General features: G+C 39.8%; 1 protein-coding gene, 1 long non-coding RNA gene and 2 pseudogenes across 3 annotated transcripts in view; 2 read left to right on the top strand and 2 right to left on the bottom strand.

The window, feature by feature from the left end:
- LOC110047433 (T-cell immunomodulatory protein-like) overlaps positions 1-11,628 on the top strand; it is a 25,631-nt pseudogene extending 14,003 nt beyond the window's left edge. The window contains exons 12-18 of the transcript XR_016210041.1: positions 3-117; positions 4,673-4,716; positions 5,615-5,693; positions 7,056-7,177; positions 9,243-9,325; positions 9,767-9,884; positions 10,293-11,628. The product of XR_016210041.1 is annotated as a T-cell immunomodulatory protein-like (transcript). The remainder of the gene's footprint in view (positions 1-2; positions 118-4,672; positions 4,717-5,614; positions 5,694-7,055; positions 7,178-9,242; positions 9,326-9,766; positions 9,885-10,292) is intronic.
- Positions 11,629-15,715: 4,087 nt separating this feature from the next.
- Positions 15,716-18,054, bottom strand: LOC149106915 (uncharacterized; annotated as a pseudogene).
- A 63-nt stretch (positions 18,055-18,117) lies between these two features.
- Positions 18,118-41,500, bottom strand: LOC110040684 (uncharacterized). The gene is made up of 22 exons (XM_089297399.1): positions 40,595-41,500; positions 39,478-39,834; positions 38,141-38,194; positions 37,848-37,983; positions 36,836-36,907; positions 36,348-36,419; positions 34,995-35,073; positions 34,018-34,115; positions 33,135-33,206; positions 31,334-31,405; positions 31,160-31,231; positions 30,682-30,753; positions 30,392-30,463; positions 29,784-29,855; positions 29,038-29,109; positions 28,449-28,520; positions 26,904-26,975; positions 25,897-25,971; positions 25,088-25,272; positions 22,100-22,240; positions 20,231-21,766; positions 18,118-19,246 (listed from the first exon to the last, which is right to left on the bottom strand). Exons 1-22 carry the CDS (start codon positions 40,656-40,658, stop codon positions 19,074-19,076), a joined length of 3,690 nt encoding a protein of 1,229 aa, XP_089153525.1. The 5' UTR covers positions 40,659-41,500; the 3' UTR covers positions 18,118-19,073.
- Positions 41,501-61,517: 20,017 nt separating this feature from the next.
- On the top strand, positions 61,518-63,854 carry LOC149106914 (uncharacterized). Its single transcript, XR_016209564.1, has 2 exons — positions 61,518-61,804; positions 62,478-63,854. It is a non-coding gene; the product is annotated as an uncharacterized LOC149106914 (long non-coding RNA).
- Positions 63,855-72,089: the final 8,235 nt, after the last annotated feature.

The following is a 72,089-nucleotide window of genomic DNA, read 5'->3' as shown; positions in this document are numbered from 1 at the left end:
AGGGAAAAATTGGGAATATGGGTGTTACTGAGTCTGTGAAGGATGAGTCAGTACAGTACCATCTTCATGCCATCCGCAATAATATCTATACTGATGCCTGTTTTCTGAAAATTGTAGGTAAGATCATTAGAATAAGATCCCATAACTGAACCTGGAAGTCATTTCCTGACCCTATTTCTGGAGCTCTGTGGTAGTGATATCTTCAATTAGTACTTATATTCACCTTAATTGTAGTAGCTCAGTAGTAGTTCAGTAGTAGCTCAGTAGTAGCTCAGAGCAGCTCAGTAGCAGCTCAGTAGTAGCTCAGTAGTAGCTCAGTAGTAGCTCAGTAGCAGCTCAGTAGTAACTCAGTAGTAGCTCAGTAGTAGCTCAGTAGCAGCTCAGTAGCAGTTCAGTAGCAGCTCAGTAGTAGCTCAGTAGTAGCTCAGTAGCAGCTCAGTAGTAGCTCAGTAGTAGCTCAGTAGCAGCTCAGTAGTAGCTCAGTAGTAGCTCAGTAGTAGCTCAGTAGCAGCTCAGTAGTAGCTCAGTAGCAGCTCAGTAGTAGCTCAGTAGCAGCTCAGTAGTAGCTCAGTAGCAGCTCAGTAGTAGTTCAGTAGCAGCTCAGTAGTAGCTCAGTAGTAGCTCGGTAGCAGCTCAGTAGTAGCTCAGTAGTAGTTCAGTAGTAGTTCAGTAGTAGCTCAGTAGTAGCTCAGTAGCAGCTCAGTAGCAGCTCAGTAGTAGTTCAGTAGCAGCTCAGTAGCAGCTCAGTAGCAGCTCAGTAGCAGCTCAGTAGTAGCTCAGTAGCAGCTCAGTAGTAGCTCACTAGCAGCTCAGTAGTAGTTCAGTAGCAGCTCAGTAGTAGCTCAGTAGTAGCTCGGTAGCAGCTCAGTAGTAGCTCAGTAGTAGTTCAGTAGTAGTTCAGTAGTAGCTCAGTAGTAGCTCAGTAGCAGCTCAGTAGCAGTTCAGTAGCAGCTCAGTAGTAGCTCAGTAGTAGCTCAGTAGCAGCTCAGTAGTAGCTCAGTAGTAGCTCAGTAGCAGCTCAGTAGTAGCTCAGTAGTAGCTCAGTAGTAGCTCAGTAGCAGCTCAGTAGCAGCTCAGTAGTAGCTCAGTAGCAGCTCAGTAGTAGCTCAGTAGCAGCTCAGTAGTAGCTCAGTAGCAGCTCAGTAGTAGTTCAGTAGCAGCTCAGTAGTAGCTCAGTAGTAGCTCGGTAGCAGCTCAGTAGTAGCTCAGTAGTAGTTCAGTAGTAGTTCAGTAGTAGCTCAGTAGTAGCTCAGTAGCAGCTCAGTAGCAGCTCAGTAGTAGTTCAGTAGCAGCTCAGTAGCAGCTCAGTAGCAGCTCAGTAGCAGCTCAGTAGCAGCTCAGTAGTAGCTCACTAGCAGCTCAGTAGTAGTTCAGTAGCAGCTCAGTAGTAGCTCAGTAGTAGCTCAGTAGTAGCTCGGTAGCAGCTCAGTAGTAGCTCAGTAGTAGTTCAGTAGTAGTTCAGTAGTAACTCAGTAGTAGCTCAGTAGCAGCTCAGCAGTAGCTCAGTAGTAGCTCAGTAGCAGCTCAGTAGTAGCTCAGTAGTAGTTCAGTAGTAGTTCAGTAGTAGCTCAGTAGTAGCTCAGTAGTAGCTCAGTAGCAGCTCAGTAGTAGCTCAGTAGTAGCTCAGTAGTAGTTCAGTAGTAGCTCACTAGTAGCTCACTAGCAGCTCAGTAGCAGCTCAGTAGTAGCTCAGTAGCAGCTCAGTAGTAGCTCAGTAGCAGCTCAGTAGCAGCTCAGCAGTAGCTCAGTAGTAGCTCAGTAGCAGCTCAGTAGTAGCTCAGTAGTAGTTCAGTAGTAGTTCAGTAGTAGCTCAGTAGTAGCTCAGTAGCAGCTCAGTAGTAGCTCAGTAGCAGCTCAGTAGTAGCTCAATAGCAGCTCAGTAGTAGCTCAGTAGTAGTTCAGTAGTAGTTCAGTAGTAGCTCAGTAGCAGCTCAGCAGTAGCTCAGTAGTAGCTCAGTAGTAGCTCAGTAGTAGCTCGGTAGCAGCTCAGTAGTAGCTCAGTAGTAGCTCAGTAGTAGTTCAGAAGTAGTTCAGTAGCAGCTCAGTAGTAGCTCAGTAGCAGCTCAGCAGTAGCTCAGTAGTAGCTCAGTAGCAGCTCAGTAGTAGTTCAGTAGTAGTTCAGTAGTAGCTCAGTAGTAGCTCAGTAGTAGCTCAGTAGCAGCTCAGTAGTAGCTCAGTAGTAGCTCAGTAGCAGCTCAGTAGCAGCTCAGTAGTAGCTCAGTAGTAGCTCAGTAGTAGCTCAGTAGCAGCTCAGTAGTAGTTCAGTAGCAGCTCAGTAGTAGCTCAGTAGTAGCTCAGTAGCGGCTCAGTAGTAGCTCAGTAGTAGCTCAGTAGTAGTTCAGTAGTAGCTCAGTAGTAGCTCAGTAGTAGCTCAGTAGCAGCTCAGTAGCAGCTCAGTAGTAGCTCAGTAGCAGCTCAGTAGTAGCTCAGTAGCAGCTCAGTAGCAGCTCAGTAGCAGCTCAGCAGTAGCTCAGTAGCAGCTCAGTAGCAGCTCAGTAGTAGCTCAGTAGTAGTTCAGTAGTAGTTCAGTAGTAGTTCAGTAGCAGCTCAGTAGTAGCTCAGTAGCAGCTCAGTAGTAGCTCAATAGCAGCTCAGTAGTAGCTCAGTAGTAGTTCAGTAGTAGTTCAGTAGTAGCTCAGTAGCAGCTCAGCAGTAGCTCAGTAGTAGCTCAGTAGTAGCTCAGTAGTAGCTCGGTAGCAGCTCAGTAGTAGCTCAGTAGTAGCTCAGTAGTAGTTCAGTAGTAGTTCAGTAGTAGCTCAGTAGCAGCTCAGCAGTAGCTCAGTAGTAGCTCAGTAGCAGCTCAGTAGTAGTTCAGAAGTAGTTCAGTAGTAGCTCAGTAGTAGCTCAGTAGTAGCTCAGTAGCAGCTCAGTAGTAGCTCAGTAGTAGCTCAGTAGCAGCTCAGTAGCAGCTCAGTAGTAGCTCAGTAGTAGCTAAGTAGCAGCTTAGTAGTAACTCAGTAGTAGCTCAGTAGTAGCTCAGTAGTAGCTCAGTAGTAGCTCAGTAGCAGCTCAGTAGTAGTTCAGTAGCAGCTCAGTAGTAGCTCAGTAGTAGCTCAGTAGTAGCTCAGTGGTAGCTCAGTAGCAGCTCAGTGGTAGCTCAGTAGCAGCTCAGTAGCAGCTCAGTAGCAGCTCAATAGCAGCTCAGTAGTAGCTCAGTAGTAGCTCAGTAGTAGTTCAGTAGTAGCTCAGTAGTAGCTCAGTAGCAGCTCAGCAGTAGCTCAGTAGTAGCTCAGTAGCAGCTCAGTAGTAGCTCAGTAGTAGTTCAGTAGTAGTTCAGTAGTAGCTCAGTAGTAGCTCAGTAGTAGCTCGGTAGTAGCTCAGTAGCAGCTCAGTAGTAGCTCAGTAGCAGCTCAGTAGCAGCTCAGTAGCAGCTCAGTAGCAGCTCAGTAGTAGCTCAGTAGTAGCTCAGTAGTAGCTCAGTAGTAGGTCAGTAGCAGCTCAGTAGTAGCTCAGTAGTAGCTCAGTAGTAGCTCAGTGGTAGCTCAGTAGCAGCTCAGTGGTAGCTCAGTAGCAGCTCAGTAGCAGCTCAATAGCAGCTCAGTAGTAGCTCAGTAGTAGCTCAGTAGTAGTTCAGTAGTAGCTCAGTAGTAGCTCAGTAGCAGCTCAGCAGTAGCTCAGTAGTAGCTCAGTAGCAGCTCAGTAGTAGCTCAGTAGTAGTTCAGTAGTAGCTCAGTAGTAGCTCAGTAGTAGCTCAGTAGTAGCTCAGTAGCAGCTCAGTAGTAGCTCAGTAGCAGCTCAGTAGCAGCTCAGTAGCAGCTCAGTAGTAGCTCAATAGCAGCTCAGTAGTAGCTCAGTAGTAGCTCAGTAGTAGTTCAGTAGCAGCTCAGTAGTAGCTCAGTAGCAGCTCAGTAGTAGCTCAGTAGTAGCTCAGTAGTAGCTCAGTAGCAGCTCAGTAGTAGCTCAGTAGTAGCTCAGTAGCAGCTCAGTAGTAGCTCAGTAGTAGCTCAGTAGTAGCTCAGTAGTAGCTCAGTAGCAGCTCAGTAGTAGCTCAGTAGCAGCTCAGTAGCAGCTCAGTAGTAGCTCAGTAGTAGCTCAGTAGTAGCTCAGTAATAGCATTAGTTTGCCTTGACTCGTTCAGGAACCACACCACCTACCATCAATTAATGTTGATCTTTCCAGACTATTTACAGCGTTCAAAATGGCAGTTCAATCTAGCACGGATGATATATAACACTTCATTACTGCCTACCTCAATGTTTCCGATTTTTTCATGTTTATTCCCATACAAGTTGCAAAAATGATCTAAGGCATTTATGTATCCTTGTAAGAATTTTCTTATAATGACTACGATCTTTTTGGACAGCAGATTTATGTTTGGTTCTTACAAGACTCTTGTAATCTGAGTCACTGTGAAAGGTGAATTGAAAGTAAGCAAGTTGAGAAATGTGGAACAAACACACCGATAGAATAACGAACAGAAAATTTAAAAAACAAAAACAAAAAAAATTGTACACTTTACATTATAGTAGACTTTATCTGGCAGAAAGGTTGGTGGCTAGGTACCTGATATAACTATGTACAGCTTCTTAACTAGTCGGGTGGCCATTAAATATTACAAATAAATCCAGTTGTGTACTAGTAGTTGAGCCTCCAGAGTGATCAGTGTCATGTTGTAATAAGCAAACATATGGGCTACAAATGTAGTGCTCACAAAACGTTTTCTCCAAATCAGTTTTAGGAGGTAGGAGTCTAACGTCTTGCGTTAACGAAAACCTGGTAGGTACTGTTAATACCTTTTGAGGCATACATTATTAACCTTGTTGTAATCAAGTCATGGGGACGCGATGCATTACAGTGGAGACGCAAGAAACCTTTCTGGTCAGAAATGATCAATGCTAAGCAACTTGTCCCGTTCTTATAGAGACAAACTTCATGCTTGTTGTCCGATTGATTATCTCTGACACTCGAATGAATACATGCCACTTGTTGCATGGACTGACGAAAGTTAGGTTAAATAAATGCAGCTAAGATGTTCTTATTTCTGTTGTGTTTACTTCGATTTGCTCAGTTGTAATCTTATACCATACTATATTCGCATAACGCCTCTGCACCGCTTGGCATCGTATTTGGTCCTAGCAAAAAAGATTAGGCCAGACGTACTGACCTGCTTGTGTGAAAGATTGCATCTAGGATTAATTCTTTCTTTCATGGACGTGTTTCAGTAAGAAATTACTGAGTTGGTACACGCGTAAGTCGCCCCGAAAATGAAAATCTCGCCAAATGGTATCTTCATATTTATTACGATCTTACAGGCTCTAGCAATGAAAAATAAGCTTAATTCCAGAGGTGAACATAAGAATCATCCATTTAGATCGGTCGAGTAGTTTTGAATCTTAACACTATATAATATTCAGCAGCTGGTAGCATGAGACGTGGTCATGCTGGAAATAAAACATGACACTTATTTGAAGTTCAAAGGACTTTTGAATAGAGTATGTTCTCAGTAAACGGTTTCGAGCACCTTTCAAAATAGAAAAGAACAATTATGGAGGTTTGTAATCCGGCGGCATGAATGCGGAGTGGTATTACTCTCTTCAAACCCATTGCTGCAATGATGCCACTAGCTGACGAGGCAGACTGGTGCAATGTGTAACAATTGGTCTCCTTTTTTCAGCCCTATGGTGTAAATCAGCTGGGATCATACATTAAGTACACTACCACAAGCACAGACGGGAAGTTAAAGTATGGAAGCGGTAAGTTGATAGGCGCCACTACTGCCCTATAATAAGGGTGATTATTAGTATTCTACTTAAACATTAATGCAAATGCTGCAATCTGATTGGTTGAGTGATCGTACACTATCCATTAGTGTGCAGTGACTGGAGGTGGTCTACGAAATGGCGACCTTTTTGTCGTTTTTCCAAAGTTTTGGAGGAACAGTTTGATGCAAATGATAGTTAAATTCTTACGAAGACTAAGAGAAGGCCATTCACGGCTTGTTGACCTTACATAATGTCAGGACTTTCGTGCCCAAAATGTTTCCACGGACAGATTTTTAAAAACTTAACATGAAGAAAGGTAACAAAAAAAATTAATCGGGGGGGGGGGGGAGAGGGGGGTCACCGTGCTCGTTTTCGAGACAAGGCGCGTTGAAGACCATCCATTTTTAGAGGTTTTCATTGTTTTAGGACAATGTTAGCTTGGGAAAGGGCGCTTTAGAAATGTTGTTGTTGTTGTTATTATTATTATTATTATTATTATTATTATTATATTATTATTATTATTATTATTACAACTGTCGGTCATAAAAAAGCTGCATAAGTGAGATTTAGATCAGGTTAACGTACTCAATTCAACACAACTAAGTATATAAAATACACTTTTGGTGCTGATGTCGTTCCTCGAGGTAGAATACATGTAGGCCTAGAAAAAGAATAAATACTAGCCGAGCCCGTCTACATACAGAAAACCTTGTGACACGCGTACGAGAGCAGAAAAAGCGAATATTTGTAACCTCTCACGGATATATTTTCCTGTTGTTTGTCAAAAAGGATAAAATGGGATGGAATAGATCTGCGGAAAGAAAAATGGGGGTCACCGGACATCCAAGAGAGTAAATTACAGGCCAAGTTAGCTCACCCGGTGGCCAAAACCTATACTTGTTTATATTTCATCTTAAGCGCGTGCTTGATGTATGACGTGGCGTGACGTTGCGACATGAATTTCGTGGGCAAAAAGAATGCATGGTAACAATGGGCGCGGACGTCCTTGACTGCAATTTCAAATAACAATTTCATCCAAGCGATCTTTCTTAGGCGCGAAGATGAATACCACGTCGAGAAATAATTGGAAACCGTTATTTGAAGTTAATTTCAGTTAGAATGCTACTAAAGCAATTAGATTATTACATACTCGCTCTCTCATATTCGCTCTCGCTTTCTATGAGGCAACAGTTGATTCAACCTTCGGCCTCATCAACTATTACTTCATAAAAATCTCAAGCCTATAATCTAATTGTTAATTACGTTTTAGTGTAATAGAGCAGCTTCAATGGCCCATCACATGGCGCATAATGTCATTTTGTGGAGTTGTTAATCTATGATTGTGTTCTACAGCTGCACAACTGTCCCAGTCGGCTTACTTTGCCCTTCAGTGTCCCTACACTGTGTTTGGCTTGGGAAGAACGCCCAATTTTGTCGACGAGTTAGCCGTTGGAATTCCAAGATCGACAGACTCGGTAAGGATAGACATCACTTTAGGTTTCCCTTCTCGCAATTGAAATAAAAGGCGGGGCGATTGAAGAAAATTTTCGCCTGTTTTGTGTGCTTTTTGTAGGCAAAATAGTTATTTAGCCGCAGGGTCACCGCATTAAGGTGGCTGAACACAGTTTTTGATACCTGTGTTTCATTCACCTTTTTCTCTAAAACCCTTGATCCCTTCGTCGTCAAAAATGGCAGCAAGCAAGTTAACAAAAAAAACTTTGGCTTTTTGATGGTTAAGCTGACGTATGTGTCGTTGCCATGGCAACATGAATAAATATAAATAGGCCTTCAAAATCGGTTTTATTTATTCGTAGAAAATCTAGTTATTAGATTTTCTTTATAATTTGCATGCAACGAGCTTGTAACGATTCTCACAAGTTAACAGCATTGTGCTAATAATTTAACAGGGAGATTTAACAATTAGACCCGCAGCCCGCAAGGGCTACGGGTCAATAGCCCATTCGGCTTAGCCTCATGGGCTATTGACCCGTGGCCCTTGAGGGCGAAGGGTCTAATTGTTTTAGTATCACCCAACTAGCCGAACAGAAAAGGCACTAATAAAGTTAGCAAATGCAAGTTGAAGAAATATTTATTTGGGAATAAAACAAAAGAGAGCATCACGCTCGATTGCGCCAATTTCGCTACTCGAAGACTATTACTAATAGTCCTCTAGTAGCGTAGCCAATTAAAATGCAGGATTTGCATTAGTCCACTAGTTGGGTGATACTAAATTTAATTATCCCTTGTTGACGGTTAACTGGAATATCTAGAATTTCCTTTGTTAAAGTTCAAGTATTTTCAATACTCCAGTTACCTATTTCCTAAAGTATTTTCGTGCCAAATTTCGTGAAATTCTATTGAGTGGTTCTCGAGAAATAGGCGTATTTCCGAGAGTGCAATTTTTCATTCAATCGCAGACTTTTGACTTACTACGCATGCGCTGCATTTAGCTGAGTTCTTTCGGTAACAAAGAAAAAGCTGAGAATTGCTGGGTCTTTGCATCGTTACCTTTTCTGACATATCTTTGTAATAAAAGACTAAAGCCATCAATTCACTGCGTTCAATTAGAAAAATAGCACAGATAGTGCGGGGGTTGAGTAAATAAAATGGTCACTTTATTGACGGCATGTTTGTTTTTTGCCATCCTTGTGCGCGCGCTGGATTGCATCAGCAAAAGCGCGCGCGAAAACTGTGTTCGGCCACCTTAACAGCTATATTAGCGGAGCTCCGGCGGCCCAAAGGGCCGCCAAGCGCAGCCCCATACTCATATAGGAAAGAGAAAGAAACCCATGAGTTGATTTACTCATGGTTATCATGGCTAGCGGTATTGCTCGTGGGCGCGTACGCACGACGGCGACGACGACGGAATTGCCCAACATGGCGGCCATACTCCAAATAATAGGTTGATAGTCATGCAGCCTTGGTTTCCCGTGTACTTCCTTGATATTCATGGACATCCACGTTATGATCAATTGACACCTGTCAAAACAAGGTATCCGCTGACCAGTATCACGTGACCATATTGCGGGCTCAAGTTTACAGCTCCTCGAGGTCACGTGTTTTTTTGAAGTTGACCGCTGAATAAGTGCTGGTTATCGATTAGATCGCGGGCTCATATTAGGTTAACTTGTTGGAAACAGGGCAGGATTGTTCGGAAGCCGGTTAACGCTGACCCAGGATTAAAAGTTAACCAAATTATAACTTTCTTCTATACAAATGTTTTTTGCTGTTTTGTTTTGTGTATAGGGTGATTATTAAAATTCAAAACAGAAGGCCAAACAATATACAGAAAACCTCACCGCAACGTTACAAAACTCAAATCAAAATTCTACCTTTTTCTGGGTTAGCTTAATCGGGCTTTGAACAACCCGGCCCAGGAGCTACGCTTTTAGGCTGGCCTAGATCTATATATTGATCGATTTATCAAAATCAGCACTAATCATGCCTGTACATGTGTAGAGCATATGAATGTTCCATGAATTGTTCATATTCATATTTACATGTAGGCTTACGACCGTTCTTTGTGTTTAATTTGTGCAGCCGGAGAGAAAACACGTGTGGACTTCTATTATACCGAATTCCCAAGTAATTGTGATTCCTTATCTACCGGATAATCCTTCAAGGTAACAAGCATATTCTGAAACTTATGAAAGTTTATTAAAGATACCCAGTAGCAGATGACAAGATATCATCCCACGTATGCACAGAACGAGGACAGTTTTTTTTTAAACAATCTTCTGGGTTCATAGCTCAACCTCACTAAGAAGTTTCAAAACTAAAATAGAAAATTACGCGAACAACCGTGCCCAGATGAATGGATATTTAGAATGTTACGATGATGAGAGTTACTCACTTCCAAGATGTCATGTTCACGAACCACTAAATTTCATCAGAACTAACATTGGAAGAAAAGTGTGGCGCTCAGAAAGGAGCATCCAAAGCTGATGTCATTAAACGTTGTTGAGGTAGCTCTCCAACACTCGCCATCTTTCTTTCATCCTACGGCGCTCCAACGCCGTAGAAAAACATTGTATTATCTTATATATGATCCATGTATGTTTCAGTTGGAAAGCTAAGCTGTTGGTAACGCCAAGCAAGCTGGTGTTATTGACAGGTGCCAGTCTTTTGGGCATATGTGTCTTCATCGGTCTGATCATCTTGTTGTTGCATCTCAAAGAAAAGGTGAGTAGATGCTATGTTGGGGTGCGTTAGTCTAGTATAGGTGATACTCAACACGGATGAGTGCCTAACCCTAAGTTGAATGATCAGCAGCGTGAAACTGAGAACTAGAGTGGTGGGAGGTGGGAGGTGAGGATGAGGAAAAAGCAAAGGAAACCACTTTCGTCTAATAATATGAATCCATAAATCATTTCAATCGTAACAGGCACGAGTAGGCAGTGTGGCGATGTGACGACCTGTCAAATGATTAAGTAATTTAACTCTTTTCCAAGCACTACCAAGTAATAAATTGTGGTTTTGCACACGTTGGAATACGAACGCCTTTTATAGATATCGATTACACCAGATTAATTTCTCTCATTGCCCGAGAACTGTAAGCCAGCTTAAGACGCTTTTAACATTTTGTTTCAGAGAGAAGACCAAAAAGAGAAACGTCAAGATGCTCACAAGTTTCATTTTGATGCCATGTGAAGTAATTACTCGTATTACTCGTGTTCAATGATCAGTTTTGTCCTGAAGCCGTAATTTCGTAAAGTACTTAAAAGGTCAACAGTTGATCTTCAAGACCCACCGTTTATTTTAACATGGTTTGCACTGAAATATTATAAGGGAACCTATAGTTGTTGTAATTTTAAAACATGTCTCGGAGAATGTTGTATTTAATAATAATAACTTTATTTAAAGAGGGAAACACTTTACAGTCCTGGACTGAGAAACCTGTGGCTCTCACTTAAATTTAGTGGAGTGTAAATTACAGTACACCAACGTTCTTCGCTGTACGTTCAGATTAACCAGTTCGCATTCTCTCTTAATTGTCGTAGAGTGAGTAAAATATTTTGTATGGAACTTCTGTACCGCAATTGCACGGGAACCACACATATTGATACGTAATAATTAGTTCAAATAAAGCGCCTAGAAAGCATCCTAGCGCCGTGGGCGGTTTTGAAAATCTCCAATATGTGGTACAGTCAAACCTGTATTAGGCGGACACCCTTATGATCCGTGCTAGTGTCCGCTTAATACAGGGTGTCCGTTGAACACAGATTCCCTCAGAATTCGTCTTAAAAGGGTCATATTAATATTCGTCAGTATTAAAAGACCTTGAAAGGGTCAAATAGCATTCTCGTGAACGTTTGAGAACTCTGAAATACAGTATTCCATAAACAATGACAAGTATATGAGGTAAAGCGATTTAAGTATGCAGTAACAGTATCTATATTGATCGAATCATGTGAAGGTTTACTAAATCAAGCAAGAACAAATGTTCTGTAAAACCAAAACCGAAGAACAAAATATTGCATTTCTGTGACAGCTCAGTTTGTTGGCAAACTTAACTGACTGATCTACTAAAACGTGGACAGTAAAATCATGCATTCTTTTTGCAGTGTCCGTTTGATACAGGTTTCTAACAATAGAAATGACCATAAAAGTCAAGTTTAAGCTGTCCGCGTCCGCTTAATAGAAGTGTCCGTTGAATACAGGTATTTTTTACAGTGAATGTGGGAAAAGGAAAATGGGACTTGCACTGTGTCCGCTTAATATGGGGTCCGCTTAATACAGGTTTGACTGTAGTTTATTCTTGCCCCCGGTGTGTAATCGAGAAAAAAACCATGTGCAAGTGTAGAGCGTTACGTTTATAACGCGTTTACTCGCTTGTTTCGGGGAGAATCTTCACAGTGATGGCGATATCCATAGTATAACAACCAGCGTTGTGCTTTACTTACAATAAAGCCGCTCTTGTAAATGATATTTTTTCCTATACATACTCTGTCCAGACTACAGAAGTTACAACAGCTGCTCGACTGAATAGGCCATAGTCGTATTCTCGGTATAGCACTGGAACTAGCTTCCAATGGAGGCTCGTGCGGTGGAATATTATTCACAAGAGACTTATGTCATTTGTTTTTGAAAAGACTCCCCGCATTAGCCTAGAACTATTGCTCAAATGCTTTCTCGCCCAGGTGGCCCTACCTATAGTTGAATCAGTCAGTGGTAATTTTATACCGTCATTTGGAGCTTGGTTTAGGTAAAATCTTTTGTAGAAAGAAAAAAAAAAAAAAAAAAAAAAAAATATATATATATATATATATATATATATATATATATATATATATATATATATATATATATATAAACTGTGGGTGAATGTTAAAACGAGCGCGCTTAGTAGACAGTTGACATGCGTGAGAGGCTTGTGGCATTACATAACTAGTCACGTCACTGCTTATAGGGCCGTGCAACAAAGTAGAAACCATGCACAATACTTAGTCAAATATGGCGAACGCTGTTTATACTCAACGAGCTGATTAATGTTTTCAAGGAAGAAATGGACAATTCGACAAAGAAACCATGATAATCATTGGCGCAGCTAACCAACTTTTATGCCAAGAAGTTCAAAGTTACACCAAACAAACACTTCTACTCACTCTTGAAGTGTTGTCATTGGGCGGCCATATTCACCGTCGGCAAATGCCTTGTCTTATAAAACTTTACACCTTGAAAGTTTTCATTTATTTTATATTGCTGTAGAATTTGTTCCCACCACGTGACCTGCAAATAACTGCTCGCAGTGTGTTTTGCTGCAAATAATATTCTGCTCATGCGCAATTAAAACCACGCTCTCGGTTGAAAAGTGGCAGATCACTTCCCTGAGCTGTAAGAGTGCGATTTAAACATGAAATCTTGAAGTCGGTTATCGCAGAATATTGTGATCAATTATTTGATCAATTATTTGCCTCAGCCTTCGGCCTCGGCAATTAATTACATTGGTCTGCTGGTCACTTACAAATCACGATATTTCGTCCAATAATAATGTTAAATTCTGACTCCAAAGAGCTTGGTGTCCGCATCATGACGCGGAGACAATTCTCTTGAACCAAACAAAAATGAAGGTGATAAGTGAATAACTTAAAGATGGTGAATTTAAAGCTCGGTAATGAAATGTGAAAAGTGAACTGATCAACATGACACGAGCGTGGGACAAAGAAAAACTCTGAGTCCCCGACAGGAATCGAACCCATGACCTCCCGAATACCGGGCGGGCGCTCTATCCACTGAGGTGCGAGAACTCCAGCGTCCTGCATACTGCTAGTTATGTTGATCATTTCACTCTTCGAAATTGAAGGTAAGGAGAGTTCCGACTGTAGTAAGAAAAGGTAAAGTAAGGAGAGTTCCGACTGTAGTAAGAAAATGTCACACGATATCCACGTGTCGGGCGGTACAGACGACTCAAACAATATCGAGAGCTCAATGAACACAGTCTTTATTCCTGAGCTTGACCACGAGGACTTCGTGTTACAACAACAACATGATCTGGGGAGCCCGGATGTAGTTTCCCTCAGGGAGGGCCTAGGTACAAGTGACAGGCCAACATCCCCCCTTCTTTGAAAAAAAAAATAGTGATAAATAAAAACAGAATAAAGTAGGCAATATCAGCCTTATATAAGATTCTGTTCTAACTGTTATCATGGAAGGTTCTGCAGCCGTGTTGTTATGCAGCGCAAACGTTAATGGCAGGCATTACTTGAGTTCAAAGTCTTTGAACCTAGTTGGTGGTTTGATGAGTCTTGTGCGTGTTCTCACTTCGGGTTGGTGATCCCTTGGCGGTTCTTGGATTGTAGCAAGAGGTGTGTCGGTAGACGGCGCACTTTGGTCCGTGTCTGGTGTACTGGGTTCTTGTGTTTGTGGCGGGGAAGAGGTGTCGAGATCAGGGCCGCTGTTACTTGTGTCCGACGAGGGAGGTGGTTGCTGTTTAGGCTGATTAGTGTGCATGTTCAGCTCTGATCCTAGAGGATTGTAGTGATGTGCAAGACTGTGTCCTGGTCGAGGCAGGAGTGTAGGTGGAGTGGAGGGTGGTGTTGGGGGAGGAGGAGGTGCTGCACGCCTGATGTGTATCCGATTTCGTCGAATGGTACTGTGGGGCGTTTGTATGGTGTAAGATCTTGAGTAGCGTTTTTCAGCGACACGGCCATACGCCCATGGATTGCCTGGTTTGCTTGTCGGTGGTCGTGCATACACAAATTCACCAATGTTGATTATATTGTGCTCTGGACCCGCTGTCTTGTCATAGTGAGCTTTACTGGCGTTGCGTTTGGCTTTGATTTCTGCTGATACAGTGTCACGGTTGATTAACATGGGCTCGAGAAGGTGGTCAGGTGTTGGGAGCATCGTGCGTGTCCGGCGGTTCACCATGCGTTGGGCCGGAGAGTAGGTGTGGCCCTTTGGTGGTGTGTTTCTGTAGTTGAGCAAGGCGATTTGGAAGTCATCTGATTTCTTTAGCATTGACTCCGATACTTTCACTGCTGCCTCTGCTCGACCGTTGCCTTGGGAGTGGTAGGGACTTGAGGTGGTATGTTTGAACCCGTATAGAGAGACAAAGTCCATGTAATCCTTACTGGTGAATTGTGGTCCGTTGTCTGTGTGGCAGATACGTGGAACGCCAAACCTGGCAAAATGAGCTTTGGTTTTGTTGATGACTGATGTTGCCAAAGTGTCGTCAAGTTCATCCACTTCGATCCAGTCAGAAAAATGGCACACTGTTGCAAGGTAGGCTTTCTGTCTGTGCATGAAGATGTCTTGGCTGATGATCTGCCATGGTAGTGTTGGAATCGGAAGTGATCTCATAGGTTCTTTTGTTGACTTTGATCCATACTGTGCGCAGGTACTAGAGTTGTTGCACATATCAAAAACTGCTTGTCTCATTCCGGGCCAGAATAGTACTTCTCGTGCCATGTGTACATTTGACTCAGGACCAAAGTGGTTTGCATGGATTTTCAGCAGCATTTCAGCTTGCATGGACTGCGGTATCATAACTTGTGCGCCTTTGTAGATGAGGCCATTGTCAGTGGTTAGCTCGTCTCTGTAGGTCCAGTATGTTCGTAGTGGTTGTGGTAGCTGCTTTCTGTCATCTGGCCAGCCTTGGGCGATTGTGGCCATTAACTTGGAGAGGTGTTCATCCTTTTTGGTCTCGTCGCGTAGGCGAGATTCGGTGGTTTCTGTGAGGCAAGGGTTGTGGGTATCGGCTTCCTCTGTGAGTTCGGTCCTGAATACTTCAAAGTCTGTGACCCTGGCATGTACTGGGGTAGGCAGTGCTGCTCTTGAAAGAGTGTCTGCCAGGTAGAGTGAGGTTCCTTTCTTGTATTTGATGGTGAAGCGGTATCTCTGCAGTCTCATTAGCATTTTCTGTAGCCGTGCTGGGGCTTTATGGAGAGGCTTTTTGCAGATGGTCTCAAGTGGTTGGTGGTCGCTGTGAACTTCTATGTCAGATTTGCCATAGAGCCAGTGGTCGAATTTTCCAAATGCGTTACAAATGGCCAGGCACTCTTTTTCGATTTGGGAGTATCGTTGCTCTGTTGCGTTGAGGCTGTTTGATGTGTATGCTACAGGTTGGAGGCGTCCTTCACTATTGGGCTGAAGAAGAGCACCGCCCAGGCCTTCTTCACTTGCATCGACTTGAAGTGTGACCGGTTTACTGAGGTCATAGTATTGGAGCACTGGTGCAGTGGAAATGAGGTGTTTGGCTTTGTTAAATGCGTCATCTTGTGCTTGTGCCCACATAAAGGGGGTATCTGACTTGGTGAGTTGAGTGAGAGGTCGGATAATGGTGCTGAGGTTCGGACAATAGGGTGAGAGATAGTTGGTCATTCCTACGAATCGCTGAACACCTGCTTTGTTTCGGGGTGGGGCCATTGCTGAGATTGCTGCTATCTTGTCTGGGTCTGCTTACATTCCTCGATCAGTTATGACATTGCCCATGAATTTGACTTGTTTTAGTTTGAACTGTAGTTTGCTCTGGTTTAATTTTATGTTCTTTTTTGAGCAGCGCTCCATAAGCGCGACAAGACGGCGGTCATGATCTTTCTCAGCTTCTTGGTAGGTTGTTCCGTCTCCAAAGACAAGTATATCGTCTGCGATGCATAATACTCCATCAAGGCCCTCTAGAGCTGACATGAGGCGCTTTTGAAATTCCTCGGGGGCGCTTGATATGCCAAATGGGAGGCGGAGCCATCGGTATCTCCCATAGGACGTGTGCATTGTCGTCATCAGTGACGATTCTTCATCAAGGGGTACGTGTAGAAAACCTTCTCTGACATCAACTAGTGAGAAACATTTGGCATGGCAGAGTTTATGGAGTTGTTCAGACAGTGTTGGCATTTGATACACTGGTCTGAGAATACCTTTATTGACTGTTTGACTGGGGTCAATGCAGATTCTTGTCTTCTTTGGTGTCTCTTTAATGACTTCATTGGAGCACCACGAGGTGGGTTCCTCTACTTTCTTTATGATACCAGCTGCAGCGTATCTGTCAAGGGCTTCCTTTTCTTTGATGCGTTTCGCCACAGGGATTCGATGTATTGGCATTTGTACTGGTGACACGTCAGCTTTTACTTCGAAATGAACTGGGGGTCCCAGGCAGCCAAGGCCTTCGAAGTTTTCAGGATACTGTTTGAGTATGTCTTCCTTTGTGAGTTTCCCGGGTGGGGCCAGGCGTCTTTTGGAAGGGATCATTATAGGTTTAGAAGGTGAGGGCGTTGCTGGGTCACCGTATGGGCCGGCACTGTTGGGTTGGTCAGGGTGGTTACTCCATTGAGTGTACTGTTGGTTTGAGCTGTTGGGATGCCTGGGTCTGGATTGGTTTGTGATGAGCTGGCTGGGTAGGCAGGGGCTCTCTTGCCTGACGAGTCTTTTACTGCTGATGTGAGTGAAAATATTTCGTGCGCCCTGATGGTGATGAGCCCCAGTGCCTCGCAGTCGGAGCCAGAGAGAAGGGCTGGTTTGTTCATCATGACATCTCGAGGAAGTATCTGAAATGTAAGCGATTCGTATCTTTTGTTTCTTTCGCACAGAAGGTCAATCTGCCCAAGTGGTTTCAGCGGCTGGGAGTCGCCATAGGGGTGTAGTATGTAGGGTGACTTTCTAAGCTTCATGTTTGGCGTGAGCCTGAGAAGAGTATCTTCAGACAAGGTATTGCAGGTGGCGGCGGTGTCTATCTGGAATGTCACCGGGGTGAATTTGTTCCCAGTTGCAGACATGGGCAGTGTAACAAAGTACTTTTTCTTTGCGTGGTTTGTGTGGATGCTGTGTATTTGCCGTGTTTCCAGGGAGTAGCACTGTTCTTCGTAGTCATCTGTGTAGTATTGCACAGGGTGGTGATCATTTGCCGTCTGCAGCAGATGTAGGTTTTGTTCACGAGGGGGTTTTGGTTGGGACCGGCCGCGAGGTGCCCTGTGGCCTCGACCCCTGCCCTGAGCTTGCCATTGGGTAGTTCTCCGTGGTTGTTCTTGTTGAGGGGGACCTGTCTCGAGACAGACTCTGGAGAAGTGGTCGTTAATTCCACACTTGTGCAGGTTTTACCATTTGCAGGGCATGTTTTCCAAGGGTGGGGTCCACGTCGGTCTCCGCACCAAAAGCAGGTTCCAGGCTCCCGCTTTAGTTTCATTTGTTTGTGGCTTATCCAATTTACTTGTTCCTCAATTCCTTTTGTGGCGTCTGTAATGAGTTTGTTGACTTTTTGGGCTGACTCGAGAGCCTTGGCTTCGGCGACGACGTCTTGCATGTTCTTAGGCATTCCATCCGACTTTAAGTGCGTTTTTAGTAGCTCAGCTCTCATTGTGCCATCGTGTAAGCCAAAAACGAATTTGTCGCGGCACATTTCGTCTGTCAGTGTATTGTACGAGCACAGGCTGCCCGCCTGTCTGACCTTAACTTCCCATTCTTGAACAGATTCGTGTGGGCTTTGTTGAGTGTTCCAGAATTTAAATCTGTCTGCCAGTAGGGAGCTTCCGATAGATCCAGTGTAATGAAGTCGTAATTTGTCCATCCAGATCCATGGTTTATTCTGATCATCAGCTGTTATCTGGGGTTCGATTGTGTAACGGATCACCTGCAAAGCTTCGTCCGGCATTGACGATCGGAGCGCTGATATTTCCAGTAACGGTTTCTTGTAGTAATCTGCTCTCTCTGTCTCGGGATTTTTCGCCAAGTTTCTGTAGTCGGCTTGGATACAGTAGTCGTGGAATCTGAGTTGGAAGTTCTTGAAATTTTCTGACATATTCCCCCCGAGTTTCAATTCGGGTCGCTTGAGGTTCGCCATCGCTGTTTGACGAGTCGGCTGTGGTCGTTAAATTCGCTAGATGTACGTTTACTCTCCGTGAATGCTTCTCTTGTCGATTTATCGGATCGATCCTACTTCTGACACCATGTCGGGCGGTACAGACGACTCAAACAATATCGAGAGTTCAATGAACACAGTCTTTATTCCTGAGCTTGACCACGAGGACTTCGTGTTACAACAACAACATGATCTGGGGAGCCCGGATGTAGTTTCCCTCAGGGAGGGCCTAGGTACAAGTGACAGGCCAACACACGCATATAGAAGAAGACGTAGTAACGCTGTGATTGTTCGTTTTACATAGCTCCATATATATTGTCCGGTGCCCTTTTGTAGTAGTTAATTCGTATTTTGAAGAATCACTACCTTTCTTTTTGGTTGTTCTTTTCCGGTGCTCCTATTGCGAAAACTAGGGGATAAGTTTCCACCATGTCTGCGCAGTGAAAAAATCCGACTATAGATACTTTCAGAAGCTTATTACTGGATTGATAAATTTCCGATACGCTACGAGGCTACTGCATGATTGATCGCTGGGTACTCCGTGAGGAGTTTGTTGTGATCTTGGAGGGAGTGGCATGTTCAGTTTTGAATTGCGACTGTAAATTTCTCGGAAAGCTATTCACGTTTTCCTTATTGATGCTGATGACGAGAAAGTAATGTTGCAGTTGTTGGGTTGTTATCTAGAACAATCCACTGACAGATCGGACTCGAAACAGGTCAAATGTATTGCAGTCAAGGCCCTCCAATCCTTACGGACAACTCTACTGTATAATACGGATACCTGTACATTACAAAGAGCTTACTTTGTCCAAGCTCAGAGAAACGAGAATTCTTGTCATCTCCACCTCCATAATAGGGACACTGAGATCCGCCCCTTGATTATTCAATCTACCTTGGTACATTTAAGCAACATTTAACTAAAGTAAATCCTATGTTTTAAACCTAAATTAGATTTTAAAATCCAGTTAACATAGTTTCCTTATTATTTTTTCTCTTTTTTCTGAAAGGCTTCTAAAGAGGGCAGCAAATAATTGGTTGTCCATGATACAAGAATGAAATCCTCTGTAAATCCAAGAGGTGTTTTAAGTAACAGTTTGAGACCTTGTCGAGTTTTGAATTCCTCCGCTGTCTATATCTGTAGCATCCTCTCCCGCTCCGACCATTATCATCGTGAATGTCACGCAACACTCGGCTCCACACTGAGGCTTGCTTCTTACACTCTTAATTGCAGTGATGAAGGTGTATATGTAATGCACTGGGAAAGAAAAAGTGATTAAATTACTAACAAGCTTTATTTCCCGGGATTTTCCTCCTCTCGTTTAATTGCTTCGACGAAAATACAGTTCATGGGCAGTCATGAAATCCTCCACCGACACCTTTAGCGTTCAATCTTCCATTGTTGATGAATAGGAAATGATTCAAGAGGGAAGGAGGGATTTAGAGGATCCCCGGGAAAGGGAGAGCTACATGTTCCGCTTAACACCATAAACATTCATCATATATTAATAAATTAATTGTTCACTTTTGATAAATTCTCTTGTCATTTTAAGGAGTTCGCTATAAGTTTCTATGGATAGTCAAGGTATCCCTTGCTCCCTCAATGATAAAATCCATGAGAGGCCCTCGAGTTTGTAACATACAAACCTCTAATCGAGGTCGGCTATTTAAGACTATTAAGCAAATAAACACATTTCGATCCATCTTGAAGATGTTGATATAGCGAGAATTGATTGCATTGGATTTCGAATTTTAATTCATTCATATACATTCATACATTGGTTATCAGTTCTCTCAAAGTGGTTTTAACAAGACTTAGAAATTGTCTCCTTGTTTTAGTTTTGATTTCGCTGCGCTTTGATTAGTTAATCTAGTTCGTGTACCGTACTCTCTAACTAATCGGAGACAACATATTTTTATCATACGATCGGGATTATATAATCAAATTGTCAGTCATATTATTCTCACATTTTGATTGGCTCTTGCTTATAATCTGATGGAGGGAGACGCATTGATGGCGTCATTAAAGTGCTTTTATGTGTTTATTATATAAAACATAAGATAAAACATAGATTTCATGCTGCCGTGCATCTGTTCAGTAATTGTTCTTACCACATTTTGACATCATCTGTGATCTATTACTGAACAGACGCACGACAACAAGGAATCTTTTTGTTAGACAGAAAATAACACAAGTGGAACCGTCAAGATTTAATTAGCAGTATTTAATGTGACGACCTACCCATCATTAGCGCAATAATGGTGACATTTACAGCCACCAGGATGACGGAAACAAAGTCAGATTCCCTGTCGCCAAAGGTACTTGATGAATCCTCTTCTGTTGGTATTTTCAACAGCATTCCAACGTTCATAGTGACAAAGTTGGCGATAAGTGACACCAGCTGCAGCCAGTGTTCAAACGTGTCACTGATTGGTTTGTAATACGCCACCAAAATGGAGTAGATCCCGGATATAATGGCAGCTGCGCCAAGATGACTTCGTGTGTTTGCTCCCATCAGAAAGAGCGTTGAGGTCACCCACACTTTTCTCACTAACTCGATGATTTCCCAGAACCAGCACTGCGGTGCGTAGTTTTCATAGAGAAAGCTCAGGCCGTTGGATATTTCTCGACCCTTGCAAACTTGGGCTTCCGCTTCCTCATAAACTTTTCTGTGGTGATATTTCCACAGCAAAAGCAAAACTATAACTGGTATAGCAACAACGAGAAGGAGTAAGAGATAGACCGCTATCACATATCTGTTGTACTTTTTAGTGAAGCACTGGACTGAAAAGTCGGCGCGCAAGAAGTACTGGCACGAGTCGGCGGTGGAGCAAATCCGCTGACACGTTGGCGAGAGAAGATTGAAGATGGTGGTGCACGTCCAGGGGTATGTCACAAAAATCAGCAGGCAAACGACGCGATAGATTTGCGTTTTGTCGGAGGAAAGAGACTCAGCCAGCTCAGCATTGGCTAGCTTTTTACCGTGGATAAGCATCAGTTTCCTTATTTGGTAAATGAACGCTGCTAGAAAAACAATTGCAGTGTTTGACCCTACAACCAGCAATAACTTGGTATATACGTTTATGGTTAAATTGTCAACGAAGCACTGCAAAGGAAAAATCTCCAACAGGTTTAGTTGAACCATATTGGCATAATACACAACTGTTAATAATGCACTCGGCCATTCAACGTACGAAAATGTGTTCAATGTACCAGAAGTGACTTGGTAAAACCCAATAACAATCTTAAGTCTTGCTAGGATCAAGTCAGTTACCGTCCTATTGGAAGCGTATTTTCTTCTTTTGCCCAGAAAGATGCTCACCGCGAGAATAGCAATGATAATGACGATCCCGCTCACTTGTAAAACAAACCAAAGCATCCTGGGACATTTTCGACAACGGTTCAACAGTTGGTAATGGCCTTTACTGCACACTGCGCATAAGGGACCATCATAACCATGGGAACAACTCGACTTCATATCTCCGAGACAGGCGTCAGAGGCTGGGCATTTGTAGACTTGTGGGATTACTCCTTGAAATCTAAGCTGTTTGTATGAGTTATCAGTGATTGAAAGATCTTCAGAAAATTCTTCATATTTCGAAAGACTTTCGTTTGTTGCCCATTTCCAGAAGAAACCTGGTTGCAGTCGCACTGATTCGTTTTGGCAGGCGAGTCCTTGAAAAGGACATCGTGTACACGGGCCAAATCGATCCAATCGATAAAAGTTCGGGAGACACTTGCACCCTTTGAATCCCGCAAATTGGATATTTTCGGTACCTGAAAGTGACGCATGGATCCTGGTATCAGCTCTTTATTAATATTATTTTATAACAATGATATTTTCTCTTTTAACTTTAATACAACTTGATGCCAAGAAACTAAAAGTGGCCATGAAGTGCTTTTATCCGTTTATTAGGGTGGACATTAATTTTCAGTTGACTGATAATTCAAAAACGTATTGGCAGCCGTTGCCATAGTGGCTGTCATATTCATTTGGTTGACAGTCTGAATATTTGTAAGGTTTCTCGGTAATCTGGATATGAACAATCATCGTAATTGATAGGCCTTGCCAACAAACCTGCCTTAAATTTTATACCGCCTTGTACCAACCTTGAGGACATAAAATACACTCTGTGATGGCTCTTCCTGGGGCAGCGTGAGGGGGTACATAATGACCTAACGGACAAATTTTACACCCCATGCCATGGAATAGTCTTCCAGTGTAGGCAAACTCATCTTGATAGAAACCGCCTGCCGGAAAACAAGTGTCAAATCGTTCAGCCGGTTTGGTTTAAAACAATGACTGGCCTATTCCAGCAATAAAATGAATAAAATATAAATATCTTAATTGACCACTTACCCAACGAGGGTTTTCAGGGCCAATGCCGGAAACCAAATGATGAACAAGTAATGCAAACGAACATAACATGGTTAAAAATCCCAAATGGCAGGAGGCAGACCAGTTGGCTATTTACAAGCGTGGCCGAGGAGTTAAACTAGGGTCTACTGAGAAACAACTCCAGCTTAGTGGTCAGAGCGCGACTTGAACCCGCAGCCGAGACCAGCCTGGATTTCAAGTCCGGCGCCCTAATCACTTGGCCACGCTACCTCCTCAATATCTTTAAAATCCAATATCCTTAACACAAATGAACTTTTTAAACTTATATCAGCTTCGAAGTCTTGTCCTTAGCTTGGCTAAATCAGGTATCCGCAAAAGAGAAACCCTTTTGTGAGAGCAATCTATATGACCATTTGTAACTTTATCTGGTTTAAACGCGATGTATGCACTAATTGTTTTGCCGAGTTTCGCAGTGGAGATTCACCTGCCTTTCGCTTTACAAAACAAATGATTACAGCAGTTACCTTATTTGAGCAACCTGTCTTGAATTTAAATATACCACGACTGTAATAATATTTCTATCGAGAAAATTGGAAGCTGTTGTTGTTAGGGTTACCCTAACTCTAACCCTACTCGATAAAGGAATTATTTGAAGACGAAAAGGTAACAAGCATTTGGTAAAAAAAAAAAATGTTCGGTGTGTAGCCAGGCATGTTAAAAATTGGTAAAAAAGGAAAGGAATTAAATGGTTGTCACTGGCTAAAAATATGGTTATCGGACGTTTCGGCCACTACTGTTGCCTTCTTCAGCAAAAGATGGAAAATACAAATGTTAAACGGCGTCCTGCTAGAATATGTAATAGATGTGTGATAAAACTAAATGAGCAATAGTCTCTAGAGTATTCTTAATGAGTGTAAAAATTCTTAATGCCATTGTACACGTTCGGTAGCGCTATGTGTTCGTTTATAGCGTTCCTGTCCCGCACGGAATGCCAAGCTTCAAGAATTAGTCTTTGTTTCCATACTGATGATCGACAATTTCAACGTTCTCCAAATCTATTTGGTGACCGTTGAGCATATGGTGTTTGGCCAATAAAGAGTTTTTGTCCAATGTTGCTATAGCCTTTGCGTGTTCTTTCATACGTGTTTTTAACGCGCGTGATGACTGACATAAACACAGTCTCATCGACCCCTAACCCTCCTAAATGGTGGTTTAGATACGTAGATGACAGCCACGTATGTGTTAAAAGAGAGCACGTAGATGAATTCCACTCACATCTCAATTCCATCAACCCTCACATTAAATTTACAATCGAGATAGAATCAGAAGGTTCCATTGCCTTTCTCGACACAAAAACAACCAGACAAGAAGATGGCTCGATCGCTGTGTCTGTTTAGAGGAAAGCTACTAACACCGACCGTTACCTTGATTTCAAATCACACCACCATCCTCAGCATAAACACTCGGTCGTGCGCACTCTCATGGATCGCGCAAGGAACATCCCTTCCACGAAGGAGGAAGTTTCACGGGAAATTAAACGAGTAACGAAAGCCCTTGCCACTAATAACTACCCTGCAAATTTCATTCACAATGGCCGCCAACTGAGTAGACAACAAGAAACGAATGATACCGACCATCGTGGTTTTGTCATCCTCCCCTACGCCAAAGGTTTTTCCGAAAGAGTCGCAAACGTTCTTCGAGGTTTCAATATCAAGGTCGCCCATAAACCTATTCGTACCATCTCGAACATACTCAAAAAACCTAAAGACAAGATCGAGAAAGAGGCTTCCAGAGGCATTGTTTACAAGATCAAATGTAAAGATTGTGACTGTGTTTATGTTGGTCAGTCATCACGCGCGTTAAAAACACGTATGAAAGAACACGCAAAGGCTATAGCAACATTGGACAAAAACTCTTTATTGGCCAAACACCATATGCTCAACGGTCACCAAATAGATTTGGAGAACGTTGAAATTGTCGACAGATCATCAGTATGGAAACAAAGACTAATTCTTGAAGCTTGGCATTCCGTGCGAGACAGGAACGCTATAAACGAACACATAGCGCTACCGAACGTGTACAATGGCATTAAGAATTTTTACACTCATTAAGAATACTCTAGAGACTATTGCTCATTTAGTTTTATCACACATCTATTACATGTTCTAGCAGGACGCCGTTTAACATTTGCATTTTCCATCTTTTGCTGAAGAAGGCAACAGTAGTGGCCGAAACGTCCGATAACCATATTTTTAGCCAGTGACAACCATTTAATTCCTTTCCTTTTTTTACCAATTTTTAAGCATTTGGTAGTTGCTTGATTAGTACTTGTTCTGTATTGTAGAGAGCCACTTCACGGCATTTTAGAGGTCTTATTGCGTTTTCGGATTACCCATTTGTATTTGCAAAAACGTAACGTTTTCTTTTATGCAACAGTACGTCACAGGAGAGGGAGCCACCAGAAGGGCATGCAATGCATTCAAATTCAGGTTGATCTATCGACTTTTTGCTAACTATAGCTGTTGGAAAGAATACGTCTATAGACAGGAGGTTACCTGGAGGACATACGGTGCAGCCCTATTCCGCTATACATGTAGGTTGACTTTTGGATTGCGCACTAGCAAGTCGCCGTCAGGTTAGAATACGTCAATAGACTGAAGGACACCTGCAGTACAGTGCTCCTGCATACCGGTACTTCGATTGACCGTGTACCCGTTACCCGCTGTCGGACATGAAAACACCGATGAAGAGAAGGTTACCTGCAGGACATGCGGTGCAGTCCTCCTTTAAACCGCTGAATGTTCCGAGAGGACAAGGCCGACACGTGTCACTCCCATTTCCATAGTTGGTGCATTTGTAACCAGATGATGATGATGTGAGCGTGTCATCAAGATTAATGTAGTTAGGTTCTAGTTGATAATCAAGAACTTCCTTGGCAGGATACCTGGTATGGAGATAAGGATATTACCATGCTGTACCATGCTTTTTCAATTCCTCTACCAGGTTGTAGTTTATTTAAAATAATGGAAGCAAGAACGAAAATGGAAGCAACCTGCCACATCTTCATCTCCCCCTGATACGTCTTGAATTTACAAGTTCTTTCCTTCCCCACCCGACACAGTGGCAGAAGAATTGATTCGTAGATGTTTCTCGACAAGTTTTTACAAAGGATGGTGAACATTCTTAGATCATGCGTTCTTTACTTTGACTTAAAGGTAGGCAAGTGGCTGATTTTTCGATTATATCTATGCGTGCAGACGTTTGGAATAAGTAGCAACGAAATTCCTTGCTTTGTTAAAGTGCTAGTGTTATGAAATCTTAAATAAACAGAAAAATACTTTTCTAATCTCGTTAAAGCATGCTAAAGGAAATCCTAAAATTTTCACGCATCTTTTTAACGAAGTACTATTTCGGCGATCCATACTCGACCCCCAAAAGTAATAGCTGTTTAATACATTACCATTTACACGAGTTAGTGTGATTTTGATAAGAGATATTGTAACAATAAACGAAGAACAATCAATTAACAAGCATCTATGGTTTTTACTAAATATCCACTGCTGCTTACATTTCTACCACCAGGTTACGTGATCCTGAGAGATGATAAGGGTATAGCACGTCTAAAGAGTTGAACATTAGATTCCTGTCAAGTTAAAAAAAAGCATCTTCAAGCGCATTCATTGATAAGCAGTGACAAACGTTCCTTGCTTAAACTCCAATAGTGCACACTGGTACTAATTCGAATTCCCATGCAAGATATTCGATTTCCACTTGATTGCATGAGGCAAATACGCAGGTGCTGTTTTCGATACCTTGTTTCAAAATACTAGAAGAATTTTCGATTAAATTACCTAGTAATGGTAACACTCAAGCGGTAATGAGTACATATCAAAAGTTTATGAGGTCAGCTTTCATAAGTATCACATTCAAGACCGTTAATTTAAAGACAGTCGACTCCCGTTAAAGCGAGAACCCTTTTAATTTATAGTATTAGAGTACACATTTACTTTGACACATAATCATATAGTAATCATATAGTGTACGAACTAGTAAACATTCCAAGATTACAAAATAAATTTGCTATTTAGTACGTCATCCCTCTATTAGTGCACATTGTCCAATTACGAAAGTCGACTGTATTTAAGATATTTAAGTCTTGAAGTTGCTTAGTGAGGTGATACTTATGAAAGCTAACCTCATAAACTTTTGATACGTGCTCATAATCGCTTGTAACGAGAGAAGAACAATTATAAACATTAGTTTGGGATCACATAAGGTGTTCGAAATTCTGTAATAGCAGGGAATTTTTCCATACTTTTCTCTCTAGTTTCAGCCGGGGATACACCTTCTGTGGTTAATTGAGCGAGGCAAGAGTATACTGTATTGAGGCGAGTGAACAGTTTCCACACAGGAACCACTCGATTTCACAGTCTTTTCAACATTTCGCTTTCTCAATCACGAAGCTGATCAGACCAACACAAGTTGAGCCGTTACTATGCTTCTATTATATTTACGCAGCATAGTAATGTGGTCTTTGTGTAAGCCACTCTTATCAGTCAGCATCTCGTTACTTACAGATACTTCAGATTTGGTGTTGTAAAGAAAGCTTTTTCTTCTACTTCCCGCAAAGGATTGTATGCTAGGTTCCTTAAGATTAAAAAGAGATAACCAGGCGGGCATTAACATCTAGCAAAGCGAGAATATGGTCTACCATTTTACACACTCCATTACGTTGTTTGTCACTGAACACAAAATTACGGGGACCTGTTTAAATTACTCTGTGCTCACTACTTATGAATACTACAGACCTTAGACCTTTGTCTAAATGCCTTAATAACTTTAACCCTTTTTTTCCAAAGTTTAGACGTAAGCTAAGCTTAATATTTCAGTGTAGATTTCCTGTGCTTTCTGTAACTCGTGCTTTGATGAGTTATTGGTAGCACTTTTTATCTGCTGCATCTAAAATAACGGATCAAGTAAATACCCAGTTATTGGTGAACACTTTTAGGTCACTTTTTTGACATAAGGGAATAATATTAAAATCACCCGTAGTTGTAGTCACAACGGCTGCTGATAGGGAAGCTCAAGGACATACGTTTTAAATTTAGGTTTGCTTAAATGAGAGCTTTTCAACCCATTGCCGGGGATAAAAGAGGGCCAAATAAAAAAGAAACATGAATTCTGGTTGCCGTCTATGGTTCGGTTATGGTTCTATGGCTCTCTAATAACTCAAAAACGAACTCTGTGGCCCTTATTTTTTATCAGCGTTTTTTTTTTTTTTTTTTTTTTTCAGAATAACAACTAACAACTCTTCGTTAGGTCTAAAAATGTCCTCTGAAGGCGGTTCAGAGCTGCATTAAATTTCCAGATGTAATGTAAAAGTACTTGAACCGGATTCTTCCCACGAATGTTCATTAACGCTTATGCCGTCCGTTGGGACGGCAGAACAAAAGACTGCCGACTATGAACTATCTTGATTTGAATGCTTACTTAAATTTTCGCCGCTGTTAATTAATATTCAAAACAAAAATAAAGTCAGGTGGAGGTCCAGGGTTGACGCCCTATGCTCCTCATTAGGAGCGAAGATAGCCTAATTTTTAATGTAAATTAATATTCTAATCGCTCGTGTTAGTGCTCAGTTTTTGTTGAGTCGTTGTAGAATTCGGTAAAATAGTAATTCGTAAGAGTTTGTATCGTCGAAACACGGATACTTGTAGGACCAACGGTGGCGATCTCTTTTGTAAACGGGCCAATGATTCTTTTATACTTTATATACTCTACAGATCCCGTGCCTGGTTTTGATTATCATAATTATCAATTTTCTCAAATATTTAGCCTCAAAATTCGTCTTGTGACAGATAACCCGAAACCCGTTTAAAGATGCTATAAGTTCAGGATCGAAACGAACCAATCTAATTATGACAAATATTCCTGAGAGGTCTACAATATTCAGAACTATTGTCTGTACTCTCCAACGTCCTTAGTTCGTTAATGAAAACGATCACCTTCTTCAAGCGGCCCGGTTCGAGCAGTTACACTGTATTTGGGTGACACGGATCCTCGAGGGTCGTTGTTTCTGGGCTGCTAAGACAAAATCATCAATGGTTGAAATCTACTCACAAGAAGGATAAATCGTTAAGGTTGTCGAAGTGATGACGTTGAATGACAGCAATGCGATTCCTCGAAAGGTCACTGGGAGAAAGATATTGACAAAAGTTAGTCGGGTGAAGGTTACAATGTTGTGCAATACGAAAAAAGCGACAGTACTCAAGACGCTATCACGACAGGTCATCCCGTTCTTTAGCAGTTTCAATTTAGTTTTACCTTTGTTTCCCGTTTTGGGTCGGTTAAGTTTTTCAGTGCATTACCGAGTAAGTCGGTAATTAATGTACACGGCTCATTTTAGCTCGTTGCAAAATATAAATGGTTTAGTAGAATCATTTCGCCTGAATTGTTTACACAAAGTACAGACATCAGAAAGATCAAGTTAGTTCTTGTCTTAATCGACGAGTTATGCTTCTGTTGGGTTGACATATTTTTCTTTCGAAAGATCTTTTAGGAAAGAGAACATGAATAACGAAGAACTAGAAAGAAAGGGTTTTATAGAGCACTAACTATAAATACACTGAGCTTCGTATAATGTTATCCTGCGGAAAATATCCTGAAATTGCCCAGTGTTCAAGAATATCTTGATCCATAAAATACCTACAGATATTTCAGATAGGTCATGTTCGTGAAAGTTCCATTAGGCAACGATGAAAATTGATTGTTTTGAAGTAACCTGAGAAAATAAATCATTTGTCATCTTACTTGAAGGTCTGTATGGGCTAGCTGATGGCTGAGTACTGGTCATACTAATTAACAATTATTGGGCGAGGTTGATCAAAATATCGTGTTTTGTCAGTGGCCGGCAAACTGACAGAGAAGCTGACAAATCACGATATTTGAGATAACGAAATTCAATAATTAATTAATCATTTGATCACCAATAAATTAAAAAAAGTTTGTTTTCATATTTACAGGCGTTAAATCATTCTCTGACAGCTAAGGGAAGTTTCAACCCTGAGCGCAGCTACAATTACGCAAGATCAGAATATTAATTACAGCCAAACACATCTACTCTGTATGTATGTCTTTTCACGTTGCCTGTTCAGCTTGACAGAATGAAACAGTGGTCGATTATAACACGGTGGGCAATTTCAACTCATGCCATTATCACAAGCTGAGTACTCGAGGATCACCCTATCAATGACCGAAGATCATCCGAGGTCTTCCAACTTTCAACTGTTGAGATTTGAATCATCAGTCATCAACAGAGTTTTGCCACGGAATCAAAACTTGGGGCCGTTTGGAGTACTGACTGGAGTTTAAATCACGGACCTATTAAAATCAGTTTTAATATTGACCCTGGAGGTGTTGTTTTCTTTAATTAAGAAGTAATGGCGTATAACTCACAGAATAACAAGTCGTTGGAGGCCCGTGAACGCGGCTGGCCGAAGAATTTCAATCTTGTTTTTGGACAAGTCCCTAAAAGTTAGTCGTTAAATTTTCAGATAGAGATTAGGTTCACCGTCACTTCATTATTACAGTTTGCTCAGTTTAGATGTTATTTTATTGAATAGTAATTATGACTGCAACGATTTCTTTAATCTATAATATGTAATGCTTACAGTTTTTGATCGAGTCTAAAGAAAAGGCTTGCTATTTGGCACAACAAATCATAAGAACAGAAGTATAATCTTTTACTTCTATTCACGAATCGATGGCGATTTTGAAGGCGACTGATACATGGCGAGATAGCTTACCATACAGTAAATGGAGAGACTTTATTGTCTCATATTCAATCACTCTAATTCTGACATTTCGAGAGATACTTCAGGTCAAAGTCTACTGAGGAACTCCTTCTGCTCAACTCAAACAATAATGCAGACATCAGCTTTAGAAACGGACAAACGACTTCAGTCCTCGCACCCATCACTAGAAAACAGGTCTCCATTAATAGAGGTATGTACCTGCCTACTGTAGGTTACTCTTACAGTTACACACATCGTGATCATACGTACAGGAATCCAAGGTCTTTAAGATGAATGAATGCTCCAGAAGGCACTTCAGAGATTCGGTTATGTCCTAATTTTCTTAAGAAACAAGACGCAATGTATAAGTTGATTAAAACTCTGTTATGACAAGGCATTTTATGTTTTGTAAGGACTGGATATTTTTGCCAGCTATACATTTCAAGTATATCTATTTATTTCAGGTAAAACATCCTGTCCTACTGAAACTGATCTACTGTTGTTGCGGACTTTGTTATGATGTTGTGTTCCGTACGGTGAAGAAACTAATGTTCCCTTACAATTTGAAAAGACGAGGCGTCCGTGATAAAAGCTCAGAGGGAATTTGAGCTAAATGGTTGTGCGACAAATCCCTGTAATAAAATAAGTGAGATAACATAACATATTGTGTCATACATTGGAAGCAAGCGTGTATCAGTAACAAGATTGTAAGGTATTGACAGCAATTCTGACAATTTTTAAAGAGAGACTACGAATATAGTGTGCTATCAAACCCTTTAACAACAGGACAACCATCCTTCCCAGTAGGTCTCAGAGTCTAAATCTTACTGTTAACCAATCAACAGACCAAAAATGAACTAACTGTCTCTTCGATGAAAGTCATAACCAACGCCGTTAGTCAGTCGTGAAGCTGACTGACAGCTTGTTTTCTCCTAACTGAAACCTCGGGGGTAGAAAGTGATAAGAGACGAATGAATAAAAAATGACTAAGAAAACATGAAAAAATTATAAATACAATAAACTGGGATGTTTACTTACAAAAACCAAAGCCAAATACAAATGTATGGAAAGCTTGGCGCAATGTACTGTAACTCATTCCCTGCCAGACTTCTGAACAGAAATAAAAGCAATTACGAAGTGAATATTTCTGTTGCCAACAATGTGATAATGAAATTAATCTAATCAAAAAGCACAAAACAGCATTCTTCTTACAAAAAGAAAAGCCAAAATTGGTCCTGAAACGATTTTTCTTCGATTTTCGATAATCTGTTTTCCCTCAAAATTCTAAAAAGAAAACAAACATATGAGGACTATCATGATTTATCTCGTTTATCACTTTTATCGCACTTCTCTATTTATTAATTAAACATTCTGTTTTTGATATCTACGGGTAAGTTTTTAAGATATCATATTTTGTCATCTTCTCTGAACAGTCCAGGAAATCAAAGATGAGCGTGACCGTCACGGCATCACGCCGTGACAACCCTTTAGTGTTCGTCTGTGTGACCACGCCGTGTTTCTTATATTCAACCTGCGAAGTAGCACGGGAAAAAAAAACTGGGCCTGATACAAATGCCACCAGTCACGGACATTTCGGACACATTTTGACCAGCATGCAATGCCCTGATTGGATAAGTATACAAGAGATTCTGCCACAAGTTGAAGCGTCGAGTGCTTTCGCTTGAGAGCCTCGAGAAATTCGTCATTTAAGAAGAAGCATTTGCCACTTGCTCTCTTCAATCAGACATTCAAAACTGTCGTAGTTATAAAGCGCTCTCCGTCACAGCTTAATGCTACCAAGACGTTAGGATCGTTTTGTGGTGTTTAAAAAGCTGTCAGCATCACTGCTATATGAAGTTTATGGGTTTAAGGTATTTTGCAAAAATCGAAAATAAATCAAAAAAGGCTTAGAGTGATAAGGCCGTGTCTACTTCTGCGCGTGTTATTAGTTTCCGCCCGCATAAAATTTGCCTACTGATGCCGAACAGAGGACTATAAAAAATTAATTTCGAAACCTTCACCTTCAAAACAGACTTCAAAATCTTTTTTAACGGGCTTGTAATCCCGGAAATTTCGCGAGTTTCAACTAAATATCGCAGGTACTATTTATAGATCGTTTTCACTGTCACGCAATAAAAAAATAAATCGAAAGCCATCCATTGGAAAAAGCTCTGAAATTATGATGTTATAGAAGATAACTAAATAAGACACTTCTCCAAGTTTTAGGCCTGTGCGTTTCCCCAAACTTCAGATATTCGTCGAAATGTTTCGCAGATATTTACAGAGTCCAGTATGAAAACGCCATGTTGGTGTACCTCCGTGGTACACCAATATGGTGGCCGGAAAATAGTGTAAACATCTGGAACTTACTTTGGCTATCTAGGCGACTGATTATCAGTACTGATCAAACAAGCATTTACAGAAGCACTTTTCCTAATGCTCTAACTTCTAAAACGGCTCAAAATCATGAGATAAGTATATATTTTTTGACGAACTCGATCGTAGCCTTGTGTCACGAACCTCCATAAACCTGAAATTCAAAATGCTCTGGATTCCAAACGAAGCACGTTATTGAGCCATAAAATTGTAAACAGATATAAATATACCGCCTCTTATGCCTGATGAGGATAAAAACTTTGGTGGCTCTTTAGTTTTGGATCTTAGAAAGTGATGACGTCACGTGAAAACGATCTATACCACATTGGAGTAAAGTTGATTAAGATCAGTTCATCATTAGAAGAAAGGTGAAGACTTTTTAATACCTGATAGTACCTTTTGGTACTCCTCGGCGACATCTTAGGAGAGTTTGGTTGAGCCAAGGTTCGTATTTTAGCAAGACACAGTCGAATTAACATACAGTTTTCTGTGTCAAGCAGGCGCAGACTACCAGGTTAGGCGTGACGTCACAAACAAGCTGAAGAATGTTCAGGTGCCAGACTACAAGTCAAAATACTACAGATTTGGTGGAACCACGGACGACTCTCTAGCTTCAAACTTATTGTCCTCAACTTACAGATTTATCAGTGTATAATGTCCCTTAAAAATGTCACTGTCAAGGGTTTCAATGAAATTCTCAGCCAAGTTTCTGAATAGGAAATTTTAAAAAAATATCATATATTAAAAACCACAAAGAAAGACAGCAAATCAAGCTGGGTTTGGTTATACATTAACACAAATATATCCCGCACTTCCTTAGTGAATCTCCGTTATTTCATTACACACAGGACAGTCGGTTGGTCCTAAAACCGGTAAACGCTAATTTACGACTAAAAGTTAACAACCTTTTTCAGTAACTCTTCTCTAAATATTTTGATTGCAGATGAAGCAGTTAAGAGTAAAACAAAATTACATTGATAAGCTAGATCTAAATTTTAAGTTGACACTTTTTTTTGTAGCGACTTATTTAGTTACACCATCATAGATGTGTCTAGTTTTTCCGAGCTGAATAGTATATGCCTTAAGCAGGAATAGCCATGACTCGGATGTCTAACGAGCTGAAATCTACTTTTGACCCGGTCGAAGGAAGGAAACAACTCATTTCCAGTTTTGAACAACTGGACCCTGTTAATGATTGAGTGATATTAACTCCGGAAATGTATAACGAAACTTTCTTCAAGAAGAAACCTGCAAAGTCGCTCTGCGGATGATTTCATCTGCACAGTGTGTTAAAGAATATATTGTTATGGGCTCAATAATTGCAACAAAAATGTAAATAATTACTGAAAGAACTTGAAAACTCTTGTAAGCCACAGAACATCATCGCTTTTTGGTCGGCTAAACGAGGCAACCTCTTTCCTCAAGTTGGGTTTACGTGAGAAAATTTAAGATCAACAAGTAATTTATTTCCAATATTATCTTGAGAACCCCAAAGGATGGTTGTAGCCCCATTTACTTACAGTTCAAGAAGATGGTTCGGTCCAATAAAAGTTTCTCTGTGGATGTGTCTTATAAGGTTTTTGGACATATCACTGTGGTAAAAAAAAAAAGTGACGAACTATCAAGGATTCAATCACTGAACATAGGCATTTTTTTCCGATCAAACTGTTCGGCCGAGTAAGCGGGCCAGTGAAACCCTTGAGCAATTGATCAAGCGTTAGCCCTTCATCAGAGCAAAGGAGAGGGGGATTGTGGGTCGTTGATATAGTGAAGCATGGGATAACGCTATTGAAGGAAGCATGGCAACAGAGAGCGCACGGATAAATTAGTTAAACCGAAAAAATCACTGATCCCATGCGGAGCTAAAGTACCGCGGTGAAAGACAAATCTATGTTGCAAATGTTTACAAGTTTCACTATTGCCTTGATGGAGAGAGATATCAGGATGACCAGATTGACCAGGGAGACAAGGTCAGAGAAGTCTTTGTCTTTGTTTTACGTCTGTTAATGCTCGCGGAAACGATCTCCTAGCGTTTTCCCGTATCACAAATGTAGCGCATTGTGTTTTATGGCAGTCGGTTAACTCTAGTTCGTGCATCATTGAAGGGCTGTCTTGTTGGCTGATTTGTTGAGCGCAATCCAATCCCGCGTTTTTTTTGTTTTTTTGTTTTTTTTTTCAACTTTGTCTATTCTTGTTTGTTTGTTTGTTTGTTTGTTTTTCCTCCTTTTTTTAATCATGTAATTGCGTATGTTTAATCAGCAGTATTGTGAGTGATTTTTAGTGTTTTTTCGTTGGTAGTAATTAAAAAGCAAGGGAGCAGTCTAGCATAATTAAGTGCGTTGTAGAAAATAAAATGTAGCTTGTATGTAACTTATATGTTAATGCAATTTATCTATAACAAAAAGAGCATTGTACGTAAGCCAACCGTAATTTAATTAGTGTGATTGTATTGTAATTTATGTATTGTAACTAGTGCATGTATACATAGTGTAAGTACAAGTAGTGTAAGTAGCAAGTACCGTGGAAGTGTAAATGTACGTATAATATCAGTGCTGTAAGTAGTGTAAGTGTTCGTCCTGTAAATAAAATTGGATTAAAAAAAAGGAATCAGGATAGCCACGATCTATGAAAAAGTGACATATTTCTTCTGATTTGGCCCGGTGGTTTCGATTTCACATTCTCCAATGTGATCTACTGCATAACTTGCAGAATATGAATTTTTCTGTCGATTCGGTACCTTGAACGGGTTCACATGGGATCAATGAACATTTTTCATTTAACTAATTTATTTATGTTTTTTGTTGTTATGCCTTCTCCAATATTGTAACTCCTTGCTCCACTTTGTAAACACTCATTCTTCCGCTCTGACGAACGACCTCACTAACTTGCTACTTACCAACTTCAAGTTGATAAATAACTTTCAATTTCTCGAGGGTCGATTCACTCTGATAAGGCAATGAATTAAATGAATCTGAAACTGACATTTGACGATTGTTTGAACAAACAAGTAAGGTTACCATATACCTTTAGAGGTGCGATTTGGACACTCGAATTTAGAGGACATAAAAAAATTTGACAATAAATTTTATTTCAAACGTTTTAGTATAGTCTGATAGCCAGCTCTATTAGCTTTAATTTGATATGTGGGTTTAGGTATCTACAGTTTAAACCGGACGCGCCACATCGCTTGGACGCGAGACACCTTTTAAGGTATACGGTAACCTTAAAGAGTTTCTTAACATGCGCAATCCAGTGTCAAAGAGATGTCTTTAACTTACAGTTCGGTCAGATTCACTAGATTTGCAAAAATCCCATTTGCTAAACGGGGTTGATGTTTAAAGTCGGCTGGAAAATTAAAAAAGCAAAGTTTTAATCAATCATATATGGAATCAATTAATTCTTGTATTTTTACGTCTTCTACAACTTTGCATTATTCTTCTTATATAATATATCACTATACACCAAACCAATTGCGCGGTTTTCAATTGAGTGTCAAAGTAATCAGGCAATTACTTTGGTTTTGGTTTAAGTTTGAGATTGGGCGAGTCGTCTAATTGGCAATTAATTGGTTTGGTTTTGGTTTTACAACACTCAATTGAAAACCGCTTTAACTAATCAGACTTATAACAATAATAACAATAATAATGCTTATTTTTCTAGCGTCGTTTCCGATCCGTAGTTGCCAAAAAAGGGCTTTACAGTTTTTACAGCATTTTTCCTGCCATCGTATTATTTCGGGACTAATATTTTCCCAATCATTTGAAAACGTTATCTCCTTTAAGTGCATTGGTAACACGTGTCTACGAGTCTGGTCCTTACACGCACGCGCTTGTGTGCATAGTCAACTTACAGATACTCCAGATTTACCAGAGCCGAAAAACTTTCATTTGCTACAGTTTCGATCTTGTTTTTTGCAAGATTTCTGAAAAAAAAAGAGAAAAAGAGAAGCTTTTAAATACTCAAATGAGGCTCAAACGATCTATGGCTCAGGTGTAGAAAATCATTTTCAGAAACCAGTGAGCGTCTGATACGGGGACATAAGCACATACTACACCAGTATATAATGTTACTCGCAGGCTCTTTTGGCTACATGCCTATATCATCCTGTTCTATCAACAAACCTTTTGCTTAACTCTGATTGCTTATCTGTGGTGCGAAGTGGTCGGGGAGGCAGCGTAAATTATTTTATTTTATTTATTTCTTTTTACCAACTCATCTGTTTCCAGCCTTTGAACGGTGATTCAACACTGTGACCCCAGCAGGGTCAGATTTGACAACAACTATTAAACTAGCGTACCAGACCCAAAATTGAACTAGAAGTCCAAATTTTATTCTTACAAAGATACAAGGTTGCTAAGACCAGTAAAATTTGCACTTCCAATACTGCCTAGCTCGTTATTGTACATGTCTCTGAAAGGAAAAATAAACAAAGTAATGTTTTTACACCTGCTATATATTGGGAGTAGATTGAGATTTGGTATATGATGTCAGTAATTTAAAGGGCAGCCGATGTGTTCATGGAAACGATAAGCGAAAGGACTCAAAGTAGGTAAAACTTGCAATTTGCGAGAACCAGAGTTGCTCTAAAAAGATACTACAAACATCTTAAGTTAACTCATGGTGTATGGCAAGTACAGTATCCCAGAATACGAACATCTGTATGCTTGACTTGGAATAGATTGCAAAAACACAAAACCATACTTTGAAAAAAGTAGTAATTGGACCGAGTGGAGTACAATTCCACCATGACACCCATGTAATAACACACCTAATAGAAGCGCGAAGAACCAATCACGATCAAGAATTTTGTTATAGATACTATTAAAATGGTAGGAAATAGCCCGACAGACGAACACTATTTTATTGTAATCCAATAGTTTGCCTTGAGGTTATGTTTTGGCGTCTTTGAATTATTTGCAATTTCAAGCATATACCTATCAGGGTGATTTATAATTTGGACAGTAAATTATGTTACCATTAGTGTTACTCTTAAAATTTACCTACAAATTACAGAAAGTTGGAATTTGGTGTTGTTAAACATTATTGCCTGTTAGGAACTTAGGAAATAGTACAGCAGTTCTAGTTTTGATGTCATTTTTAGTCACCTTAAGCACAAAAAACCGTGTAAATTACGTACTGTTACAGTAACGTAATTTACGGGACAAAACCAATTAATCACGTGTTAGTAAATAAAATTCTGCGACATGTGTTGCCTAAAGAAAAGAAAAAATAGTTTTATACCCAAAAAACTACCAACTGTTCCCGTTAGTTGAGAATGAGTGCTCAGATCAAGAGCATTAGTATGGCCGTATAAAGTGTGGTTTCTTTTCCATTTAGTCATAGTGCTTACAACAATTTAGCAATATTGGGGATGTCCAAAGCAGGCAGTGAAGAAAGCTTCAAACTGGAGCAGTTGACTCTGAGAAACAAATCTTCGCCATCTTCAACTTTGACAGATCTGCATTCTTTGGCCTCACCCTTCAATTCTATGAATTCAAATGAAAACTGCAATGATTTATTTATTACATAGGCATCAGTTATTTTAAGTGCTTAGGAAATTATTACTCATAGTGTGAGCTTTCTGTTGTATGGTCGTTAAAATATATCATTGTTTTCCTTCACACAAAAAAATCATGAACTTACCCGACCACTTAGACATTTCCTGATCTATTCCTTCAATAAAACTCTGGTTAAGTTCTGAGAAAAACACCGTGTAAAAGAAACAATTAAACAACTTTTGTTTGTAGACAAACGCTAGCTAATTAAATTGAGTGTCTTAATCGATATGCTGGCCATGTTGATATGATAGTACTGCTAAAATAGTTCGTTCATTTATTCATTCATCCATCCATTCCTTCCTTCCTTCCTCCAGTCGATAGATTCTTTTTTAAATTTTTACTGCAGTCAGCGAATGAGTTACTTGTGTCAGAAATGCAAAACAAATCTGGGGTCACCGACTTTGTTTCCGAGATAAAGCGTGTGGAAAACTGCCCTGATTTTGAAAAATTGGCGCACGTAATTAACCATGGTCTACAGGGGTTTATAGTTAAAAATAACGAAGGTGAGTCAACGGAGGCAAACGATCTTAGTCATGTTTTATAGCAGTTGGTCTGTTGCGTAAATAACTCCGAATGGATCCAATGTTTTCCCAAAGCTTAAGCCTTCAAGAGGTATTTGAAACTGCCGCACAGATAAACGAAGAGCTAAAAAGAACGGAATTCGATGGTGCATTTTGCAAAAAAATCAAATTTCTAATCGATAGATTTTCTCCATTTTTTCGCTAAGCGTATAAAATGGGTAGAGAAAATGATTCATCAAAAAAAAAAGAAAAATAGATAGGGGTCACCGAACGTCCGAGACCGTTAAATCGAGGAAAAGCTGTGGCAATGGCCACCTGCCCTTCATTGTTTATCATTGCGTGCTCATGCGTGACGCGGAGTTGTGAATTTGCGTGCGCAGTAAGGATGCGCAGAAACAATTAGCGGGAACGTCCTTAATTTCTCCATTTATTCATTTAATCATTCATTCATTCATTCGTTTGTTCGTTCATTCATTCATTCATTCACTTCTGAATTTTTCCATTTATTCATTCATTCATCCATTTACTTCTTAATTTCTCCATTTATTTATTTATTCATTCATTCATTTATTCACTTCTTAATTTCGCCATTTATTTAGTCAGTCATTCATTTTTTTTTGCTGGCCTCGAGCGCAATTACATGTTCTATAAAGTTCTTCCTATTCTGACTTATTCTTGTTTTCGAATTTCAGACGCGCTCTTGCTGAAATTGTGTCAACATTTCGATACAATTGCGCTTTCAGAACTAAATATGAGCGGAGGTAACTCCACGGAATGCATTTCTGAATAATCCTTTTACAGAATAGTGCCACAACTCGGTCCTCTAAATAACTATCCCACTTCTACCTCCTAAAATCCTGCGTATTCAATGCTCGATCACTTACCTACTGAAACTACTTACCAACAGCTTTGTAGGAAACTCGAAAACCCGGGTACGAAACAGAAGCATCCGTTTCAAAATATATCTGCAGGTGTCGGCCACTAGAGTACAAAGTCTTCTCTGTTCTCTGATGACCACACATTCGCACGATGACCTTGCTGGACGGGAAATGGCCATCGCGGATTTGAACAAAATCATACTTGCAGATGACGGAGGAGTGCAGATGAAATGAGATAAAGTGGAGTTTTACTTGCTTTCCACTTGGCACTGTTATGTTCCAAAGCCTTCTTATGTAATTGGGATAAGATAATGGGAAGTTCGGGCTTGTTATTGTTCCGTTGTTACCACTGATGTCATATGAAACTGTTATACGAGTTCCTGTTATGGAAATAAGAAAAACAAACGAAAAGTTTTCTTTATTTAACTTCGCCTAACTAAAAAACTTAACTTTATACCTAAAACATTTTCTTTTAGGTATAAAAATGTATAAATGTATAAAATGTTTCGGGTTTTAAATAAAAGCTTTGCCAACGACGCGAGGTTGAATATCACATTTTTCTTTGATATATTTACATCAAGATTTGACGTGATTTATCAAAAATAGAGTTGCTCATCAAGCATGGCAATCTCGATAAAGATTCTTATTCTTATTCTTATTCTTATTCTTATTCTTATTCTTATTCTTATTCTTATTCTTATTCTTATTCTTATTCTTATTCTTATTCTTATTCTTATTCTTATTCTTATTCTTATTCTTATTCTTATTCTTATTCTTATTCTTATTCTTATTCTTATTCTTATTCTTATTCTTATTCTTATTCTTATTCTTATTCTTATTCTTATTCTTATTCTTATTCTTATTCTTATTCTTATTCTTATTCTTATTCTTATTCTTATTCTTATTCTTATTCTTATTCTTATTCTTATTCTTATTCTTATTCTTATTCTTATTCTTATTCTTATTCTTATTCTTATTCTTATTCTTATTCTTATTCTTATTCTTATTCTTATTCTTATTCTTATTCTTATTCTTATTCTTATTCTTATTCTTATTCTTATTCTTATTCTTATTCTTATGGAGAAAGTAAATCATCTCTTTTAGCCATTTTCGTGTTTGAAAATATGAGAAAGTGCTCACCAAGACATAGATCAAAATTCAACAGCATAACGCACAAGTAGAGCGGTACAAAGCTGGATGACATGTTTTAGATTATTCAGTCCTCTCCGCTGACGTTGTTTTTCTCCCCGCCTTTAGAAATAAGAAAAATAGAAAAGAAGAACATGATAAGCTTTGTATAACAATTCCATTTCCTTAAATGTGGATCTACAAGGATAGTTATAATTTGGAGACAATGCTATGCTATTCTCCATGTCTATGATATTACAAGTGACAGTTTTAACCCATTCAGCCCTAAACGAAACATAATTTCTTCTTCTCAACAGGTGTACGCAAGTGCTTTTTTTCTCCATTTTCTTCGTACTTTACATACTGAGTTACTGTTTTTCTAAAGAAATTTGCTTTTGTTTGGTGAAGACATAAACTATAGACACTACGATATTTCACCTTGTCCTCTATGTTAAATGCATCTATTGATGATGCTGTGATACTCCCGCTCCATTCAGTCTTGTACAGGTGTCAACGCGAGGTAAATTACAAAATACAGTAGAGCATTTCCCAGACTCGAGAAGTAGAGCCATGAGCCGAAACCCTTCTACCTGGATTGACATCACACTCCATTTGGCTCGTCATGGAAATAAAAAATTGAAAGATTAAAGATCGTGGAGCGGGCAGTAATGGAAGCGATATGCATTCTAGGTCTAGTTAGGATCCTGCTGCTTTGCCTAAAGAAGATTTATTTCCAGCAAATTTTCAATAGGTGAAATAATAAGTGCATTCCTCTTTTGCCCAGTGCAGACTTCCTTTCGTTTTCTTTTTGTGGATGCTCTCTTCAGTGCTAGCACTCTGAGCTCCTTTTCATTCACGAATGATGAAAAATCTGAGAGTGAACTCTCTAAACATGAATGGCTTGGTACTCTCATTCAAACCTACCTGTTGGTCCGCGTCAAGATGCCTCTTTCTTTCTTACAGGTATCTCGAGGTTTCAAGCTAGCTTGCTCTTTTGTTACTCTCCGTAGGATGTGAAAAGCTTAATACAAATGATTTGTCAAGGTTGAACTATTTTTATGTTCACGGCACGATATAAGCCGGTAATCTTTGAAATTAGCTGGCAAACAGGTGCAAATATGTTAACAACTTTGTTTACTTTAAAGTTTGAGTTTTTCTCGTATAGTAAAACACAGATTTCCCAGCAACTTTTTCACCAAAACTGACAAATCTCGAAGTGAAAAATCCAAGTTTATATTGCCGAGTAAATAATAGGAATGTTCCTGTTCTTTTTTCCAGTTAGAAGTGCTCCTTGTTAATAGCCTTGGAGAAACAGAAAAAAACTTTAAACATAAAGCGTAATATTCCGTCTATTCAGTATTCAACTGTTTATAATTGACACAACATGAAAACATTGGCGGGTTACACATATACATATATAACGAGGTTAGCAGTTTAATCAAAACCTGATAAGAACCTTTACATCAACACTTGCATTAATTCCAATTATTCTTTTTTACTGTCTGCGTAGTATATTGTGCGCGTTTTCAATTTTAATTTTTGTCCTATTTTTTTTCCGTTTCATCGGTGACTATCCTAGCCCAAGAGTTAATTTGAATTAATTTGGCGCATATTTCGTTTACACTGTCAAACGGTTAGCACTCGGCTAGAAACAGAGTAAGAAATTTAAGATTTCACATCTTGTAGCTCTCAAAGAGCTCTGACGGCAAAACATCGAATCACAAAGGGCTAAGCACTTTTTATATTTCATATCAAGCTAGCTAGTCAGTTTAGGAATACATTGTATGTTCCATTATATTTCGTCTTATTTCTCCCTTGCGCTCCCGACATGGTATTCAACTTTACGCAAGCGAGTATTTTGTATATGCTTAATTCTGAAGGACGTAATTGAACTGTAATTATGTTGAAACGGCAAGAGCCTTTCGCCGACTCATTATATTAATTAAGTAGATGACAAACTAGAAAACATGAATTTTGAAAATCACATGAATTTCGAATATCACAAGCAAGTGATTATTTGCTTCGTCAAATCAAACCTGTTATGTCTTGCACTGAAAAAAAAAATAGTTCAAACATACTGATAATTTAATTCTAAAAGAAAACTCTGCACCGAAAAAAATTACTTAGACAATGAGAGGTTGAGATCAAGCAATGGCTTACGGTGCTATTTGTGCTTATGTTAATCAGCGTGTGAAGCGACACCCTTTCTGGCAAATTTCTCATCGCCCAGTAATTGAGCATTCGTGGCTGGTGATAATGATTCCAGCTTGGCGCCTGGATATGTCGTGGTCGCTTAATCGCCTTCCCTAGCAATCTGAGTGATATACTGTCTGAGCTTTTCTACGTAAACTGGAAAGAACTGTTGTCCAAGATAGAATAAAACATCAAAAATAATTCCTTGTTGATATTAATATAGATCAATGCTATGTACATTTTTCTTTCACTCATGGACACCTAAGAAAATAAAGTCGCTTAAAAACAAAGATTCGATAGTCCAGGTGTTATTTTGCCTAATGGAGGACTTGATCTTAATAACCCTTAGAAAATGGAGGAAAAAATACATTATTCCTGAAACAATCAATCATCATTTTTCCAAATATTAATACAATTTGTAATTTCCATGGACATAATTGCATAACATGCTTTATTTTAGTTTTTGCCAACGAAAAAAAGCAATTCCCTTGCGTGGATTTTCTGATTTGTTTATTTGACCGCAGACGTTTAAGGTAAAACACTATCTGCTAGACATCAAGAGTATTAAATCACCGGCCATATATAAAATACTTGAACACAAGACGACTTTAATTTTGAAGCTTTCAAAAATTTACCATTTATATTGCGTACAAACAAAGACAAAGCATTTAGCTGTATAAATCTGACAGCCATCACAGCAGTGTAAAACAATATTACAGACAACATGGTACACCTCTTGGAAGCCTTAAATACGATCTTTAACTACAGTCAATAAATGCAACTTATCATGTGTGAAGGGAATAGCATGAAGTAGGGATATATATTTATTCATTTTTCTATCAGGACTGCGGCATGTGCAATCAAAGCTACCCTGATGGAGATGATAAAAGATGAATGAAGGCTCTCATATAAACACGATAAGCGTTTGCGCTTCTTTGGGTCTAATGTTTCATCATGTAGCTTTGTTAAGTGTGGTATTCTATTTAACTCCCTTAAAATGAGTGTGTGCATATCATGTCTCCCTTGTAAATGACAGAATGCTTCTTGTACCCCCGGGATTTCTCTGTGCGTGTCTGTGTTGGGTAGAGGCTGCTAAACGAACTGTATGTCAAGAGCATGATGGAGGCGCATGACGTGCGGGGACTGCACTCGGTTTGCAATGGTAGCTGAATTTGATAAGGAAACAGAAGAGGATTGCGTTGGGAAGGGAAATGGCAGTAGAGGGGGATTAATTATCGCATGTCGCCTAACAACCGATTTCCATTTCGGTCAAGCCTCCCAGGCAGGTTTAGTATTCGTTTCTTTTGAAGCCGACAATGCACTGATCTGCACAATTTAATAGGCGCCAGCAATTTATGTGAAAATTCGTGCACGCCTATCTGTCTGAAAAAACTGATTTTAATTGATTTTTTGATTGTTTATGTATAAAATGAAAGCGTTAAACGTAAAACAAGAGGAAAGCATCACACCCTTGGCGTTCTCAGACAAGTGTATTTTCAAAAAACATAACGCTTACTATCTAAATACAAGGCGCTGTAAGCGAAAGGACGAATGCGAAGTTAGACGTTTCACATAGCTTTTGTTCTACATTGTCTGAGGGCTAAGTTTGTTGTGAACTTGAATTTCAAGGTCGAGATAGCTTAATAGCATAAGGAGCTGAAACCGTTTCGACTCGACAGGGCATCGAGAATAAATTGAAAAAGAAATTGAAAAAGCAGGTGGTGAAGGGCAGTTCTATCCTGTTGAGAGCGCTGTGCATTCATTGCTAAGCCTAAATATATACCACGAAATGAAGCCTATTCGCAAGCAAAGCGGGGTAGAACTATCCGCAAACAAACCTGATACGTAATATAGACATTATCCCATCCTAGCTTACCGCCGAGGGCAGTACTGCTAGATAGTAATCAGATTTGGTGGTGACCCTAATGGAGCGATTTTGTGGTTTTTGTAATTTGTCGGCTAACTCGTTGCTGAGATCGTCCCACACAGGACAGCAGTAATCGAAATATGGTTCGATAATAGCTTTATATAGCAATATAGCTGCATCTTCGAAAATGAACGGCCTCAACCTTTTAAGTGCACCTATACCAGAGGAGATAATCCTGGCAGTCTCATTAACATGTTTGGACCACGACAGATTTTGAATATTTTTTTTTTAATAATGTTCAAAACTTTGAATGATCAGTCTCCGGAGTACCTGAAAGGCCTATTTAAACCCTTCAGCACGGACTATGGACTCAGAAATATTGAAAACAAATTGGCTTTGCCTAAGCCCCGCACCGATTTTTTGAAACGTAGTTTTTGCTACGGTCGCGGGCGCATTTGTGGAATAGCCTTCCATCTGAAGTCAGAGCCATTAGGTCTTTTATTAACTTTACAAATGAGAATTGCCAACTGTCCTCCTCCTACTCCCACACGGCAAGCATGTAAATCAGATTTTTTTTAAATCTCAATCTTATAACTGATGTTTTTACCGTGTCTAAATAAGTTTATGTATGTAAGTACGTACCTGATTTTTTTATTTCTTTTTTTTTCTTGAGCAAAAGTTGAATCATCGCTGAATGCAGCCCGCTTGGGCACTGACATTTTACCTAGAATTAACAAAAAGTTTAGGCAAGGCACAGCGCTGAGAGAATAGCACTTGGGTTGTGCATAGAAAAGGCGCTTTGGTTAGACAGAACGATTAGTCCTTTACAATGTTAGCGCTGTCTTTATTAGCTCTGAGGCCTGTCATCGTACATTCAAGCCCACTAGAATTTCCAAGTTAGACTTAAGAGTGAAGGAATAACGACCTGACCAAGAACAACGACAAAAGCAAAAACATCAAACTAACCAAGCAACACAAAGTGACCAAATTAGTTCCTTCCCTACGTTTTCCGAAACTCTGGTTTGTGGTTGTTACTGCCCATTTCTAGTAACCGTAGAGTCTCTAGCTTCCCATACAGTAGATCCTCGCTATTTCACACTGGGTTATCTCAAACTCAAATTGTGTTTACTTCTCCGTAACGTAAATATATTTGTCACTTATTTATTATCGGATACCTCGAACTCCCGTTATCTCTGACTTTTTTCGTCTCCCCTAAGGATTCCAGATAGTGGTCTTCAATTGTATATATGTGAAAAATAATCAAAGCTCTGTTCAATTCTTCGCAGGAGTTATATTGAGAATGTTAAAAAAAAGTACAGATCGATAAAGCAATTCAATTTAAATACAAGAATGATTTGCTTTTGTCGCGTTTGGTTCAACAAATGATTTGAATTAACACTCGTTCTTTTGATCTGAGAGAAATTAAGATGGAAATGTTCTTAAATCTTTCCCTGTCTTTCTCCACTCTTCCTCTTCAGTCATTTATTGTTTTTATTGTATTAATATTAGTATTAGTATAGTTTTTTAGCAGTGTCCCCTAATTAGTGTCGTGTATTATTTCCAGGCTATAAGGTTTTTGACACTTTCATAAAGTTCTCTCTCTCACTCACTCACTCACATTCCTGTTTGTATTGCGTGCTGGTTTTCAAAAAAAAAGGTTGGTACATCAAGACCATCCTCCTCCTCGTCAAATAAGTAAAAGCGCACGATAGTGAGGACACCGAAAGCACAAGCATAAGCAGAACAAACGTTTCTGTTCTTCTTGTGCTTATACATACGTCAAGTGAGAACGCCCTGCTGTAAACATAGCGTAAGCAAAAGTCCGCAGTCTCGTTTTAAGTACTGTTCGAGGAAGTATAGAACCGAAAATAAAGCAATTGCCCATTCTGCGCTTGCCTACGTGCTAATGCCGTGAGCCTCTCCACTACCGTAATGCCCTTGTTTGTGTTTGTGCTGATGTCGTAATTGAAAACCAGGCTTTACGAACGAGCCTTTCCAAGAATTCGGAGTCCGAGTCGTATATATTTTTAAAGTTGGCGTTAATTTGCTGAAGCCACAGTTAGCCTAATTTAGCGTACTACATGGATATTAAATCCGATCGTAAAGTGCAAGTAAAGTGAAGAAAACTGTTAAAAATTTTACTTGTTGTCATGTGTTTTCTTTTATTGTGTTATTATAGTAGTAGATGATGGGTCTGACAAGTACCGGCAAAATGTTTGCGGCCTCGGCGGCAAATATTTTGTCAGTATTTGTCAGACCCATCATCTACTACTGAGGGCGCGCGCCGCAAGCAAGCCGTCTGATTTCGCACAACCCATTTGAACACTTGCCTACCCTGGAAATAAGATGTATATTGCGCTGCACGCCAAACGGTTTATCAAGATGGCCCCTCCAAAGCGCGGTAAAAAGCCCCCGTTTATTGATTATCAAAATGAGATCGTGTATCATCGCGCGAGAGGGTGGAAGAGGGGTTTGAAGATGAAAAGAAAGGTAGGAGGTTTATAAGATGGACCTTTGCCAGGAGGTTGAGCTTCAACAACAATCCTTCTATCATGGAAAAGTTTAGGCAACGCGTCCACTCGGCGTTCTATATTCGTTACATCCATGCCTGTTAGATTTGAAACACCGATCATTTATCAATTTCCTAGCAACTTCCTACTGATTTATTATCCGTTATTATTCAAGCCAAGTACGTGATTTCAAAATCAGAGCTTTCATAAAATCGTGATTTCCACACGTATGTAATAGTTCTAGAAATTTTGCCGCTAGGAAGTTGTCTTTATTGTGGGCGCCACGTTTCTCACAACGCCCTAGTTTTTTCACGTAGAATAGGCAATATAAGACTACGCGCAACTTCTTTTAGTCAGAGATTGTTAGTGAAGTTACATCGCTACCGTGCTACGATCAGAGGATCCAAGTTACCGCTATTTCAAGTGTATTTCGCTGTCTCTCTGCTACCTTTTGGTGCGAGTCGTCAACCAAAGTACGTAAGTTCTTATTGTTGTAGTTCTATGCTAAGTCGCGAATTGTTAGTCTTTTCTTTATCACGAAAAGGTTTCATTTAGTTTATCTGTGTTGGGGTTGAAATCGCTTTCACAGCTCTACAATTGCTAAGGCTTATCGTCAAGTTACTATATTAGTTCAATTGTCATATGATTACCAAATTGTGATTCTTTCACGCTATATTTAGCTATTTTGCGCGATAGCCGTTGATGTCTTCGTTTGCTTCGACTACAGTTGTTATCATCTCAGTTTTATTAGTTTCAAGTATCAATTGTCACGTCTATTCGTATCACGCTGTGATCTTGTTAGTTTATTTTGATTATTCTATCCTGTTAGATTTGTATTTTATGCCTTATCTAAGTAGGACGTATTCTTAACTATCGCTTTTCAGTTCGAACCTACTACATCTACTTGTACGATTACTACTCCTATTCGTATCTGCTACCACTAGCGATCTACTGGTTTTCAACAACTTTTTTGCTCAACAACTTTGCAGCCGGGTGCTTCATCAATACCATCAAGTGGATACCCGTCTGCATTACGAGAAGGGTGGCGCCGCTCCGGTGAACTGAAATCGATATGTTTCGTTGTGATCAGTACCGTGTTGGCTACCATGAGCAGCCGCCCACATCTCAACGCAAGACTTCCGACAAGGGTGGATAACTCTTTGGTGATGACGTAATCTTTTTTGAGATCATTCTGGAGAGCTTCAACGTCTTTAATCGGCACAAACGTCCCAACCGCCCTTGTGTACAACGAGAGAAAGCTATCAACAAATGTTTCAGTGGTCTTGGCGCCCACATAAGTCTCGTACCTTTTGTAGTACTTTTCAACATCTTTAGCTTCCAAGCGCGTAACTTGCTCTTGTGTCAGCTGCATGGCTTCTTTTGCTTTGCTTGTAGAAACCAGAATTGTAAGCTCTTCATGGAGGGCTGGAATGTCAGGCCCTCGCAGACTCAACGAGTCGGTCAGCGAATGACTCTTCGTGTCAGATTCAGCTTCCAGAAGGCTCATGGCTTCAGCCATCACAGGATCATTTCCTTCAGCCATCGTATATATTGTAATTTTATTCTTTCAATTCAATTGCGAAAAAGTGGCGAAGAGAAAATACCAGGTGAGAGAACTTGCGCTCTTTCAGCCTTGCAATCAGCTGCTTGAGGTCATCTTGGGAGAGCTCGCCCGCGTATTCTTTGAAGATGGCCTTCGTGGCCTTGGCCGAAGGGGTGTGAAACAACACGAGCGCTGCCACATTTTCACGGAAAGGCTTCGCGATGCTGGTGAGCTGCTGAGTCAGCATCCACACGCTGATGTTCGCGTGGCGGGCAGAAAAGCCAAGCCTGACAAGCTCGCCAGTCCGCCCTGTCACGTCTTTGGAGACCGCGCAGTCATCAAGGACTATAAGGGTGTTGGCCCCTTCAAAACAGCAGCTCGCCGCCTTCAACCAAAGCTCCACTCGTGCTGCTCGCGGATGATGAAAAACAATCGCGGGTCTCTCTCAGCGAGGCGGTAAAGGGTCTTGTTATAAGCAAACGTCGGGCAGATGAGCACGACGTAATCAAACCTTCCACAAAAAGGGCCGTAGAGCTGGTTAACGAGAAACTGCGTTTTGCCTGAGTTAGTGGCCCCACGATGAGCGCGTTGAAAGGGATGTTGTCAGGGTCCATTTGCCCAAACTTGTTTAGGCGATATTAATACTGCACAGATTCTAGCTGTCTGTCCATGATGTTAAACTGGGAGTCAGATATCACGAAGACATGGCACATCACCTTGCCCGTGCCTTTGGCGCTACGTTCGATTTCCAGCTGGACGCCGTCTGTGGTGTTCACAAGGTGCGTGCCGCTGCCACATATTTTGCGGTCTGCCATAGAGCGCAGATAAATCAGAAGCCCAGACTTATTGCCGGCGTAGAACTTTTGCAGATTTATGTGTTCGGTTTTACTTTTGTCTTTCACAAAGAAGCGGCTGGCCTCTTCCCACATGTCCTTGCTTTCGATGCCATCCTTGTACAGCATGTTGAGCGAACCGTTGATGGCAAGGCTGACTTTTGTCAGGCTAGGGAAGACGTATTTTTCCGAGTCTCTGGTGCCTGCGGTATACAACTCCACGAAAAGAAGTAGGATGCCTTTCATGGACCCTCTTTGGGCGTCGACTTTGATGTTCAGCCGGGTGTCTTTGTCTTTGTTTTATGGCGGATCACGTGGTCATAAGCGAACTCCTTGCCGCTCGCATACACTCTGCGCGCCTCTTCTCCGAGCGTCTGGCTGCGGAACATTTCGTAATCTAGCTGGATGTTGGTCAGCTTGTATTTTAGCTTGGTTGGATCTGATCCTCTGACCACCTGTGAAGCTGGGGCAAGTGCGACTTCAAATACAAGATCATTGTAAAGAGCCTAAGGGTAGAAAACGCCGTGGTCTGGCAGCAGCTGATGGTCAAGCCTTATGCGGTACTTGGTTCCGTAGATCTCGTTCAGTTTGTTTTCAGCATCGACTCCCAAGGTTTTCTTGTCCCCCACTTTTGAGCGTATCTTGCATAAATCTTCGCTCTCTATCCCCTCAGGCACCATGTTGTCGCCCTTTTCAACTGGAAGGAAAAGATCTTCGAAAGTTTAGTAGATGCCGTAACCCACGGTGTCTTGCAAGATGGTGCCTGCGAACTTTACGGCTAGCTTGTCAACCAGTGCCCACGTGGCGTTCTGAACGAGGAAGCTGTTGGCGTGCCCGCCAGTCAGGTCGTTGTCAAAGCGCAGCGCCAGCGAGCCAGGCACCAGCAGCTCGTTTTCATGCAGCTTGGGCACTGAAACATAGAGGGTCTCACTGGGGACGGCTTCGGTGCGTTCGAAGGTGATGCGTTTGACAGCGCGCGGGGCCTTCATAGCCCGCAAGGTCTTTTGCGTGTGTGTTGGGAGCAGGTCCTCTAGCACAGACATCTGTGTATAACAAACCAAATCGTAAAAACTCTTTTTCCGTGGCCATCGTAGCTTTAGAAGAAACAAAACACAAACCGCGGTGATAAACATGGAACCAAAACGCATGTTAAACAAAGCTAATTTCCTTGACGTTTCGTATGTACAACATACATCTTCAGAAGTAACCGTTAACTAGATTACAATCGAAATTTAAACGCGAAGAAAAAGAAAAAGACTGGTATCTAATAATATGTAACAAGACTAATAGTTAATAACAAACAGATGAGTCTGCGGGAGAGAAAAGAAAAAAAATAACAATACAAAATGCTAGTAAAGAAAAAGTTTTTCACTGCCAACGTTTTCATTCAAGGCTGGCTTTAAATCACGAATTAACAATGTTTCCTTAATTTTACAATGTATATCTGACCTACCAGTTGCTAAGATATCAAAATTGTCCCATTTAATATTATGACCCGTGGAAGTAACGTGATCCGCAATGGCTGAGGTGTGACCGCTTTTTTTAGCAAGGGCCTTAAAATGTTCAGTTTTTCTATCGTGTAGTCGACGCTTTGTTTTTCCGAGATTATTTTCTAATTTAAAAAAACCTGTTCGAAATATACTCATGGCAGAAGGCGGCGATTTTGGTTACGATGACCCAGCCCTTGACGATGGGCTGGACCACGATGACGACGAACAAGGGGTCGCTTTAGGCCGGGCGCGGCGTCCACTCCCTACCATGGCGGTAAAACAATCGAAATGCAAACAAGGCAACACGAGATGACCGGGCTGCCTGATACTTCTTATGATGAAGAAACGAATATTGCAGGTGTACGTCACGTGTTGTGTGCGGCTTGAATACTCTAGGATTCTATTGCGTCACATTCACATATTCGAGTCTAGAATACTTTAGAATATTTTGGCTTTCACGCAGTGTCAGCTCTAATTTCTTCAGCTGGAGACCCAAGACGATCTTTAAAGTTGTCTTTTTACTCTCTGAATTTTTACTTTTTATTTGTAGCGTAATTGCATTATATAGCGTATTTAATTCTTAGGATTTTAACTTTTAGGATTTAGGATTTTGGGTTTTTAAAGGATTAGGATTTTAATTTTAGGATTTTAAACTTAGGATTTTAATTTTAAAGCATTGTAAAGCGCCATGGACAATTAGTGGAAGATGGCGCTATATAAATGTATATTTATTTTTATTTTTTTATTTTATTTATTTTATTTTTAAACAAAGGCTTCGATTGACTGATTGATGCGCGAAAGGCCTGTCTGCGTCAAACCGGCGGCTGTGTTTGGGGCGAACCAGTCATACTGGGCCACGGCATCAAGCTTAATGAAAGAAAGCAAATTTCCTTTGCTTGCCGCCCCGCCTTCATCACTGAATTTATAGAACCCTCCTGGATAAGCGGTTCCTGTTCTCATTGACCCGTGCCCTATCACGCCAATGTATACGCTTCCCAAGTCGTGGTTTTTCTCGTGTGTGAAGCGAAAATCGCTCGATGAATTTATTCCAAACTCGTCGCATATTCTTTTGTATGAAGCCACGTCATAATGATTGTCGGATTTATTGAATGTTGGGTCGCCTGGCAAAGCGCTGATGTTCTGAATACCGCCAAGCTGGCACAAAATTCGCCTGACCGTGAAATACACGTGGGATTGTTAAAAAAAAGCCCTTACTTGCGGCGGCAGTGCCAGACCGCTGTCATCGCTTCCACTAGTAGAAGCAAAGATTTCTCGAGAAATTCCACAACCTTGTGTCGCACAGAAAACTGCAAAGTTTAGTTATTGTGGCCAATATTTCATGTCGGGCCCTCCAAGCCACCTCTTTGATTTGGCCGCAGTGTTGTGCCTGAGTTTTGTTTGTTGAAATATTTCTCTGAATTTTGTCACGAAGGTGTCTCAGGTCACGTCGATGTTTATGTTTTGGTTGAATATTTTCTGAAGGCTCGGCGCCGTTTTTGTGAAATCTACGGCTGGGATTGGCAGTGCTGTTTTTGTTATCATTGGCGACAATTGATTGTGAAAGCTCGCGACGCCCATCAGACCTAGCGCAGATTTCATTGCCTGACTCCAATACTGCCTGTCTGAACCAAACACGCTTTGAAGAGCCCCCTCCCCTGCTTTGAAAAACATTTCTGCTGCGATGTCGCGCGTTTGATCAATATTTATTTGTGCCGCGAATTGGTGTTTATCAGCATTCGGGAGCTGTTTTGTGAATGCTGCCCACGCGCTTTTTTTGGCCGCGGCTTCTTTGGCTTTCGTGTCTGGCCTTTAGGCCCGTTTTTCAAAGTCCTTGAACGCCTCCATTTTGAATATGTTATATTTGTACAATATAAAATGGTTGTGCTTACGATTGTCGCGCAAAATAACGGGGAAACTGTGTACTTTGAGGAGCCGCTCCCGAGGGTACATTTCATCAGACTCCTCTCTTGCAGTTTGTACAATAGCTGGCACAATCTGAAAAACGAAGGTTCAGCTGAGTTGGGGCCCCAGGATGTTCCAGCCAAGGCGGTTTCCAAAATCCCCCCTGAGCATATACTTTAGAGATCTTGGCAAAAGTAATAGACACCCTGTACTCGCAATATAATTATAACCAATTAGATACATAAACAAATGAACCTGTTGGCCAGCTTGTAATCAGAAATTTTGGGCGAACACTAGTTACCCTTGATCGTGATTTAGCCAATTTGTTTGGTATTAAGCGTAATTTAAAAACCATAACACATATAAAACGGCTTACATCCCCAACGACATATTTTGTTCATTGCGATCTGATCGACAAAACCAAAAACTTTTTAAACAGGAAGAGATCAGATGTTTTGGCTAGATTTGATATAAAAGGCTTGTCTTATGCAAAAGTAAGCTACGATTCTACCCTGCAACAGGTGTTGCGTGACTGTTCGACAGACGCCCATGTAAATAGCATAACCGTCAGTGTCAAAGATGAATAAGGCGAGCTCTTTGATTTCAAAGGCATACAATTTGAATTCGAAATTAATTAACGCTTTTTATACCATGTCGTCTGCGAATGTTCTGCCTTCTGCTCCTCCTGAAAGCTCTCGGGAGCCTCTCTATCCCGTACTGACGGCACTAGCTGAAAATGTCCGTTTGCAAAAGATCGACGAGATAGCCAAAGTTTTGGACCGGAAGGTCGGCCACTATCGCCTCGTTGCGAAAAAATACAAACGGGCAAAAATTCGTTAATTGGAGTGCTGCGGGCTCCAGTTTTCTTTCAGCAGCGTTTTCAAGCGCGAGCTTTGGTTCGGCTCTGTCTGTGGTTGGCCTGCCGGCCACAATTCCATTAGGTGGCGTTGGCGGCTGGTTCGCTCTCGTTTCTTCAGGGCTGATAATCGCCAGCAGGAAACTTGAGGCCAAAATTAAAAAGCATCAAGAGATTAACACGCTCGCCGTTGCCAAACGCGACACGATCAGCAGGCTGTTATCCAAAGCTTTGAATAACAACACCGTGTCTGCCCACGAGTTTGACATCATTCTTTCCGAGGTTCAGCAGTACAACTTCCTGGAGGAACAAATCAGAACCAAGCTGCTTCGCCAACCATGGAGCTGAAAGATTATTGATATTGACAAACTGGCGAAAGATATCCGCGGCAGAGTTGAAGCCGAATTGATAAAAAAATAACCGACTCCGCCGCTTCGAATTGACATTTGAAAAGACAAAGTTTCATTTGCATAATTATTATAAAAACTTGCGGAAACTTGTGTCCGCGATGATTGTCAGTTTCCACTTGATCGTGTTTCTTGTGAATGAATATTTCACGCCTGAGTGGCAGAGAAACGTGCGATTCCGGTCGTTTGAGGCCTTCAGACTACGACTTCCTGTTGCGCAGTCCTCTTGACTTCAGTTAAAGCCGGTTTCATTTGGCATTCCAAAGCGCCACCACTCATCTCCTCCTCCTCTCTCTCGGGCATTGAAAGTTTTTGGCTTCTTTTGGCTTTGCTCCACTGGCCCTCTTCTTCCGCGGCCCATTTTGTTATGCCTTGGCCCTGCCATCCTTCGATTGCTTTCTTCTTTGCCCTTGCCAAAAACCAGCCTCGTTTTACTAATCGCTATCCTCGCAGCCAGAAACCCCGGGCCAAAAGCAGCAAAACTTCTTAAAATTTTGTTAAAATCTTCTAGCTTTTCCAACGCAACGACCACCGGCTGTGAGATTTTTTAATGAAATTCCATCGATGGCGATGAATTTGTCGCCAACCGGCTTTCCAAAATACCAAGGATATTGAGGTGGCGGATCGGCGAGCTTGATCAGAGGCGGCTGGGGTGGATAAGCAAGGACGGCGAGATCGTTTGTTGGCGGCTCGGTGACGTCGATGAGGAGCTCGGCCGGGGGCTGGTCGAGTCCAAGAAGATCGGCGGTCGTAGGTCTGTTGGCATTGATAATAGGCGGTATCTTTTGATATCCAAGGGTAGGCAAGTGTTCAAATGGGTTGTGCGACAACAGACGGCTTGCTTGCGGCGCGCACCCTCAATAGCAGATGATGGGTCTGACAAATACTGGCAAAATTTTTGCCGCCGAGCCGAGCCGAGCCGGCGAGGCGAGGCGAGTCGAAGCAGCATAAATTTTGACGGTATTTGACAGACCCTTCATCTACTACTATTATCGTTTCTGGTAGGCTTCCGAGCCCGTTTTGAGCGGGTTTCTTCCCCACAATCGAATTAACCAGCTACTTTAGCGTATCTTTAAAAATAACCCAATGAGTCTTGTTTTAACAAAGAAAATCGTGTTATTTTATTGTTTGCGTTGAATCTATAATATCATAAAGTACACAAGGAATTCATAGCCATGTATGCTAGCCAGCAACCTCGCGGCCGAGGCACCAGACTCCTATTTACGTAAAGGAGTGCCGCTGAACTTTAAAATCCTGACCTTGATTAGGAAAACGATGAAGCAAAATACCTAGCACATGTAGGAAAACACCCTCCTTGTTGAGGGGGATGGAGGTGGGCAATTTCCTGAAGAACGAAAGTTTTTTTTCTCACCCCTTGGTTGAGCATGATTTGTTTTGGTGGGCAATAGCTAGTGCAATAATTTTTTTTTGAAGTAAAGCACAGGACCTATATAGTAGAAAGCACTTCCTTGATTTTTTTTTCCCATGGCTCGCCTTGAACGATTTTTTCCCTCAGTTTATGCAGTGCAGGGCTTTTTGGTAGAAATTGACCTCCTCCCCTTTAGAGTGAAATTAGAATGAGGAGACTAACAAGCATTTTCTTGTCCTGAAAATTATGTGATGTTTATTGAAGAAAAAATATTTACGGGGAACTTTCTGAGGAATGTAGAAGTTTCTGCTAGGAAAAAGACAAGATTAAAATGATACCTGCAACTAGAAAACACTTTTAACGATGCTTATTTGTTAATTAGTATGGACCATGATGGTCCCCTGAGATGAATTCTGACAAATTGGCTCGTTGTGTGCCCTTGTAGAAGCATACAACAATTTACGAATACCTTATTGAGGGATATAATTTGGTGAGATTGTATATACTAATACAGTGTGATATAATGCTGTTATCAGCACACCACGCTACTTGAGCAAACCCCACTAACTCCTCTCTTCGGTTTGTAAGCGTAAATTGTAAAGCTCTAAAAACTGAGCAAGCAGAGATACTTCTGTTTCCCGTTTTTCTTTGTATCCGGGGGTACCGGTATCAACTACGTGTCTTTCCTTTGGTATAATAAAAGAGCAAAGACGAACAAATTCGGGTGATTCAGCCTTTACTTGTTCTTATGCTTAAATTACAGTCTCGTTAATTTTGTATTTTAGTTATTTTTGAAAGTTGCTAGCAATTCCTGACTTCAGAATTTCGCTGATTTACATAGTTACTTAAGCGTTTACTTTTCCATGTAATCATTTAAATACTAATCTAAGGCTGTCAACATTAGCACCATCAGCAGGGCCCAGCTGTTGTGTACTGAAATAGAAAAGGAAAACTTGTGATTTTTTCAATCAGTTGTAAATTTTGCTTCCGTTTGTCAGAGAGAAGTAAGGTTATGTCAGTAGCGGCTCTATGATTGCACGTTAATAATTTTTATGTCTTAAAAGATATCTTCCATGTTTTACGTCCACATAGTCAAATACACCCTTATCTACTTTCAGCAACAGTGGTAAAACTACAGGTGCGAGAAGGACATATTATTTATTATATTTCAATGCCAGAAAGTGAAAAAATACACCAGGATTATTAGCTAATTGGTATAGTTCTTTACGATAACTGTTCCCTTACGGTCAACATGAAAAGAACACTTTTAATGATACTAGGAACAGTTTACTTACGGGTCAGGGTTACAATCAAATTCATACGTACTTAATCATAGCAACAGCAGGTACGCGGCGGATATCCACAGAGGTCAAAATCATAACAGAATATAGTTCCTTGGGGGCACTGACCATACATACAGGTACCGGTCTCACTGCTACAGTGCACTAAAAGAAAGGAACGGATTGTTTAGGTGTTTACAAGAAAAACTCTTCAGTTCCCAAACTCAACTTCAGACGTATTGTACAACTCAGCTAAACAGAATACAAACAACAAACGCTGTTGTCATCAATACAAGGGAACACTCACCTGAACGTTTAGCGCCAACATGCAAGGGATTCTCCAGTTTGTTTTCAAGGCGTGCTCCATGCACGGCAAGAGTCCCCAAAATGATAATAAAAGGCTCAAACAAAACTTAGCTTCCATAACGTTTCTGCGACAAAAACAAAAAGAGAGTCGGTGAGCATAGAAAATCAAAACGTCACTGAGCGCTGTTAAGGATCGAGCGTAACTTGATCACGTGAAAACAAAGGGCACTTGAAAAGGCTGCAATATTCTATTGATAAACTTTTTGGTTTTCTGGTTCACACAGATCTGAAAGTCGCAAATATAATGTAAATAGATGTAAATTCTACCCCCTTCTTTGTTACGAAAACTGTCCCTGTAAGAAAGGGTTTGCGAGACAGTAAAACTGCCGGAATTAACAGAGAAGCCAAGAGTTAAAGGAGTCTTGATGATTTGATTCTGGTTGAGTTCTCTGTTAAAATGTTTTATGCGAACTTATTGTATTCTGCGACACCGAAAGGAATAGTCTCAGAAAGAAACTGCTAAAATTTCCTCCAGATTGCCTAGAGCTGGTAGCATGGAATTGAAGACAATTGTAAAATATAACTTAAATCTAGCAACAAGAATACTTATTGTGCTAGAATCTCCTTCAGTTGAACGTCTTCGTTTAAAGTACTCTGCGAGAAAGTCCAGAACTTCTCAACAGCTTAGCTCCCTGTAGAGAACTGAATGCTGTCTGTTGTTTGCCTTGACTTAAGTAGGCTTCATAACAAAATGATTGAATATGAAACTGACAGCTGTAAATTTGAAAAGTCATAACGCGAGTTTGAATAATACCTTTTGTCAACAATGATACGTCAGTTCAATGAATACAAAATTAGCCCGTCTCTTTGAACACATAAAGCTTCAGATCGATTTCATGTCTATTGAAATTTTTTAACAAGAAATTTAAAGCTAAAATATTTTTTTAAACACATCCTAAAACTCTATGAAAATCTCTAAAAACCGATGACGTTTCGGCGCTGCTTTACGCTATATCCAAGACAAGAAAACACAAGAAAGTCCGGAGAAAAGTTCTTATTTTCGAAGCCCAACTTCTTTTAAAAACGTTTCCGATTTATTTTAAAGAAGCAAGTCGTTTGTTAGTAGGAAAGTGGTTATTTCAAGTAACCTGAAGTGATACGTGTACGTGATAAGTAATAGTTAAAAACGATAGTCTTTTAAAGATATTCTTTTCGACATGTGCTATAGCTCCAAATTCCCTCAAACTTCGCCAGCGTAATCCTTTTATGTTGTTCTAAAACATGTATCAAAATCAGCTTGGGTTCTTCTTCGAGTGGTTTTTGAGGGGCCGCTGAAAAAGCTACATTTTAATGAAAACATCAGCAGAACTAAACAATAGACTGCTGCGCGTTGTTTGAGGACAGACGGGTATGAGCTTTTAACGACGTTGTATCATTAGTCATTTGCACTGAATTGCTAGCAAATTGCTTGATTTTACTTATACCATACTAGGAAAATAACTCAATCTCAACACCAAAGTATACGTAAAAGAAGTGACTTAGAAAAACACTTGACAATAAAAAATTGCGACAGAGCATTCCTTAAAAGCATTCTAAGATTTAAAAAGCTGAATGAAGATCGACGACGTTTCGACGCTACCGTAACGTCATTAACAAGTCAAAAAATGTATAAAAACTAAGATATATAAATACTAAGACGAACAATAAGTGATGAAAATAATTTACAAGCATTTACCACATTGGAATCATCAAAAACGGAAGAAAACTCGAAACTTAAGTCTGTAGAAAGTTAACCAATACTGGCTTGCTCTTACATTTTCATAGTCATACTGATAAATGCTATAAAGACTCTTTATTAAGGACAATTCTACATCGCGCCTATGCGCTGTCTTCCACAACCGAGGCTTTTAATGAAGAACGCTTCAAATTGCGCTCCATTTTTAGCCGTCTTGATTACCCGTTGAGTCTTATAGATTTTGTCTTTTCCAATTTTGATTCTGGAAACCCTTCAGTAAGCATATCGGAGAGAAAAACTGACGGGAGCAACATAGTCAGAATTAGTCTACCATTCAAAGATCAAGTTTCAGCTAATACTGTTCGGAGGCAGTTGCGTGATCTTAGTAATAAGATTGGCCTCACTTTGCAGCCAATTTTTGTGAGCAAGAAAATAGAGCAAGATCTCAAACCTAAAGAAGCAAAGCCGTCAATTGTCAATCAGCAATGTGTTGTTTATCATTTTGTATGTGATCTGTGCGATGCAGATTATGTCGGCTATGCAGCCCGACACCTTTTTCAACGTGTTGCTGAACACAAGAATTCGACAATCGACCGAGCATTTTCATACTGTTTTCATGAAGCGCATGGTAGGAGCGCTCTTTTGAATGAGAGCCATTTCAAGATTCTGAGAAAGTGCCAAAGCAAATTTGATTGTTTAGTGTTTGAAACGATTTACATTAAGAAATTCAAACCTAATTTGAACGTCCAAACGGCTCCTTACGTGCGAAACTCTTTGTTTAACTTGTAAATTATTTCCATCACTTATTGTTCGTCTTAATATTTATATATCTTAGTTTTTATACATTTTTTGACTTGTTAATGACGTTACGGTAGCGTCCAAACGTCGTCGATCTTCATTCAGCTTTTCAGCTTTTAAATCTTAGAATGCTTTTAAGGAATATCCTGTCGCAATTTTTTATTGTCAAACACCAAAGTAACCTAATTTAATCGAAATAAGTGTCTCGTGGGTAGTTTGGATTCTTCGCCATTCACTTGGAACGAGATGTCGTTATTGTAACCGCTTCCGGTAAAGTTGAGAAATATTTTCCAATTTGATTGACGTTGCCGTGATTGATGCATTAAATGCTTAACGGAAATAGCCCACATTCAGTTCAAGCTAAGACCCCTTCTGTTCAAGATCGTAAAATAAGTTAGAACGAAATTCTCATAGGAAAATCAAGACCCGCGAACGTTGGTAAGCTACAATCTACTGATGTTGATATTTACATTGTTACGTAAATTTGTGACTATAGTGAGAGCCTTACTTAGATTTTAACCGCTCTCAAGGCTCTCTATTAGCATGAGCACATGGCATAATCATTGTGATTACTTTCTAAGTTAGAAACACAACGATATTTAGTGATTTCTTGACGTAATTATTTCAGTTGACCGCTTTGCTTCGATTCGTATGAAAACGCCCTGAGGCCACAAGATTAGGATTAAAGACAATAAAGTAAAGATTGTTCTCCTATACTGGCTTGGTGTTCTAAGGAGTTTCGACTGCGCGTGCAAACAACCCGGGAGAACGAGATTTCAATTCTAACTTGAGAAACCGTTACAGTTATCACAGCTAACAAATCGGAAGTCAATATACTATGCTACACGGCCTCCAAGTAATAACATAACACATCGCAAAAACATGTAGCAAAATCAGCTTGAGTTTTTCTTCGAGTGGTTTTTGAGGCGTCGCAGAAAGAGTTACATTATAATGAAAACATCAGCAAAAAGTAAACATTAGACTGCTACTTTGTTGTTTTGAAGCCAAAAGAGAGAGAGTGTTGAGATATAAAAGCTGGTCGACTTCTTTCACCATTATATCTTCGTTCTGCAGCTCAGGATCCTTCTTTGATCATAAAATAATAAAAGGGGAGTTCATTCTTGGATTAAAAAGTACTCTCAGTCAAGGAATGTATGAATCTTTCTTCGTTTAATTCGACACCAACATTGTGCAGATTTTATTATCACGGCGCCGCAATTGACGACAATCAAATTGATCTTAAAATGCTTCGTTGAACACATACTGTTAAAAGAAAAAAACATAACTTTTATCTTTTAAAACTAGTTAGTAAAACAAATTACAGGCTATGAATATTGTTGGAGCTATTGGCTTTAATGTACCCTTCATCTTTGGCATGCTGACTGTACTCTTAGTTGTTAAAATAGCAGCATCGGCAAAGACTGTTTGCAAAATTATCTTCCACGAAGTGTAATCGTCGAATTATTTCTCAGATGTTAAGGAAAGATGCTGCTGAAAATCTTACTTAAAAATACGTGTACAACGCATTTCGTGTAGTTACGTCTCAGGTTACCGTCATAATAATCTGGACTGACATTAGACAAGCAAAACAACATTGTATCCAGCAGGGGAAAGTTTCGAAAGCGCTAAAGCCTTTTTTGTCGTTTCGTTATGGAAGCGAAGTGTTCTTTCAACGGTATTCTTGGGATTCGTGTACCTACGAGCTGAGAGATCGAGCGAAGAACATAGAAATTATTCCCTTGTTACACTGCAATCGATATATAATACCGAATGTTTCATTCGAGATTTGGGAACCCTTTTATTAGGCGATCCCTTAATTTTACACCTGAACTGCTACATAGGTTGCTAGCTATATCTACTGCTCTAAAGGGTTTTTTTTTTTGAAGAAAAAGTCTAAGTGCACCTTGCAGTAAGGGTACAACCTTGAGTTACTCGTTAACTCTTTGAATGTTCATGGTGTACATACCATCCACCTTACAGTTTATATTAATTTTTTTTTATTTTTTATGCTACTTACCACTACTAATGTCTATACTCTTTTCCCCACTTTCAGGTCTCTCTATAGATCTCTTGAATCCTAACCAATCATTACCTTCCCCATCCTTGAACAGTAAAAGAAAAGAACTAAACAAGGTTAGAAAGCAGAAATACAAACTCAAGAAAAAACAACAATAGGGCAGGAAAAAACCGAATAAAATTCCACTTAATTTCAAGCCCAAATGTACCAGAGCTTGGGAATGGAAGACACTTAAATCATCATTCCTTCCAACCAAACAAAAAAGATTACTTTTTAAAGTTAACAATTTAATTTCCTTAAAGGAACAGAATTCTGGATCTGGATCTTCAACTTCAACGTACTGAACTAATTACGAAAGAAAAGGGCAAACTATCATCAACAAACAAAATTCACAATTTCACCACAACATCTTTACCACCAGAAACCATCTCATTACCTGGCAAGAGCACCAATTTTATTCCTACTACCTCCACTTCAAGTAACTCTTCACTAGCCCGCACTGTATTCTCCGAAGTCAACACCACTCTTACGAGATTATTCACTTTGGGTCTTTTTTTTGGCAATATATAGACACAAGTACAATTACAACTACTTTACTAACATGGTGCCACAACGTCAAATCTGCATGTTAGTATGCTTGTCTTTAAGAAAATAATCGTGTGTAGAAAAAGTTGTCGTGCAGAGTTAGGCTTCTTCCTTTGTCTAGGGTGACTTTCTTTTGAAAATGGACATGTCGAGAAAATGTTGTTGTGCATGAGGCTTCTCTTATGCAGCTTGTGTGTTTTATAGGAAATAGTCTTGTGGAGAAAAAGAGACTTGAAGAAGAAGCCGGGCATCCTAACAGAGAAACTAAAACACTCAAGAGAAGAGAACAAGCCACGAGGAATACAAGGGCGCTATTCAATGAATAGATATAATAAATAGAATCTATAAATCTCACTAGATGTTTTGGTGTGTAGTATCGCTGTATATTTTTACGAGTTGTGCCGTATTTTGACAAGCCCGTAGGGCTAGTCAAAATACAAACTGCGAGTAAAAATATAAAGCGACACCACAAATTAAAACATCAAATAAGAGATTTATTATCCAGCTGTTGTAGTCATTAAATCTATTAGTCAAAGAGGGAGAGTGTGACAGTTTTGCGTGCGCGCGCCGACCTGTCATTGAAACAGGTTTCTACTGTACAAATAACTGTACAATATCGCTGTATATTCGTACTGTTATTCGGACGCTATTCGCTGCAGTTGGATAATAAACAGACCATAACAAACTGCGCAGGCTAATTGTGCTCTGAGTGAACACGTCGTACACGAAGAAAGGTGCTCACTCTCTCGGGCACTTTCTGAGCGGTTATCTCTGCAGAACTTTATGATCAAATAATTTTATATCGGCTTTGTAACTTGACAAGGAAAAATTTAGAGAATAAGACACTCAGTTTTTATTTCTTTATGGTGTAGAAAACAATAAAAGTCAGAGAGGATATACATTTTTGTTAGTCATCCCCATTGATAACTATCCGTGATTTGTGCCGGTGTCATCAGTTTTTGCATCTGTTTTGAGTATGATGTTATGCTTTATAAGAAAACTTCTTAACAGATTGTTTACCTTTTCCCCAAAAATTTAGAACCAAACCGTATTTCTTGTTCCAATTGGAACTGAACGGAGCTGTTCAGTCCTTTCATTTTGTTGGTCTCAGGCCTTGTGCCATGGTTTATTTTGTGTGTGGCCACTGAGAATGGCTCCAGCTTCTGAGGTCTTTCTGCGTTCTTGAAGGTGTACATGTAGCAGAAGCAGTAGTAGAGACTTTAGTTAACGAGGGTGACACTTAATAAAAGCTAACAAACACGTGGCCCTCAGAAATTACAATAATAAGATTCACTAAGTATTTACAAATCTGCAATTATTACTCCTAAAATTAAGAAATGACAGTTACCAAATCCTCGACCGCTTTGGCACAATTTCGCGTTTTTTGATATTAGGACTAGTTGCTCTTTGAAATATTTCATATTTTAATTCTGAATCTATCTTAGCGAATACAGTAATTGCAAATAGTAATGTTATTGTAAATAGTCGTGCGTTTTTGTCATGAGCCCCTGGCTCGGGAGATTGGGCAACCACTCCCTACATTTACCACTTAATAAATTAAAATGAAGTTACCTTACCTTACCTTACAGTTAAAATATGAATTATAAAAACAAAATTATACAGTTTTAAGGGAAAAAAGACATTTTAAATTAAGAAATTAGAGATACACTGTTGTTTATTTAAAATAGCTTTCCATAGGCCGGTTCGATAGTTATTTACAGATGGCTTCTTTCTCAGAGTAAGTGGAATGACATTCCAAGTCTGACAAGTTTGGACCGCAAAAGTTCTTCCTCCCTCGGTTTTCTTTTAAATACGAGACAAAGTGAATGGTAGTTAGGAAACCTGTTTTTTGCCAATTTAAACTGCTATTTAATCTCGGGAGTTCATTCGCATATGAGGACAAGCTTCCGAGAACCCTTTTATAGGTAGCTCTCAATCTGTTTACTTTGGCATCTTCGCAAAATGGGAGCCACTTAAGTCGGCTAAACAATGGAACAGAAGAGGCCTTGTGTCAGCGTTAAGAATAATAAGTGCGGCCATCTTTTGTATCTATAGAGATTGACCTTGTCACACGTAGTCCAAATGACATTCACGTTATCAAATGGAGGCTTTATCATACTATAATACATAATTAGCAGAATTCTCCGATCTTCCCTAGTATCCCAATAATTTGGGACAGATTTTTAGAGCCTGTCATTCCATTACTGAAATAGCATTTCATCTAAATTGCTAAGAATAGTTCTTTCCTCTTAGGAAATATGCTTAAAATTAATTATGTGGGTCCTAACAGAGTACCTATGATTTTAACTAATCTAGCGTGACGATTAATCAGGGCGAGTTCCTGAAGAGGTTGACACTGAAATATTACAATGTACTATTAACGTTTCAAAATTGCTAATAACGTAATTATAACATGATCACTTGCCACAATAGGAATGATTGTGACTAAAACTGAAACTGTTACATACGTGTCCTGCACACTGATTGAGTAAAATGTGATTTTATAAACACGAAGAAACTTTGAGAACAAAACGTGTAGTTTGGGTACAACAGAGTGAGACGTTTTAAAGTTATTAATTGCAATTTGAAATAAGAAATCTAAACATTTGTAATGCGATCTGTAAAGGTAAACTGCTCTATTCAAGATCTGACATGCGCGGAATTTTGCTTGCAGTGCTGATCTTATATCAACCTTCACCATTCGAAAAAAGAATAAATTATCATGATTTGAGTTTCCAAAAAATGCTGTGATGGTGATGATCAACATAATACTTGATTTTTAAAATCAAATCATTCAGTTACTGATTTATCCTCTTTATTCCCGTGCTGAGCGTTTTTAGAGATAGAAATCTCGGCGGCGATCGAACTTATATCTGCTCTGCATGCAGGTCACATTTCGTAGAAAAGCAAATTAGTCAAAAGAGCTTTGTTGTAATTGTACATTGCTTACTCTCTTCTCTCTTGTCAAAGACGTTGTTAATTGCTTTCCGCAGTTATGTGCTTTTTTATGTGGCCCACCGCCGAGAGACTCTTACAATGTCTTCTTTTTTCAACGCGCATGCCCATTTTTGTCAAAAAGTTTACATTTTTTTATAAGAATACATTTTTAAAAAAGAATATCGAGGTTGAAATCTGCGAAATTTTAAGAATAAACCCGTGGCTGAGATTTCTTAAAGAATATATTTTCATGTGCTGAAAATTTGAAAATATAATACAATTATATGTTTTTAACAAAATCGTACAAACCCAACTTTTTGAGCAAAGCTGACAAATCTCAAAGTGAAAAATCAAAGTTTATATTGCCGAGAAAATGAAAGGAATGTTCCTGTTTTCTTTTTCTTTTTTCAGTTGGAAGTTCTCCTTGTTAATAGCTTTGGAGAAACAGAAAAAAAGTTTAAACATAAAGCATAATATTTTGTCCATTCAGTATTCAACTGTTTACAATTGACACAACATGAAAACATGGGCGGGTTACATAGACATATATAACGTGGCTAGCAATTTAATCAAAACTTGATAAGAACCTTCACATTAATTTTTCTATTAATTCAGATTATTCTTTTTTTTATTTTCGTTGTATATTGTGCACGTTTTCAATATTAACTTTTTGTCGTTTTTTACATTTTACAGTGACTAGCCTGGCCCAAGAGTTAACAGAGAGTGCTATTTGGCGTATATTTCGTTTAAGACGAAATCCGATAGAAAATCGAGGAATTTCAGTTTTTAGTGGACAAAAATCTGGCAACAGAATAATTTTAATTATTTTACCGTTCTTTTTACATTTTCAAAAAGCTAAAGATATGAATAGTTACCTGAAATAACACCGAAAACAATTTCCCATGGAAAGAGAGAAAATAAATTTCAAAGCTCAGAGAAATTGTGCAAACGCAGGTAAAATTTCATCCTCCGTCTCATTTCACCAGTACTTTCAAGTGTTTTGTACAAAATTCAACATTTGTTTTTGACTTTTGGTGTTGCTAGAAATGATTTTTTTTTTTTTGAGAAGGTGTGTAAAACAGTCGTACAGAAGTTTGTAATACGATGTTAATGATCTTGGTACTAGGTTTTTGTCCACTTGTTATTCGAACTTCTGGTAGATTCCGTCTTAAACTTTCAAACGGTTAGTACTTGGATAGAAACAGAGAAAGAAATTTAAGATTTCACATCCTGCAGCTCACAAGGAGCTCGCAAAACATCGAATCACAAAGGGTTTAACACTTTTGATGCTTCATATCAAGCTAGCTAATCAGTTAAGGAATATATATGTTCCAATTTTGTTTCCTCTTGTCTCTCCCTTGAGTTCCCGACATGGTATTTAACTTTACGAAAGCGAGTACTATATGCTTAATTCTGAAGGACGTAATTGAACTGTAATTATGTTGAAACGGCAAGAGCCTTCCGCCAACTCAGTATATTAATAAAGTAGGTCACAAACTAGAAAACATGAATTTGAAAAGAATCTCAATGCATCGAATATCACAAGCAAGTGATTATTTGCTTTGTCAAATCAAACCTGTTATGTTAACTACACTGAAAAGAAAATCGTCCAAACATACTGAAAATTTAATTCTAGAAGAAAAGTCTGCGCCGGAAGTAATTACTTAGACTTGAGATATTTTGGTATCGAAGAGAGTTTTTTGAAATATTTGGGAGCCAGCCACCAGAATCTTTCATATAAGTCGGTCGAGTTTGTTGTCGGAGTCGTGACTTTTTCCATGATTATCTAAAATGTGTATTTCGATGAAAATGTGCGCGAGACTTGAAATGTTCTCGTTGAAATTTATACGGTATTCGGTGGCCGCCCTTGCTTGATATCATGTAATGACTCAGGAAGCGAGAATGACTTGAATGGGCAGTAGCATATATTGTAGAGTAATTAATTGGTGGAATCTGGTAAACACCTGCCTCTCGAAGTACGTAGTTTGTTTAGCTTTAAGTAGCGTTAGTCAACTTTTTTTTTTTTAACTATTTATTGTACGTTTCATTTCTTACAGCCTTGAAAAGGCATTATTTTTAAAATCAAAATCATCCAGTTACAGATTTCTCCTCTTTATACTCGTGCTGAGCGTTTTTAGAGATAGAAATCTCGGTGGCAACCTAACATCCTCGCAACCTTGGTTATCCTTCACAATCCAAATTATTTTATATCTGGTCTCCGTGCATGTCACATTTGATAGAAAAGCAAATTAGTCAACAGAGCTTTGTTGTAATAGTACATTGCCTACTTTCTTCTCTCTTATCATAAACGTTCTTAAGTGCTTTCCGCAATTATGTGCTCTCTTATGTGGCCCACTGCCGAGAGACTCGTACAATGTCTTCTTTTTGTCATTGACGCACATGCCCATTTTTAACTTGGAAAATATTTATATTTTTCATGTTGTAGTGGTGGGACGATTTCACTCCATCACCCCTTCACTCCTTCATTGCCTGTTAGACATTTCGAACCCCGGGGGGGGGGGAAATCCCATATGAGAATGTCAGGGATGCTCGTCGGAAAATTTGAATTTAACTCCTAAAGGAGACTAAAATGGGAGTTGCTTGAGCTTCATTAGACCCCTAAAAGATACCACTTAAAATGGAATGGATTCGGTTACTAGCCACTGGCCAAGAAAGGATCCCGCGCGCACTTGTAGACCCGACACGGGTACTCGGGAGATCAGCGGAAAACAAATGAGAGCCTGACTTTTATTATTATTTCTTCGAGTGCACCCTAAAGGATACTTTGACAGCTAAGAATGGTGACGTTTTGTTATCAACACCCTAAGTGAGACCAGAATCCTTGAGTTGTACCCGAGACGACGAGCATCCCCGGCCTTTTCATCTACTAGTTTCCCCACCCCACCCGGGTTTCGAACATCGCGCTGTCCAAGGCCATTTTATAGTCGATTGCGCCGTGCCAAGTTAGTTATGCTTTGAATTTCTGACGCAAGTACTCAACATCTTACCGAAGAAGTGATCTCAGATTTTCGCACGAACGTGTCTATATATAGAAGCTAATTATATAAATAGCTCATTTCCCAAGGTGTCCACTCGATTGCGGAAAACTGATATTGAAATAAACTGATATTGAAAATCACAAAATTGATGAGCTGTATGAATTTTCGAATTATGATTCAAGCCGTGATTGAAAGTTTTGGACGATCAACAGACAAGAGAATTGAGGAGAATTCGAACGACGTATTTTGCTATTTTTTATACAGTATTGTAAATAAATACTTCAAAGATGAATACGGACATAGAGGAATGATTTGAACAAAATAGGTGATAATTAGAAAAAAAAAGACATTACACAAAACTTGGGGTTCAGCAGTGACTAATATCGCCTTGGAAAGGGAAAAAAAGAAAAGAAAAGAAAAGAAGTTATTACAACACGGGGTATTCGTATTTGGTAACCCATCCAAGCAAGAACCCCGCCGAACAGGGCTTAACTTTGTTGTCGGCATAGTAATCTAAGAATATTCACAAAAATATTTTCAGCCCAAAATCAGAACAAAAATAAGAATATTCGGCATGGACCGGAAAAACACTACTCTTACAAAAAAGAGTGAGTTGAAAGTTATATTTTTACCAGAGCATGATTCCATAATAAATCAAGGTGGATATGAACCACTCAAGTGGCAGTAGGTCATACATGTTCAATGACGATATGATTGTATGTCGAGCGAGAAAGACAGAATATGAATTTAAATCCGCTGGCATTATAAGTAATAGTACAAAACGCAATGGTAACAGAATACATAAGGAGATGAAATTAAAACATATGATCTTTCGTATATTCACTTGTAAAGGTAAACCATCCATAGCGAATTTTTTTTCCCCGTAAGTTCTTGACACAATTTTACTGCCTTGTCCAGTGAGGGAACCAAAGAAAAAGGAAGCAACTACCGTATAACACCAATAAACACATCCTTCGGTTTTAATTTCCTGGTGTTCTCCGCTTGTTGGCCAAATCGTCGTTACATTCCATTATGCGTTACATTACCATTTTGACATATCTGTAGTTATCTGAAGGATTCATGGTTCAAATTAAAGGCGATTATCAAATGCGTTAGAAAATTAGTAATTTGATGAAATAGCAGCACCTGCTAAAAAAAAAAACACAAGCTTTGAAAAATACTAAATGAATACATTATTCTTGGAAATGTTTCATTTCTTTCGTGTTATTGAGAGTAGCGAGAGCGGTCAGGTATAAACTTACCTGCGATCGGGCGTTCTTGTGTAACACGAAAGTTGACTTTTACCTTTTTGCGGTTGTGATAAATCATCGGCTACTCTGAAATTCATGTTCATTAACAGATAGAAACCTCATTAGAAGATCAAATTCAAAAACTCTCCTCGACTTTAGCAAAAATAGAATTCATCCAGTAAATCGATTTCAATTTTGTCACCTTTGCGTGTGCGTGACCATAGTAATTGTTGTATCAAATACGTGAAAAATGAGCCATGCGTTTACTTTTCTTAACTCTATTTATCTATTTATTCATTTATTTATTTATTTATTTATTTATCTATTTATCCAACCCGGGCAACCGCACAAACAAGATACCGTAAATCCTCAAATTAACGGCCCCCCTCGAATAAGCGCCCCCTTCGAATATGCGCCCCTCCTATCGGCCGAAATTTGAAATAAGCGCCCCCCCCCCCCCCCACCCCCTCGAATAAGCACTCCCCTCCCCTCCCCCTCATTTTTTGGGCGACTATGAGACAATAAAAGATGTATAGTTTTCGTCATGTAGTATTAGATTTGTACATTGTTTTAGTTTGTGAACACGTTAAGTGAAAACGTTGAACACGTTAAGTACTAACGGTGCCGCGATTAAAAATTGGGGATCAGCTTTTTATGTCAATGAACAGTTTATGTTGTTGTTTACCCGCAGATGATGTATTCAAAAATTGATCATGTCAGGCCACGATTTGGGAAAAATTAAATAAGCGCCCCCTCGATTAAGCGCCCCCTCGAATAAGCGTACCCCGTCTTCTCCTAACTTTGAAATAAGCGCCCCGGGCGCTAATTCGAGGATTTACGCTACGCTCAGTGATTTTTGTGTGTGTTTTGCACTTTTTTTTTGGTTTTTGTTTCCTATCGATTTGTTGTTTCAGTCCAGGGGGAGAGGAAAAGAAATAAATATAACAAATAAAATAAAGTCTGCTGTTTCCTCATTCTTACTCTAGTAGGTTTTACTCGACTTACTGGTCATTACGGTAGTCCATAAGGTAAGAAAATGACATGAAAGTCAGTTTTGAAGTATTATAGCTGTTGATTCCAACACTGAACTGAACTCCTTTGCTTTGTTTTGCTTATTTATTTGTAACATCTCAGTTTTCTTAGTTGATTATCTACTCATTCAGCAAACCCACTTTGGGCTGAGGTTCTAAATAGACAGCTGTGTACGCATCATCAGTCTAAATGGGATCACAAACTTGACCAAGACAGCGTATTTTTATCTTCGGGCATATCTCAAATATCTTTTACTACCTAGCAGAAGTAATATATTCAGATCGCTTTGAATTAGAAACTTTTATGATAAAACGATCACCTACGAGACGATGAACAGTCCGTGTATAGGATGATCAGTTGGCTTAAGAATTCTCTCAATTTGGCGGTTGGAGCTACTCCACTTATAATTGGCTGCATAGAATAAGTTTGTTGTCGGGACATCATATTTTGGTTATCATTCAGGCTTCTTGTTTGGAGAAGTAGCTTGTCAGCAATAAGGGTACCGTGTTAGACAAACACAAATTTAAGGGAGAGGGATGTACACTCGTTTAATGCTGCAATGCACCATCTGATGGTGTAATCAGTACCAATCCACTTAAGTTCTCGGATGTGAGTTTGTCAGGTGTAATTTTCCTTAACAATTATTTCATACATGGCATCCTCGGGCTGAGGGAATTGCAAGAAAACTATGGCAAAGTTTTGAAAAACGACACAAACAACCGCTGTTCATCCTCAGCAAAAATAAAATAAAAAATAAAAAAGGAAAAGATCCTTTGTTCCAGCCGTATCAGTTGAACAAGTGACACCATGACGGTAGACTAATGCTGCACTCCTGCGTCCTCCAAAGTGATCTATCGGAACGTTGCATGAAGACATGAGGCAATTATTAACTGTTTGACGATTATGCATACAGACGCTTTAACAAATTGTCAATTACTCAGCTATAAATAATTTAGTCGAAAAACAAAATGAGCAGCTTTGAAGTCAATGATATAGCGATGATGTAAGCTAAATATAAGATCTATAGCTTTAATACCCAGGCTAGGAAAATCTCTTTGTTAAATTACAGAGCACGTATGGGAACGCCATTATAGAGATTGTATGGGCACATTCACATCATTTCCGGTTTCTCATGTCCCACCTAACTGCGAAGTAGAGGATAATATATAGCTATAGATTTAGCCAAGCCTAAAGCGGAGCTCCTGGGCCGTGTTGTTCAAAGCCCGATTAAGCTAACCCAGGAAAGACGAGAATTTTGATTTGAAGTTTTAACTTTGGGGTGAGGTTTGCTGTTTATATTGTTTGGCCTTCTGTTTTATCTCAAACTACACAAAAAAAAAGCAGTGAAAAACATTTGTATACCTTCCATAACAACCCGGCCCTCATTAACAAGTCAGCCTCACGTGAGTCCGCGATCCAATCGAAATCCAGTACTTGATCGGCGGGGAAGTCTAAAAAACCACGTGACCTCGATAAGCACTAAACCTGATCCCGCGATATAGTCACGTGATACCGGTTAGCAGATAGCTTCTTTTGACAGCTGTCAATTGACAATAACGTGGATGTCCAATACATGCATGCCTTGGTCGACCTATTAG

Source organism: Orbicella faveolata, unplaced genomic scaffold, assembly GCF_042242905.1.
Source record: "Orbicella faveolata isolate gen_17 unplaced genomic scaffold, um_ofav_v1 contig_3, whole genome shotgun sequence".
In the NCBI taxonomy this organism is placed as follows: domain Eukaryota; kingdom Metazoa; phylum Cnidaria; class Anthozoa; order Scleractinia; family Merulinidae; genus Orbicella; species Orbicella faveolata.
This window is presented reverse-complemented; position numbering and strand designations above follow the sequence as displayed.

Coding starts and splice junctions, on each gene's coding strand:
- LOC110040684 (XM_089297399.1), bottom strand. CDS start 40,658: ATGTCATCCAGCTTTGTACCGCTCTACTTGTGCGTTATGCTGTTGAAT. Junction 29,110..29,783: donor CTCCAACGACTTGTTATTCT/GTGAGTTATACG, acceptor TTATTTTCTCAG/GTTACTTCAAAACAATCAAT. Junction 21,767..22,099: donor GTGTATTTTATGTCCTCAAG/GTTGGTACAAGG, acceptor CGTCACTTTCAG/GTACCGAAAATATCCAATTT.